Genomic DNA, 71,636 nt, shown 5'->3' with positions numbered 1-71,636 from the left:
TAGTCCTTTCGATAAGTAAGAGTGTTGAACCCAACGAGGAGCAGAAGGAAATGATAAGCGGTTTCCAGCAAGGTATTCTCTGCAAGTACTGAAATAAATTGTAACAAATAGTTTTGTGATAGGATAGTTTGTAAAGAGCAACAAGTAACAAAAGTAAATAAAGTGCAGCAAGATGGCCCAATCCTTTTTGTAGCAAAGGACAAGCCTGGACAAACTCTTATATAGAGAAAAGCGCTTCAGAGGACACTTGGGAATATCGTCAAGCTAGTTTTCATCACGCTCATATGATTCACGTTCGGTACTTTGATAATTTGGTATGTGGGTGGACCGGTGCTTGGGTACTGCCCTTACTTGGACAAGAATCCCACTTATGATTAACCTCTATTGCAAGCATCCGCAACTACAACAAAAGTATTAAGGTAAACCTAACCATAGCATGAAACATATGGATCCAAATCAGCCCCTTACGAAGCAACGCATAAACTAGGGTTTATGCTTCTGTCACTCTAGCAACCCATCATCTACTTATTACTTCCCAGTGCCTTCCTCTAGGCCCAAATAATGGTGAAGTGTCATGTAGTCGAGGTTCACATAACACCACTAGAGGAGAGACAACATACATCTCATCAAAATATCGAGCGAATTCCAAATTCACATGACTACTAATAGCAAGACTTCTCCCATGTCCTCAGGAACAAAAGTAACTACTCACAAAGCATAAACATGTTCATAATCAGAGGGGTATTAATATGCATATAGGATCTGAAAATATGATTTTCCACCAATTAAACCAACTAGCATCAACTACAAGGAGTAATTAACACTACTAGCAACCTACTAGTACCAATCCCCGGACTTGGAGACAAGAATTGGATACAAGAGATGAACTAGGGTTTTGAGAGGAGATGGTGCTGATGAAGATGTTGATGGAGATTGCCCTCTCCCGATGAGAGGAGCGTTGGTGATGACGATGGCGATGATTTCCCCCTCCGGGAGGGAAGTTTCCCCGGCAGAACAGCTAGGCCAGAGCCCTAGATTGGTTCCGCCAAGGTTCCGCCTCGTGGCGGCGGAGTTTCTTCTGAGAAGATGGCTTATTATTTTTTTCCATCGAAAGACTTCATATAGCAGAAGATGGCCATCGGAGGGCCACCAGGGGGCCCACGAGGTAGGGGGCGTTCCCAGGGGGTAGGGCGTGCCCCCCACCCACGTGGGCAGGGTGTGGCCCCCTGGTGAAGTTCTTGCTCTCAGTATTTTTTATATATTTGGAAAACGTCTTCCGTGAAGTTTCAGGACTTTTGGATCTATGCAGAATAGGTCTCTAATATTTGCTCCTTTTCCAGCCCAGAATCCCGGCTGTCGGCATTCTCCGTCTTTATGTAAACCTTGTAAAATAAGAGAGAATAGGCATAAGTATTGTGACATAATGTGTAATAACAGCCCATAATGCAATAAATATCGATATAAAAGCATGATGCAAAATGGACGTATCACGGGGTCCTAGCGAAAACTAAGGGATATTAAGGCCTCCTTTTAATAGAGTACCGGACCAAAGCATTAACACATAGAGAATACATGAACTCCTCAAACTACGGTCATCACCGGTAAGTATCCCGATTATTGTCACTTCGGGGTTAACGTATCATAACACATAATAGGTGACAGTAGACTTGCAAGATAGGATCAAGAACTCTCATATATTGATGATAACATAATAGGTTCAGATCTGAAATCATGGCACTCGGTCCCTAGTGACAAGCATTAAGCATAGCAAAGTCATAGCAACATCAATCTCAGAACATAGTGGATACTGGGGTTCAAACCCTAACAAAACTAACTCGATTACATGATAAATCTCATCCAACCCATCACCGTCCAGCAAGCCTACGATGGAATTACTCATGCACGGCGGTGAGCATCATGATATTGGTGATGGAGGAAGGTTGATGATGACAATGGCGATGGATTCCCCTCTCCGGAGCCCCAAACGGACTCCAAATCAGCCCTCCCGAGAGGTTTTAGGGCTTGGCGGCGGCTCCATATCATAAAACGTGATGAATCCTTCTCCTTTATGTTTTTCTCCCCGAAATAAAATATATAGAGTTGGAGTCGAGGTCGGAGGAGTTCCAGGGGGGCCACGAGGTAGGGGGCGCGCCCTAGGGGGCAGGCGCGCCCCCCACCCTCGTGGCTAGGGAGTTGGCCCCCTGATCTTCATCTTTTGCAAGGATTTTTTATTATTTCCGAAAAGATGCTCCGTGAAGTTTCAGGTCATTCCGAAAACTTTTGTTTCTGCACATAAATAACACCATGGCAATTCTGCTGAAACAAGCATCAGTCCGGGTTAGTTCCATTCAAATCATGCAAGTTAGAGTCCAAAACAAGGGCAAAAGTGTTTGGAAAAGTAGATACGACGGAGACGTATCAGTCGCCTCCGCTTCAGTCGCCCGCTCACCTCCTCCCCCCTCTCTCTCACTGACCATGAGGCCCGCCCTCATCTCTTTCCCCTCACCCACGCTATGCCGCGCCAGAGCGCGTTCGACGCCGCCGCCGCGTCCGAATTCCACGGGATCACGATCCCGAGACGCCCCCTGCTCCAAGTTGATGTCCTATAAATACCTACGCCCTTCCTCTTCCGAACCCCCCCCCCAAAAAAACCCTATCCCGACTCCACCCGTAGCTCGCGCCGTCGACGTTCCGATCTCGCTGCCGCCACTGCAGTTCGTCGCCGCCACCGCCGCCTGTGAGCAACCCCTCGACCTCCAAGCTCCACCACGCGAACCGCCTCATCCTCCCACACCCCCTGACATCCTTTTGATCTCCCTCGACGCCTACAGAAATCCGCCCGAGCACCGCCGCTCTTCGCTAGAGCTGCAGCTCACCAGGACCCCGCCGTCGATGCCTCGGCCATTTCCGTCGTCCCCGAGCGACCTCGACATCACCACCGCCTTCGCAACACTCCGCCGCCTCTCCCCAATGTCTTCGCCACCTTCGCAGACCACCGGAGACCCCGCCCCGCTCGACGCTGACCGCCGCCACCCTCTGTTGCCGTCGACCACCGCCGCAGTAAGCCGCCACCTCCCCTCACCGTCCGATCTGAAACCTAGGGTTTAGATTAGATCCGCGAAGGGTTAGGTTATTTTCAATAGATCGGTTTATTTTCCGGTTTAGTTCCTAGTTTAGTTAGACCAGCCCGATCGGTTTTTTTACTTAGCATGTATACGTTTTAGTTAAAGGTCGCTCGCGCGTTAGATAGTTTTAGAGTGCTCACTGTTTCGGCCCGTTAGCGCATTAGTTTATTTTAGTTTTATTTCAGTTTCTGTTTTTAGCAGAATAGTTCTGTTTTTGTAAAATCTATATCTTTTAGGTTATTTATTATTTTTAGTTGATTCTTCTTTTGTTAGTTTACAAATTTCCTATAGTTTCTGTAGAAAATAGATTCGGCCATGTTTAAGTTTATAAAAATAGTTCTATATTAGTTTTAGTCAGATTAGTATTTCTGCTATAATTTGAGGTAGGATTATTCTTTTTTAGTGATTCTTTTTGTCACTGCTTTGTTTTGACCTTGCCTAACATTAGGAATTAATTTGGGTATTTTTAGTCTTTATTAAAAATAGTTTTACTCGAAAATAGCCTATCTAGTTTTATTTAGCTTGCTGTTGTTTTCTGTTGTTCTAATTAATTTAGGATTTTATTTCACCTCTGTTATAGTATATTTTAGATTACTTTCTGTAGTTACAGAGGGTGAACTTTTATTTACAGTAAAATAAAATGTTTATTTTGTTTCTTGCTAGTTGTTGGTTTGGAGTTCTTCGAGTTTTCTTTGGTTTTGGTTTGAGTGCTTGTGTGATATCCTTTAGCTTGCTGTTATGATATTTAGTGGAATATTTATTTGTGCTATTGTTTGACTTGATAGAATTTCCGGAGTGTGAAGCTTGCTATCTCGAGTCACTAACATTTGAAGACCGTCAGCCAGGCAAGTCATTTGATCATGTTTTACAATACCTATGATTTTGTTGCATTAAAATTATTCCTCCCCACCATGCATGCAGTAGGAGAATTTTAAGTTATGTCTTGAGTAGTATCATGAGGTAGGATGAACCCAATTCCCCTTGTTACCATTGCCCGGGACGATGTAGTTTACTTTGCTATGCTCGTAGACGGGGTTGGTTGAGAGATTCATAGGGGAGATGTGAGAGTTAAGATGATGACAACCCCATGACTTCAAGCTCAATATGGACTTCAAATTCACTACTGGGTGGAGGACGGTTGACGGGCACCCTGGAGGAACCAGCGGATGGCCGGGATGCATGGAGATGCGCCATGACATCTTGCGGAAAGCTTCACCCAGCCATGAAGAGACGGATGGATACCCCTTGACCGGAAGCTTACATGTGCAGCCGCAAGCCATTATGGGCTCTGGCTGGGTTGACCTTAGGCGTTACTCTGGACGGACGGTGCCAGCAGATGTAGAAGAACGGTAGGACATGCATGGGCACTGGCAGTGCCTAGAGAAACTCTACGGAAGACCCTGTTTCATTTGTCCCGTCTTCAAACACCATGCAGTGCGAGGACATAAAGGAGGGAACAAATCTTGTGGGTAAAGTGCACAAGACTCTGCAGAGTAACAACCTAATCGATTAGCCGTGTCCCCGGTTACGGACATTTGAGCCTCTGGAAATTGGAGTATTTTGGAAATCTCAACACCGAACAAATAAATTAATTGAGGGGTTAATTAATAATTGGGAATGAGACATTGGTTGGAGGAACCATCTCAATAACTACAAACATTTTGTAGTAATTGCAAGAAAGACCTTCGTTGTAGGGAAAAACTGCCTTTTCACAAAAATATAAAACTTAGAGCCCCACAGCCAAATTGCATATAGTGTTAGTATTATTATTTGTTGTTTTCTCTATGACTTGCCGGCATATTAAAAATGCTGACCTACACGGCTGCAACGTCTCATGTTGCAGAGGAGTTTTCCGACCAGGAGTGAGGCTATGATCTACGCTTGGTGATTGCCCTATGGAGTCGGATGGACTCGCTATTCATCTACGCTTCCGCAGCTTTATTTAGTTTATTTCTCATGAGTTGGCCTTCGGTCGAATTTATTATGATGTAATAAAGACTCAATATGAGAATCATGTAATAAATTCAGGTGTGATTGAACTTTGAATCTTTTCATCAATGTACTGTGTGTGTCAGCATTCTTGGGATGGTACAGCTACACAAATACTTGACCGATTTTGGGTCGGGTTGTTACAGTCATAACTTTGCGCTTTTCTATCAATTGCTCGGAAATAATTTGTTCACCCACCATAATATTTTCTATCTTAAGAGAAGCCACTAGTGAAACCTCTGGCCCCGGGTCTATTTTACATCATATTAGTTTTCCGTCAACTTGCCAATTTCTCTCGCCGTTTCCTTACTTTGCAATCTTTTACTTTCTGTTCCATAAACCAAAAATACCAAAAATATTACTTTACCATTTATCCATCTCTATCAGATCTCACTTTGCGAATAACCGTGAAAGGATTGACAACCCCTTTGTCGTTAGCTGCAAGTTGGTGTTTGTTTGTGCAGGTATTCGGTGTCTTGTTGTGTAGTCTCCTACTGGATTGATACCCTGGTTCTCAAAACTTAGGGGAAATACTTATGCTCCTTTGCTTCATCACCCTTTCCTCTTCAAGGGAAAAACCAACGCAAGCTCAATAGATAGCAGAGCACAAGAATCCGTAAGGAACAACTTCTAGAATAAGTCGCATGAAATCCTCATGGAGAAAATGGTCAAATTGCTCAATCAAGATAATATAATAATAGATCTTCTAGCTAGGTGTGTCGGCCAAAACATCAACCTTGCTAGAACCTACATCATAGATCTTGGAATAGTTCCAACCATCATACCTGTCTGAGATTCAGATCTGGTTGGTAACAGAATAGTTCAGACAACTTTTCTGAAAAGGAAAGGTTGCAACACAAATTGACAAGATGACGTTGCAAGATTCTTGGGAAATGAACTACAGCAGCAAGCTCCAAAACATGAGTTGGTTCTGCTACACACACGTGAACATGTTCTCCTAGACAAGCAAGACCACATAGTAATCTTACAACGAAACACTACCGAGTTCAGGTGGGGAACCATCATCGAGGAACTTCCTTTCCTTGAACAAATAAATCAGTGGCTTGGTGTGCTAGGAATACATATGGAATGAAGGTAGCTAATCTATCAAACCACAGAATACTTCGCACATGCATGAATGACATGGGATGATTCCAGAGGAAGAAAAAACAATCTTTCTCGAATCCACGGCGGCAACTTGCATCAAATGCACATGAATTAGAGGAAGTCACTTCTTACACCAAACATATACTTCATGAACGGGACAAGAAGATAATGCTTACAAAGTTTACAATGCTAGCTTTAATTTTCAACATGAATCATGGAGAAGGTAAAATGTTGTTGATGGGGTCAACAACAATTCTTCAAAATTCCAATGAACATGGAATTCCACAACTATGTGAACAAGGTGGTAGTATTGGTCAGACCCAAAAGATATAATGGTGTATGCTCGAGGAAACAACCACGAGTAAGACAACATTACAAACATCGTTGGTTCTGATTTGATTTGACGATATCTGCACTCAAATCAAAGTATTTACAAGACAATAGATCCAACAACTCATCACGAAGACCAATTGATGAAGGTATCATCTTTCTTCAACACACACATAAAAGATATCCCTTTGAAACGAACTAAGTTAGGCAAAACTTTTATCTGCCAACTCTCCAAGTTGTTGTTTAGCTTAACCAACTAGCTTAGGGGTATCCAACACAGATTCTTGGAGAAAGGGTGGTTTACAAGAAACCAACTTGATCACGAGCTCAACATAATAGTCAGGGAACAACCTGGTGATACTTCCGACAAGATATATGAAGAATCATGAACCACCATATGTTATTAAGCTCGAGAACAACCTTTCTTTTCAGGGCAAGACGATATGATCAAAAGAGAGAGGTGTTGACACGATCCCACTCATTGATCGAAGGGTGCACCATGAAAAATGGACAAGATAGCACGATCAATCTTAGCATGATGATTCAATAACCATCACACTAGGAATGAAATTAACGTCCATTAACTACAAGCAACAGGGTTGCTAGAAGTGTTGATTTCACACATCATGGTTAACTTGTTGGCATTCCGGTTACAACAACATAGGAACCGAGAAATGAATAATGATGGCTACAAGTATCACTGTATCAAGAGTTCATAGGCTGGTGTGCAATTCCCATGATATTCTTGATATAAAGATGGTAATACTCCAAGGTAGAACAGAACAGAAGCTGGATTAGCATTATGATCTGCAGAATACAACTATTTTGACCCAATCCTAGATATGGATGAGGTACTGGAGTTTGTTTCTCCTAAGCCATTCTAAAATGGAATGAATTGACGTACCACAACAATAAAAGGCATCGATGAACATGAATGCACACAACATATTTCTCCCGGATAACCCATGCAGAAGAGAAAAGGACTGGCAGATTCACAATGTAGAATGGAGAACTCATCAAGAGCACTCTGGTTGTGATCTTTTGGTTCAAAAGAACTTCTGCCACATTGGTTCATGGTATCTGGAGGAATGATATACCATGGACCTCGAGGACTATCACAAAGGTTACTAATATCTTAAAGGAACAAGAAACATTATCAACATGAAGTAAGTAGAACGAATCTTGGGTTCAAGAACCTAGAAATAGAATACCTACTAACTAAATAACATCACAAGATGCTTTCAAGAATGATGGCCAGAATCATTGCACTAGGAATACAACACAAACACTGAATCTCTAGGTGGTTCTCTAAGATACCCTAGTGTCCTATTAATAGCTTCAACATATATGTCGAAGCAATAGAGTACCTCAACACACTGATTAGTGTGGCTAATCTGGTCCAAAGGAACACCGGGAATGGGAAGAAGGGGTTTACAAATGCATCGGACTATTTAGAAACCTGGGATGACTCAGACAGCATAACGGTTGTAAATGCTCAAAAAGGATTTTGAGACATCGTGCAAAATGGTGGCATAACCACTCAACATTGTAATATCAAGGTTCCGAGATCAACTGTCAACACACGGAAGTAGTAGGAACTGAACTGAGGCTTGAATCAAACAATCCTATAAGTCTACGAATTGGTAACACGTGATCCTGATAGAAAGATGAGAACCCTAGTCCTTAATCCCCGCGGGAAAGAAGAGGGTGATTCAGATCAGAAGGAAATAAGGTAAAGGAGTAAAAAAGAGCCTTACATTCCCTTCCACAATCAATTCCTTTATATAGCTAAACCATTTCTAGACTCGACTTCGACCAGTTTGGCTTCGTAATCCTACAAGCAGTCAGGCTCTGATACCAAAGCTGTCAGGACCCCGATCCTAAGTCACACCAATCTAGCATGTAACACATCATATCACTTTGCGGCCTCACGCACGGTATCCCCACGGGTGCCATCTTACCTGGCCTGGGACCATTTGTGCCTTTTGGCTCACGTATGTGATAGTGTCACTAGCATCCATATGACAGAGAAACCGGGCCGAGATGACTAGTCGCAAACCCAAGGTGGAACTAACTTTCAGGGACAGGCATACATAACCCAGCAATCCACGTGTCAGTCATCAACGTATGAACCCAAGTCGTAGTAAGCTACAAGGACTTAAAGGAACAACGCGCGACATTTCCCCGAAGGGATAGACACAGGAGCAAAGAAGGACACATGCCGATCATCCCATGTGTTCGGGAGCAGTAGCAAGCTACCATGGCTCAGTGGAAGCACTAGGAGACATTTCCCCATAAGAGAGGCTACCAAGAATAAACAACTAGATTGCCGGATCCCACACATACCAAGCATTCCAAAATCATACAAACAACATGCTCAATATGTGCAAATACAACATGGCATCACAATAAAACTCTACGGCTCAAAGTATTTATTCAATTATTCATAAGGCTCCGAAGAGTCATACATGGTAAGAATTACATTCATGGGTCACATGACCGAAAATACAGGGCACACAGGCAACAGAAGCATAAACATGTCTGGGTACAGACATCTGAAAAGGAAGAAGGCTTTAGAGCCTGACTATCTACAGGACCCTCCCAAGGGTACAAGATCGTAGCTAAGGTAACAAGTTAAACGTTGAAGTACACGCGGATCTACTAGTGAGACTTAGGTCTCTCTACAAAACATAAATTAAGCAAACGTGAGTACAAATGTACTTAGCAAGACTTACATCAGAACTATCTACATATGCATCAGTATCAAAAGGGGGGTTGTGGAGTTTAACTGTAGCAAGCCAGCTTTGACTGTGGCTACCATGAACTACGACCGCAGGTAACTATTTTGAGGTGGCGCACACGAGTCCACATATTCACCATATCAATACACCACTATGTATTCTCTCCCGTCTCCCTACGAGAAGGCCATCCATAGCACTCACACTTGTCTTGAGACTTTTATGAGTAACCATTAACTTGTCTATGAACTGCATAAGCAACCAAGTAGTCCATTACCACGGACGCGGCTATTCAAATAATTTGATAACCCTGCAGGGGTGTACTTCTTCACACACACTCTCACCACTTACTACCATTTACATGACATCTTCTCGGCAACCTTCAAGCAGAAGCCCAGCGAGGGTGTCGGCCACGACCTTACTAACCACATAAGTCTCTAGTCTAGGTTTATCGCCTATTCGGGTTCCATCCACAAGGAGATCCGGCCGGGGTTTCCACTACGGCCCCAAACGATGTGTGCAGGGTTCCCGGGTCACCAAACAGGCGACTCGGTACACCGGGCCACATGCCTACCGCATCACAGCCCACCCCTAGGGCCAGCACTGTGCACGGCCTCCAGCATACTACTCATGCTAGTGGGTTTCAACTATTTACTATGGCAATGACAGGTCATGCAGAGGAAAGGGGTTCAACTACTGTGGCATGTAACATTGAAACAGTGTTGTCCTAATGCAGTAAAAGAGAGCAAGAGCAAGAGAGTGGGATTGTATCGGAATGTTCAATGGGGGTTGCCTGCCTGGCACTTCTGAAGATAGTAAAACTCTTCATCGGTGTCATCGAACTCATCGTCAGAGCTACGTCCACTAAGAGGAAATAACACCGACAAACAAGAGGGAACACAATCAATGCAATGCAACAATATGATGCATGATCATGACATGGAAACATGCTGTGATTTGAGCTAATGTAGCTAGAACCAGTTTAAATGAAGTTGGTTTGAACCCAAGGTTCAAATTCAAACTCCACATGAGACATTTAAAATGCCATTTGTTCAAATTGTCATATACAGTAACTTTAGATTGTTCAAACATGCATGATAATTCCATAAACATATTCTTTGGATTTTTCTGATGATTTTTCATATATAAATTATTTCATTCTGAGCTACGGTTGAATTTCTATGATTTTTAGAAGTTTTGGATATTTTATGAAATAAATAAATCATTTCTGATTTATTCAAAATCCCAAAAACATTTACTGCATCAGCATGAAGTCGATGTCATGTCAACAAGTCAACAGGGACTATTCTAGGTCAAACCTGATAGTGGGTCCCACTGGTCAGTGTCACGCTACTGGTTAGGGTCGCTGACATGTGGGTCCGGTCAACGGCAACGTCAGCACGGTCAAAACTGATGCATGGGGTCACTGTGGTTAGTTAAAACTAAATAGGAACTAAATCGTGGTTAATTAGGCAGTGGGGCCTAGCTGTCAGTGTCACTAGGGGTTAACTAACGGGGCTGTTAGCGGCTAATGATGTTGCCACGTCAGCACGCCGGAGTTGAACGCCGGCGAGCACACAAACGCGACGGCGACTCTCAGGAACGCGCTACGGGCAGTGGTTTGGCATGCTGAGGGCACCATGGAATAGCCCTTGCTCACCCGCATCTAGCGGCAGTGAGGTTGGACGCAGGGATTGCCAGTACCGACATCGACGACGAGGTTTGTGGCGGCCGTGGTTCTGGCGTGCTCCGTAGGACGAATGCGTGGTGGTTTTCGGGTCCTGGGAGGGTGCGGAGAACGGTGCCACACTTGGTTTTGAGCCCTAGTGGCTGCAGCAACGGCGGTGACATCGTCGGCGGCGTGGAGCTTGCGGGCACGGTGGGGGTCGGAGCTAGAGCACGCGCGTGAGTGTGGGGATAGGGGGAGCAAGAGGGGCTCACGGCGGTTCGAATGAAGGGGACGGCGAGCTCGGGGGTGGCCTGACGGCGACGTATGGGCAACTGCGATCTCAGTCAACTGAGGTAGAAGACGATGATGGTGACGACCCTAGGGGTGTTCGGCATCGCTTGCATCGACAAAGAGGGCGATGGTGATGAGGCAAAGGCCATGGACACGTTGGCAGGTCGAGCAGGTGGCTGTTGCTACGGCAACAACGAGCGGCGGCGACAGGCGCGCTCCATGGTGCTACGAGGAAGAGTAGAGGAGGGGGAGGGGTCCTGTGAGAGAGGGTAAAGGTGCAAGGGGTCGAGGGCGTCGCATTGGCGTCCTTTGCCGCTCCGGGGCAGCGGCGGGAAGAAGGAGGTGGCCGTGCGTGTGCTAACGCGCAGCAAACACGCGCTCGACGTCCTCCTGGCAGGAGCTTGAGGACGGTGGCGCTGGTGGGCTGGGCCAACAGTGCCAGGCTAGGTAAGCTACATGTAAGTTTGTGTTCTGTATTATTTTCCTTCTATTTTTCTTTTACTTAATCTCTTTTGCCACTCTTTTCAAATAGAACAAATCCAAAACCAGTGACAAAATTCCCCTGAATATTTCTATGTTGCATAGTGGAGTTATCCAAAAGGACATAAGCTAAGTCCAGGGGGTTTTGAATTTATATCCTATTTAATATGAATATAAACCCAAATTCAAGTACCATATTGATTTAAATTCAGTGCCCAAAATAGTTCTTAAAAATGTTCATAATTTTTGGTTTGATATATAGTTTCTGCCGAAATTCTCAGGACTATTTTTAAGGTACTTTGGATTTAATGAATGCGATTTAAAGGGTTCTTGCCCCTCTTTTAAAATAATTTCTGAGGCTTAGAATATTCCTCAATTCAATTTCTTGAATTAAACATGATGCATGCTCAGTGATGCAACTAATACACTCAGATATTCTAGGGCTGTGACACAATGGTCGGATTTTGGAGCAATGGTAACATTACTTAAGGAACAAGTAATGCTAACTCCTCGGTCTGAGACAAATATCTCGCAGCGAAGAATATCACAGTCTCTTGCTGGCAAGTATTTGCTCGTAACACAAAGGGATTTCTCTCGCAACTTTCATAGGATTTGGGTTTAGCATCACATAATCAAAGTTTCGAACACTACACCCCTCTTAATAGTATGGTGGTCCTATGACTCAATAAAGAGAAGAAGAAGAAGAAGAATAAGAAGAAGAAGAAAAAGACTGCAACGCTGGGAGATTACCTTCGTCATTTACATCAAACTCCTCGTGATCTCAGGGACCTCTTACTATGTGTGCACAAGCAAACACATAAGTCCCAAACTGTTTATGTCAACAAACTACAAAACATAAGGGGCCTATCATTGCACCAACATTCCTCACATCTTCTTCTTCCCCAACAGGCCACCACACGGGCCGTCGGCGGAACTACCGCACCCCGGCCCCCCGTGGCAGGTGGCGCTACCGCCACTGCCTCGTCGCCCTCCCTCGTCTGAACCACCCGCCACCGCTGCCCCCGGCCATCCCTCTAGCCCCCCAACCCCCCCCCCATCCCGTGTTGAGTATTTCCTCTAGCAAGGCCTGACCACCGCCCCCGACCACCGCCGTCCACCACCACCACCACCCGAAACTCTAAGATAGATAATGGGGTAGCCCTCGATGAGCCCCTTCCTTCCCTTTGGCAAACTCTTAAAAATTGACTGACACCAATTTGAAATTCAATCGACTGTCATTTAGGTAATGTGAAAAAATATAGAAGCCTCATAAACATACTGTATGAACGAAAATTAGGTGTCAGCAGTTGGATGGCTGAGTTTGGTTTGATCACATGTGGTACCATGTGCCGGTGAAAAAGGCAAGCCGACGCGCATTCACTTGGGTTTGCGGTGTGGTGGACCGACTGTGTGAGGGTGCAGTGCGACCGTGATAGGCGTGCGTAAGTTTACATCCTTTTCATTTTGAACTTGTAAATCATAACATTTGGGTTATGAAGGTGAGCGACTTCGATTTCAGTACGTACTGTACTGTGTTAAAAAGAAGGGCGGGTTTTCCTTCCCGGGATCGATCGATGCAAATCCTAATTATAAATGCGACGATGGGCTGGGATAGTTTGGCCCATGCTCGGATTGCTGACATGCGTCCCCGCATGCCAATGAAATGTGAAGCCGATTTGTGTTGAGTGGCGGAGCAGATCAAACATGCGCTGGTCTGATCCGAACGCGACAGGTGTTCTGTGAGTGTTCCTTTTCCTCGTTTTAACCTTGTGAAGATAACCCCCTGAACAATAAAATTGTGAAGATAACATTTGGTGGTACTTTGACATCGCGCAACACATCGATGGACTTCCCGATTATAATGACGCTAAATTTTCTACTAAATCCCGTAAAAAGGTGTCCTTTTCGCCCCTCTGGCCGCAATCATCGTGTTAATCATATATCCCCAAATTCTTGTATACAAGGCGACAAACTTATATTACAGATACCAGGGTAAGCATTAAAGTTGGTTTAACCCAATGTTAAAAGCTAGCTTTCCTCCTTGTTTGACATGTCAACTAATGTGTCTTTTTTCTTCAACGCCCAACAAGCCAACCCTCTCAGTGCCCATTGGTTGATTAATGCAGCGCATGCAAACCAACCTTCTCACTTCCACATGCATGCTAGGGATATTAATGTCGTTGGTTGCTAGTAGTACGAGGCAAACCCCATCAATTTTGACTCGATTAGTGTTACTGGCCTTATATAGCTGCAAATTGTAATTTTGATAGTGGCCTTGTATACAAAAAATGGAGGGAGTAACTATTTGACTTCCTTCCCCATTACAATGACGTCGATGATATCTCGATCGCTATGGCTTTGGCGAAGTGCGTTCTATGGAGCACACCATTGAGGCAGACGATGGTATGTCGTTCACAAGTGTTGCCTGCTGATAACCCACAAGTATAGGGGATCGCAACAGTTTTCAATAAGTAAGAGTGTCGAACCCAACGAGGAGCTAAAGGTAGAACAAATGTTCCCTCAAGTTCTATCGACCACCGATACAACTCTACGCACGCTTGACGTTCGCTTTACCTAGAACAAGTATGGAACTAGAAGTACTTTGTAGGTGTTGTTGGATAGGTTTGCAAGATAATAAAGAGCAAGTAAATAAAAGGTAGGGGTTGTTTAGATAAAGAAATAATAAAGTAAATATAACGAGTGTGGAAAAGTGGTGGTAGGAGTTGTGAAATTGCCCCTAACCAATTGACTACTTTACTAGACCGATAGCAAGTATTATGTGGGAGAGGCCACTGCTAGCATGTCATCCCTGACTTGGAATTCTATGCACTTATGATTGGAACTATTAGCAAGCATCCGCAACTACTAATGTTCATTAAGGTAAAACCCAACCATAGCATTAAGGTATATTGGTCCCCCTTCAATCCCGTATGCATCAATTTCTATGCTAGGTTGAAGCTTCTGTCACTCTTGCCCTCCAATACATAGTCCTATCAACATACAACTAACCCTAGGGTGTGATCCACGCGTGCAATCATATGATGGGCCCCAAAGGACAGCAACATAACCACAAGCAAATTAAATCAATCCTAGTAATTCATCAACCACCGATAGGACAACGAAAATCTACTCAGACATCATAGGATGGCAACACATCATTGGATAATAATATGAAGCATAAAGAACCATGTTCAAGTAGAGGGTACAACAGGTTGCGGGAGAGTGGACCGCTATAGATAGAGGGGGGAAGGTGATGGAGATGTTGGTGAAGATGGCGGAGGTGTTGATGTAGATCGCAGTGATGATGATGATGGCCACGGTAGCGTTCCGGCGCCACCGGAAGAGAAGGGGAGAGGGGGCCCCTTCGTCTTCTTCTTCCTTAACCTCCTCCCTAGATGGGAGACGGGTTTCCCCTCTGGTCCTTGGCCTACATGGCATGGGAGGGGCGTGAGCCCCTCCGAGATTGGATCTATCTCTCTATCTCTCTCTGTTTCTGCGTTCCCCGATTCTTCCCTTTCACCGTTTCTTATATTCCCGGAGATCCGTAACTCCGATTGGGATGAAATTTTGACACGATCTCTATCTGGAAATTAGCTTTCTTGTGGCGAAAGAAGGGCATAAACCGCCTTACGGGGTGGCCACGAGGGTCAGGGGCGCGCCTGCCTTCCCAAAAATCATATATATTCCAAAAAAATCTCCGTCAAGTTTTATTCCGTTTGGACTCCGTTTGATATGGATATTCTGTGAAACAAAAAACATGCAACAAACAGGAACTGGCACTGGGCACTGGATCAATATGTTAGTCCCAAAAATAGTATAAAAAGTTGCCAAAAGTATATGAAAGTTGAATAATATTGGCATGGAACAATCAAAAATTATAGATACGACGGAGACGTATCAGCATCCCCAAGCTTAATTCCTACTTGTCCTTGAGTAGGTAATGTTAAAAAAGATAATTTTTGATGTGGAATGCTACCTAGCATAATCTTGATCACATATCTAATCATGGCATGAATATTAAGATACGAGTGATGCAAAGCAATAGTCTATCATTTGACATAAAAACAATAATACTTCAAGCCCACTAATAAAGCAATCATGTCTTTTCAAAATAACAAGGCCAAAGAAAGTTATCCCTACAAAATCATATAGTCTGGCTATGCTCCATCTTCACCACACAAAATACTCACATCATGCACAACCCCGATGACAAGCCAAGCAATTGTTTCATACTTTTGACATTCTCAAACCTTTTCAACTTTCACGCAATACATGAGCGTGAGCCATGGACATAGCACTATAGGTGGAATAGAATGGTGGTTGTGGAGAAGACAAAAAGGAGAAGATAGTCTCACATCAACTAGGCGTATCAACGGGCTATGGAGATGCCCATCAATAGATATCAATGTGAGTGAGTAGGGATTGCCATGCAACGGATGCACTAGAGCTATAAGTGTATGAAAGCTCTAACTGAAACTAAGTGGGTGTGCATCCAACTTGCTTGCTCATGAAGACCTCGGGCATTTGAGGAAGCCCATCATCGGAATATACAAGCCAAGTTCTATAATGAAAATTCCCACTAGTATAAGAAAGTGATAACTCAAGAGACTCTCTATATGAAGAACATGATGCTACTTTGAAGCACAAGTGTGGAAAAAGTATAGTAGCACTGCCCCTTCTCTCTTTTTCTCTCATTTTTTATTTTTAAATTTTTTTTATTTTTTTGGTGGGCTTATATGGCCTCTTTTTTTTATTTGGGCTTCTTTGGCCTCTTTTATTTTTTTGTAAAGTCCGGAGTCTCATCCCGACTTATGGGGGAATCATATTCTCCATCATCCTTTCCTCACTGGGGAAATGCTCTAATAATGATGATCATCACACTTTTATTTACTTACAACTCAATATTACAACTCGATACTAGAACAAAGATATGACTCTATATGAATCCCTCCGGCGGTGTACCGGGATGTGCAATGATCTAGTGTAGCAATGACATCAAAAAACGGACAAGCCATGAAAACATCATGCTAGCTATCTTACGATCATGCAAAGCAATATGACAATGAATGCTCAAGTCATGTATATGATGATGATGGAAGTTGCATGGCAATATATCTCGGAATGGCTATGGAAATGCCATGATAGGTAGGTATGGCGGCTGTTTTGAGGAAGATATATGGTGGGTTTATGGTACCGGCGAAAGTTGCACGATACTAGAGAGGCTAGCAATGGTGGAAGGGTGAGAGTGCGTATAATCCATGGACTCAACATTAGTCATAAAGAACTCACATACTTATTGCAAAAATCTATTAGTCATCGAAACAAAGTACTACGCGCATGCTCCTAGGGGGATAGATTGGTAGGAAAAGACCATCGCTCGTCCCCGACCGCCACTCATAAGGAAGACAATCAATAAATAAATCATGCTCCGACTTCGTTACATAACGGTTCACCATACGTGCATGCTACGGGAATCACAAACCTCAACACAAGTATTTATACAATCCACAACTACCCACTAGCATGGCTCTAATATCACCATCTTTATATCGCAAAACTATTGCAAGGAATCAAACATATCATATTCAGTGATCTACAAGTTTTATGTAGGATTTTATGACTAACCATGTGAATGACCAATTTTTGTCATCTCTCTAAATAGATATACGTGAAGCAAGAGAGTTTAATTCTTTCTACAAAATATGTGCCCACGCTCTAACAAATATAAGTGAAGCAAAAGAGCATTCTACAAATGGCGGTTGTCTATGGAAAGAGAAACAGGCAATCCAAACTTCAAATGATATAAGTGAAGTACATGAAGCATTCTATAAAGCCATACTCAAAAGATATAAGTGAAGTGCAATGAGAATTCTATAAATCAACCAAGGACTATCTCATACCAGCATAGTGCATAAAAGAAAAATGAAAACTAAATGCAAAAGACGCTCCAAGATTGCACATATCGCATGAACGAAACGAATCCGAAAACATACCGATACTTGTTGAAGAAAGAGGGGATGCCTTCCCAGCATCCCCAAGCTTAGACGCTTGAGTCTCCTTGAATATTTACTTGGGGTGCCTCGGGCATCCCCAAGCTTGAGCTCTTGCCTCTCTTCCTTCTTCTCACATCGAGACCTTCTCGATCATCGAACACTTCATCCACACAAAATTTCAACAGAAAACTCGGTAAGATCCGTTAGTATAATAAAGCAAATTACTACTCTAAGTATTGTTGCAAACCAATTCATATTTTGTTTTTTCATTTTGTATACTGTAATATAACTTTTTCATGGCTTAATCCACTAATATAAATCGATAGTTTCATCAAAACAAGCAAACTATGCATCAAAAACAGAATCTGTCTAAAACAGAACAGTCTGTAATAATCTGAACATTCACCATACTTATGATGCTTGAACAATTCTACAAAAATTAGAAAAAATAAAAAAATTGTATAGGAAGATAGTGCAAGAAGAATCAGAACCATTTGACATTCCAGATAAAGATGTAAAATCGTGCACTACAGCCAAAGTTTCTGTCCTGCACCGTACAAACCATCAAGCAAATGTAAACATCCTAAAGGCAAACCTTGGCACATTATTTTTATTTCTAAACTTTATAAAAGAACACAACAGAAATAAATGACTCTCTAACACTTCCGGGTTGTCTCCCTGGCAGCGCTTTCTTTAAAGCCATTAAGCTAGGCATATAGTGCTCAAGTAATGAATCCACCCGGATCCCAAGGTATATCAAAGCCAATTTTAATTAACAATGATTTGTAATTTAGTAGTGAGCACAAGGTAACATATATCATGTAATGACAAAGTCTAACTCTCTTCCTATGCATCGGCATATCATAAAAGAATAATTCATGCACACATAGTAAAGGCCAATGCATAGTATAAACAGTTTCTTGCAATTTTATCGTATTGGAAACATAGAGAGGTGGAGATATTGTTCCTCTCTCATAATAATTGCAAGTAGGAGCAGCAAGCACATGCATATTATATTCATCAAAATCATCATGTGTAATAGTAAAACGCAACCCATCAATGTAATCCTTAATAAGGGCAAACTTCTCCGATATAGTGTAGTTTGGAGAATTCAAAAAGATAATAGGACTATCATGTGTGGGTGCAGTAGCAACAATTTCATGTTTAACATAAGGAACTATAGCAAGTTCATCTCCATAAGCATAATTCATATTGGCATCTTGGCCACAAGCATAGCAAGCATCATCAAAAAGGGATATTTCAAAAGAATTGATGGGATCATAGCAATTATCATAGCATTCATCCTTCGGTAAGCACGAAGGGAAATTAAACAATGTATGAGTTGAAGAGTTACTCTCATTAGAAGGTGGGCACGGGTGATCGATCCGCTCTTCCTCCTTTTGTTCTTCGCTCTTCTCCTCATCTTTCTCATCCAATGAGCTCACAGTTTCATCAATTTCTTCTTCCATAGACTCCTGCAAAATATTAGTCTCTTCTTGGACAGCGGAGACTTTCTCAATAAGTGCATTAATATCGTAATTGTATTCATAATTCTCATAGCAATATTTAAGGATAGCTAAATTTTCAGGTCTAAAACCGAATCATCAAAATCTTCAAACTCTTTAAACATAGATTCAATTTCATAAGCATCCATAAAAGCAACAAATTCTTATATTTGTTCCACATCATAGTAATCATATATGCCTCTAGCATAAGAAGCTAAGGTTTTATTATCATTAAATTCACATAAAAAGGGAACGTGTGGAGCCTTCATCTTAGAGCAACAAGTATAATCATATCTCAAGCATAGTTGCCTAGCATACCAATTCAATATAAGAATTTGATCCCATAATAGTTTCCCTTTTGTGTCAAGCGGTAATCCCTAAAGTATTCACGTTGATCCAAAGTTACTCCCATTACATAATTGAATGGGGTTTTCTCGGGATTATTAAAGTAGTACATAATATTTTTCACATAACCAGCATCGAGGGTTTTAGGAGGTTCCCCATCTCCATGAGTAGCAAGTACACATAATTTTTTTGGTATTTCGTGTTCCATATCCATAACTAAAGATAAAGAACAACTAAGAATAGAAAATAAAAATTACTTAGTGATAAAGCAAACAAGCACACACGAGAATACTCACCCCACGCCAGAAAAAGGTCTTGATAACCCACAAGTATAGGGGATCGCAACAATTTTCGATAAGTAAGAGTGTCGAACCCAACGAGGATCTAAAGGTAGAACAAATGTTCCCTCAAGTTCTATCGACCACCGATACAACTCTACGCACGCTTGACGTTCGCTTTACCTAGAACAAGTATGGAACTAGAAGTACTTTGTAGGTGTTGTTGGATAGGTTTGCAAGATAATAAAGAGCAAGTAAATAAAAGGTAGGGGCTGTTTAGATAAAGAAACAATAACGTAAATATAGCAAGTGTGGAAAAGTGGTGGTAGGAGTTGCGAAATTTCCCCTAAGCAATTGACTACTTTACTAGACCGATAGCAAGTATTATGTGGGAGAGGCCACTGCTAGCATGTCATCCCTGACTTGGAATTCTATGCACTTATGATTGGAACTATTAGCAAGCATCCGCAACTACTAATGTTCATTAAGGTAAAACCCAACCATAGCATTAAGGTATATTGGTCCCCCTTCAATCCCGTATGCATCAATTTCTATGCTAGGTTGAAGCTTCTGTAACTCTTGCCCTCCAATACATAGTCCTATCAACATACAACTAACCCTAGGGTATGATCCACACGCGCAATCATATGATGGGCACCAAAGGACAGCAACATAACCGCAAGCAAATTAAATCAATCGTAGCAATTCATCAACCACCGATAGGACAACGAAAATCTACTCAGACATCATAGGATGGCAACACATCATTGGATAATAATATGAAGCATAAAGCACCATGTTCAAGTAGAGGGTACAACAGGTTGCGGGAGAGTGGACCGCTGTAGATAGAGGGGGAAGGTGATGGAGATGTTGGTGAAGATGGCGGAGGTGTTGGTGTAGATCGTGGTGATGATGATGATGGCCACGGCAACGTTCCGGCGCCACCGGAAGAGAAGGGGAGAGGGGGCCCCTTCGTCTTCTTCTTCCTTAACCTCCTCCCTAGATGCGAGAAGGGTTTCCCCTCTGGTCCTTAGCCTCCATGGCATGGGAGGGGCGAGAGCCCCTCCGAGATTGGATCTGTCTCTCTGTTTCTGCGTTCCCCGATTCTTCCCTTTCACCGTTTCTTATATTCCCGGAGATCCGTAACTCCGATTGGGCTGAAATTTTGACACGATCTCTATCCGGAAATTAGCTTTCTTGTGGCGAAAGAAGGGCATCAACCGCCTTACGGGGTGGCCACGAGGGTCAGGGGCGCGCCTGCCTCCCCAGGGCGCGTCCCCCTACCTCGTGGGCCCCTCGAGCATCGCCTCGCGTGGATTCTTCTTCCCAAAAATCATATATATTCCAAAAAAAATCTCCGTTAGTTTTTATTCCGTTTGGACTCCGTTTGATATGGATATTCTGCGAAACAAAAGACATGCAACAAACAGGAATTGGCACTAGGTACTGGATCAATATGTTAGTCCCAAAAATAGTATAAAAAGTTGCCAAAAGTATATGAAAGTTGAATAATATTGGCATGGAACAATCAAAAATTATAGATACGACGGATATGTATCACCTGCAAGCTGAGTCAACTGCCTTCTTTGCATCCAGTCAGTCCATTGAACCAAAGGAGGCCTAAATGTAGCACAATAGCGTCGTCTATCCAGCTTACTACGTAAAGGTGGTTTCTTAAAGAAGATGATGGAGAAGCGGAGTCAGCGAAGAGTGAAATGGTGGTTGCTTCGTCTGTGCTTTGTGATTTGATGCCTCACTACTTTGTGATTTGTGATAGAAGTAACAAGGGAGTAGTGTAACACCCCGGATATGATTTTCCTAATATGTACTCCAACTCTTGCCGTTTCCGGCGTTAAGTTATTTTATTTTCTCGGGTTCGGGTTTTTGTCTCCGTGTGTTGTTATCGTTGTCATGCATCTCATATCATGTCATCATGTGCATTGCATTTGCATACGTGTTCATCTCATGCATTCGAGCATTTTCCCCGTTGTCCGTTTTGCATTCCAGCGCTCCGTTCTCCTCCGGTGGTCATTTCTACCTTTATTTCGTGTGTGGGGATTAAACATTTCCGGATTGGACCGAGACTTGCCAAGCGGCCTTGGTTTACTACCGGTAGACCGCCTGTCAAGTTTTGAACCATTTGGACTTCGTTTGATGCTCCAACAGTTAACCGAGGGACCGAAAAGGCCTCATGTGTGTTGCAGCCCAACACCCCTCCAAGTTGGCCCAAAACCCTCTCCATCATCTAGAGCGTTCGATCACGATCGCGTGGCCGAAAACCGCACCTCATTTGGACTCTCCTAGCTCCCTCTATGCCTATAAATAGAACCCCCCGAAATCCGGATCCCCTTCTCCCCCGAAACCCTAAAATCGCCCGCCGCCGACGGACATGTCCGCCGCCTAATTCGGACACATCGCCGCCGCCGCCCGCAGCCAACCGGGGCACGCCACGTGGCGCGGGCGCCCCACATCGCCGCCTCCCAGCCGCCGGCCCTCTCCTCCGCCCGACCGGGCCCCGAAGCCCCCGCGCCGCGCCGCTTTCCTCCTCGGCTCCGGCTACCGCATCCGCCATTCGCCAGCGCCGCACCACCTCGCCGGCGCGAGGTCCGGCCGAAGGTCCCCGCCGGCGTTCCGCCGCGGCCGAACCCCGCCAACGCCGGCCACCGCCATCGCCACCACCGCCCGGTCTTCTTCCTCCCTCCTCCTCGACGTCCACTCCATCCCGGCGTCCTCGAGCTACTCCGGCGAACTCACCTCCGATTCCGGTGAACCTCGGGAGACGTGCCAGATCTGAGATCTAAAACTCACGGTTGACTTTCTTTGCCCGAAACCCAAATAATTTGCTCGTGTCGTAACTCCTCATCCGTAACTCCGTTTTGGACATTTAGCATATCAAAATGTTCGTCTCAGAGAGTACATCATTTCATCTCATTGCATCATTTTCATTTGAGTTCATCTTGATGCCCGAAATGCTGTTAGAAGAGTGCTATTTGAGATAATTGTCAGATCTGCTGCTCCATTCAGTTATTTGTCATTTTTGCCATGATTATTTTGTGCATGATATGCCCATGAGCTCTACATATGTTTTGTTAAGGGTTTTGCCATCTTTACAGAGGTGCAACCCATGTATTTTTGTGATGTGTGTGGTGACTAGCACGAGCTTGCAAAGTGAGGCATTTGTTAATGCTGATTTCAGGGACTTAGCATTTCCACTAAGTCCTTGAGCTGGTTAACTCATATGGCCATATGTTCATGTTGTTTCCTAGTGATCCGTGCCTCTTTTGAGGATGATCAGTAAGGATATTTTGTTGATCTTGTAGTGCTATATCCATCCATGTCTTTGTTTGCAATTATGAAGCACCCTAGCTTGAGTCAATCGAGCTCTACTTTTGTCATTTCGTGAATCTGGGCAAATTGTCTACTTGTTAGCGATTTTGCCGATGATGTTGTAGTTGATCCGTGCATGCTATGATATTGTTCTTGCCATGTCTAGCTTGTATTTTGTGTGTTCTTGATGGGTGTATGCTTAGATTGTCATGACTTGCTCTGTAGTGAGTGCATCGAGCTCGTAAACATGCCTACTTGATATCTGTTTCAGCATGCTCCAGTTTTCACTAAGTCTGTGATCTGATTATGTTTTTGCCATGTTCACATGCTTGCAAATGTATTTTCTGATCCCTTTTGGCTCAAGGTCACTAAGGGAATTTTGTTAAGCTCTTTGAGTAGCTCCATACCATGCTTTACTTTGCCATGTTCAGGTCCTGTAGCATATTGTTTTCATGCTCCAAAGTGTGGTATCTAATCTGAGATTCCAGACAAGTGTTAATTTCACTAAGTCTGAGATCTGTTTACCATATGCATTTTTGCCATGCTTGTTTGAACCTGTTAATGGATGAATTGGCCGTAGCTCAGTGCTAGACTTTTGTTAAGCATCATGCATGGATTCCTGCCATGTATTGTTGTCATGTTTGGGTGCTGTAGCATGTTCATCTTGTTGCATTTAGATGGCTACTTGCTGTAAATCGCAAAACGTGGTCATATTAGAATTGCTTGCCATTTCCAAACCGTAACTCCGATTCCGGCGTTCTTTATATCGTTTTCAAGCGATTTCATCTCATCTTTCCAGTGGCACACTTGGATTTCCATGTTGAGGCCAGGTTCATGCATTCCTTGTCAAATCTTGCATATGCATCCCGCATAGCATATCATCCTTGCATCATATTGTTTGAGCCTTGCACGTGGTTGATTATGTCCTTGTTGCTTGTTTGGGTAGATACGGGAGACGGGTTCACTAACGAGGAGCCCGTTGAGTTTGCTTTCGAGGATCCAGTCAACTCTGACAAGTTTGCAGGCAAGATGATCATACCCTCGAAATCACTACTATCTTTGCTTTGCTAGATGCTCGCTCTTTTGCTATGCCTATGCTACGATGCCTACCACTTGCTTATCATGCCTCCCAAATTGCCATGTCGAACCTCTAACCCACCATGTCCTAGCAAACCGTTGATTGGCTATGTTACCGCTTTGCTCAGCCCCTCTTATAGTGTTGCTAGTTGCAGGTGAAGATTGGAGGTCGTTCCTTGTTGGAACATTATTTACTTGTTGGGATATAATTATATTGCCATGTTATCTTAATGCATCTATATACTTGGTAAAGGGTGGAAGGCTCGGCCTCTCGCCTAGTGTTTTGTTCCACTCTTGCCGCCCTAGTTTTCCGTCATATCGGTGTTATGTTCCCGGATTTTGCGTTCCTTACGCGGTTGGGTTATAATGGGAACCCCTTGATAGTTCGCCTTGATTAAAGCTTTTCCAGCAATGCCCAACCTTGATTTTACCATTTCCCACCTAGCCACTTTTCCCTTGGGTTTCCAGAGCCTGAGGGTCATCTTATTTAAACCCCCCGGGCCAGTGCTCCTCTGAGTGTTGGTCCAACCGAGCGATGTCCGGGGCTACCAGGGGCAACTCTGGGTTGGCCTACCCGACGTCTTGCTCATCCGGTGTGCCCTGAGAACGAGATATGTGCAGCTCCTATCGGGATTTTTCGGCACATCTGGGTGGTGTTGCTGGATTTGTTTTAACCTGTCGAAGTGTCTTGAAGAACCGGGATACCGAGTCTGATCGGAATGTCTCCGGAGGAGGTCTATTCCTTCGTTGACCGTGAGAGCTTGTCATGGGCTAAGTTGGGACTCCCCTGCAGGGATTTGAACTTTCGAAAGCCGTGCCCGCGGTTATGGGCAGATGGGAATTTGTTAATGTCTGGTTGTAGATAACTTGAACCTTAATTTAATTAAAATGAATCAACAGTGTGAGTTACCGTGATGGTCTCTTCTCGGTGGAGTCCGGGAAGTGAACACGGTGTTGGAGTAATGCTTGCCGCAGGTTGTCCTCTAGTTACTCGTTCGCGCTTTGGCTCCTCTTCTCGCTCTCTTTTGCGAACAGGATAGCCACTATATATGCTAGTCGCTTGCTGCAGCTCCACATATATTACCTTGCCTTACCTATAAGCTTAAATAGTCTTGATCGCGAGGGTGCGAGATTGCTGAGTCCCTGTGGCTCACAGATTACTATTAAACCAGATGCAGGGCCTGATGATTCGGCTCCAGGTGACGCGCTCGAGCTCAAGTGGGAGTTCGACGAGGACTCTCAACGATACTACGTGTCTTTCCCTGATGATCAGTAGTGGTGCCCAGTTGGGGTGATCGGGACCATGTCGCATGTTGGGTTATCTTTTATTTTGGCGCCGTAGTCGGGCCATGAGTGTTTGAATGTTGTAATGCTATTTATGTACTTTGATTGTCGTGGCGAGTGTAAGCCAACTATGTATCTCCCCTTTTATTATCTATATTACATGGGATGTTGTGATGATTGCCTAACTTGCGACATTGCTTTCAATGCGGTTATGTCTCTAAGTCGTGCCTCGACACGTGGGAGCTATAGCCGCATCGAGGGTGTTACAAGTTGGTAATCAGAGCCTTCCCCGACCTTAGGAGCCCCATTGCTTGATTGTTTCTAGCAGCCGAGTTGTGTCTAGAAAAATGTTTTGAGTCATTTAGGAATTATATATCGGAGAGTTTAGGAATTCTTTTTACTTCCCAGTCTCCTCATCGCTCTGGTAAGGCATCCTGACGTAGAGTTTTGACTCTTCTCTTCTCAAATTTCACTAAAAAAAATTTAGGATCACGCGGGTATCTTGGAATCGTTCCGATGGTTTTGTGACGAGAACATTGTCTTGGTGCCTCCTGTCAGGGGTTTTGTGGAAGTGTCCCGGGGAGTTGAGCTCTGAGGTGTTGTCATCATAATTTTATCGTTGCAGTTCTGAAATACCTGAGTTTAGTACGCCGACATCGAAAATCTCTTTTATGCAGTTCGTTGGTGAGATAACCTCGACGCCACCCAGTACTGGGGCGGGAGTTCGGGAGTATCGCCATAACTTGTATAACGGATGCTTTTCGAAGGTTGAGGTAGATGGTTTCCGAAGTTTTTCTCGGTTATGTGTTGAAGGATGGATACAGCTGAATGTAGGATTTGCTAGATTTGGGTGAGATATTATGCTTCCCCTGTATCCCCAACACCTGATTGCATAACCGGAAAGGTTCGGGAGTTTCATAGGTGGGAATTCTTGTAGCTCTAGTCCTTCTTCCACGGATATTTGGTTTGAGATTGGAATTTCTTACCGATTATTCGTTCTTGATCCGTACCTTGTTGATTTATTTCTCTACCTAAATTCTAAGTGGCTTCTCAATTTATGGATATGTGACCATTTCAAGAGGAATACATTCGTTCATTTTGTTCGGATGGGAAGACTTTATGTTGCAATTTTCATTCCGTTGGATTCAGCTTCATTTTATCTGTCAATGTGCTAACAGTGGTCAACCTCTTCAGGATGGCTCCCGCTAAGAGCACCAATCAGAATCAGAATCAAGATCCGCCACCACCTCCACCTCCTCCGGAGGCATGGCAAGCTGTGATGGCCGCAACCAATGCAAACACACAGTTGATCATGCAAATTCTTCAAGAGCGCGATCAAGGCAACCAAGGGAACCAAGGCAACAATCAGAATCACTTTGCTACACTCAACCAGTTCCTTGCTAACGGGCTAAAAACTTTCAGCAATTGTGTTGAGGCAACTGATGCTGACAATTGGCTCGTGGATCTGTGCAAGAATTTCGAGTGCAGTAACGTCAGGCCTGAGGACTTCGTCAAGTTCGCTTCCTTCCAACTCAAAGATCAAGCTGCAGAATGATTCCAGCAGTACAAGGATTCCAGAGGTGGACGTGCGATTACCTGGGATGAATTCCGTCAAGATTTCAGAGCTCACCATATCCCTCAGAGTGTGGTTGAAAGCAAGCGTGAGGAATTCCGCAACCTGAAGCAAGGCTCTTTGTCTGTCTATGACTACAACAAGTTGTTTCAGAAGCTCGCCCGCTTTGCCAAGCAGGACGTCCCTGATGAGAAGAGCATGATATACTAGTTCAGGGGTGGTCTCAGAGAAGAAATTCAGCTAGCTCTTGTTCTCTTTGAGCCCTTGAGGTACGATGAGTTCTACAACATGGCATTGAAGCAAGAGGCTACTCAACTGAGATGTGATGCTTCCAAAAAGCAAGTCAGAGACGCTACTCCTTCTTCCTCTACTCAAGTGGCCAAGCAGCAGAAGTATTGGCTTCCTCCTCCTCCGTTCCATCAGCCGTATCAGCAGAAGAGCAAAGGTGGCAGTGGATCTTCCCACCCACCCAACCCTGGCTTTCAGAACAAGACTTCGTCTCAAGCTCCAAGATCGAGTGCTCCGTATCACCGTCCGCTTTCAGAGGTCACGTGCAACAAGTGCCAACAGAAGGGCCACTATGCCAACAAATGCTTCAATCAGAGGCGTCTCCCTCCTCCTCCTCCGGTGAGATCGCCAAGTACAGCTATGGTCAAGCATAACACCAAGTCCGCCAAGGTCAACTTGCTGAATACAGCTCAGGCAGAGGACTCGCCAGATGTGATTATGGGTAACCTTCCTGTTAATGACATTCCCGCAAGAGTTTTTTTTGACACTGGTGCATCTTTATCATTTTTATTGAAGCCTTTTGCATCCATGCATGATGTGCATACTATTGATTTGTCTAAGCCGATAGCGGTTTCTTCTCTGGGTTTGTTCATGAACACCAAAATGATGGCTCCGGATGTTACTATCACCTTGGGTGATTACAAGTTTCTTTCTTCTCCTATGGTTCTCGGTAACTCGGATATTGATCTTATTCTCGGGATGGATTGGCTTTCTAAGCACAAGGCACATCTTGATTGTGCAACCAGGCAGATTCAATTGACTCATTCGTCTGAGGATCTAATTGTCTTTGCCGCTCGGGATGATACAATCCGTCTGTTTTCTCTCAATGAGAAGGGTGAACTGGATGCCATCTCGCAGATTCCAGTCGTTTGCGAATATCAAGACGTCTTTCTAGAAGAGCTTCCAGGAATGCCTCTGCACCGGCCAGTTGAATTCGTTATTGATCTTGAGCCTGGCACGGAACCTGTGTGCAAGCGTCCTTACAAGCTCGGACCTGAAGAGCTGAAGGAGCTGAAGAAGCAACTCGATATTCAAGAGAGAATGGGTCTCATCCGGCCTAGTTCTTCTCCGTGGGGTTGTGGTGTTCTTTTTGTGAAGAAGGATGGAACGGACCGACTTTGTGTTGATTACCGTCCATTGAACAAGAAGACTATCAAGAACAAATACCCACTTCCCAACATCAATGAGCTGTTCGAACAACTCAAAGGCGCCCAAGTATTCTCCAAGTTTGATCTTCGTATGGGTTATCATCAGATTCGAATCCGTGAACAAGATATTCCCAAGACGGCTTTCAGGACAAGCTATGGTTCATATGAATACACTGTCATGTCTTTTGGCCTCGTCAACGCTCCTCCAACTTTCTCTCGCATGATGAACTTCATCTTCAACGCCTACACCAATGACTTCGTTTTGGTCTATCTCGACGACATCCTGGTTTTCTCGAAGAACAAGGAAGATCATGCCAAGCACTTGCGTTTGGTACTCGATAAGCTGAGGGAACACCAGTTCTACGCCAAGTTCTCCGAGTGCGAATTTTGGCTCGATGAGGTTCTTTATCTTGGTCATATCATCTCTGCCAAGGGCATTGCGGTGAATCCTGAGAAGGTGTCTGCAATTGTGAATTGGGAACCTCCTCAGAACGTGAAGCAACTCCGTAGCTTCCTCGGTCTCGCAAGCTACTGCCGAAGATTCGTTGAAAACTTTTCTAAGATCGCGAAGCCTCTCTCAAATCTTCTCCAGAAGCACGTCAAGTACGTTTGGTCTCCGGAGTGTGACATTGCTTTCAACACTTTGAAAGAGAAATTGATCACTGCTCCAGTTCTGACTCCGCCTGATGAATCCAAGCCGTACGAGGTCTTTTGTGATGCCTCTCTCCAAGGTCTTGGCGCAGTGTTGATGCAAGAGAAGAAAGTTGTTGCTTGTAACTCTCGCCAGTTGAAGCCCAACGAGAAGAACTACCCCACTCATGATCTCGAGTTGGCGGCAGTTGTGCATGCTCTTTTGACTTGGAGACATCTCTTATTGGGAAGAAAAGTGGACATCTTCACTGACCACAAGAGTCTCAAGTACATCTTCACTCAGCCTAATCTCAACCTCGGGCAAACTCGATGGGTCGAAATGATTCAAGAGTATAATCCGAGTATCGAGTATACTCCAGGCAAGGCCAATGTGATTGTTGATGCATTGAGCAGAAAGGCTTATTGCAACACTCTGATTCTCAAGCCTTATCAACCCGAGCTTTGTGAAGCTTTCCGCAAACTTAATCTGCAAGTTGTTCCTCAAGGTTTCCTCGCCAACCTTCAAGTCTCTCCTACCTTGGAAGACCAGATTCGCCAAGCTCAGCTTCTTGATGCTATGGTGAAAAAGGTGAAGATTGGGATTGCCAAGAGTCAACCCAAGTACAAGTGCTACCGCCTTGATGACAAGGATACTCTCTTCTTTGAGGATCGTATTGTTGTGCCCAAAGGTGAACTTCGTAAAGTGATCATGAACGATGCTCACAATTCTCTCCTCTCCATCCACCCTGGGAGCACAAAGATGTATCAGGACCTCAAGCAGGCTTATTGGTGGACTCGAATGAAGCGAGAGATTGCTCAATTCGTGAATGAGTGTGATGTCTGCAGAAGAGTGAAGGCAGAACACCAAAGACCAGCAGGTCTCCTTCAACCTCTTGCCATTCCAGAATGGAAGTTTGACCACATTGAAATGGACTTCGTGACTGGGTTTCCAAAGTCCAAGCGTGGCAATGATGCTATAATCGTTGTCATCGACAAACTCACTAAAGTGGCTCACTTTCTGCCTATTAAAGAGTCAATCACTGCAGCTCAATTGGCGGAACTCTATACCTCTCAAATTGTCTCTCTGCATGGTATTCCACAAGTGATCTCTTCAGACCGTGACAGCATCTTTACCTCCAAGTTTTGGGATTCGTTTTAGAAGGCCATGGGCACCAACATCCGCTTCAGCACAGCTTTCCATCCTCAAACTAGCGGTCAAGTCGAGCGTGTTAACCAGATTGTTGAAGATATGCTTAGGGCTTGTGTGATCTCCTTCAGCATGAAGTGGGAGGATTGTCTTCCTTATGCTGAATTCTCCTACAACAACAGTTTTCAAGCAAGTTCGGGCAAGGCCCCATTTGAAATTCTGTATGGCAGGAAGTGTCGTACCCCTCTCAACTGGTCTGAAACTGGTGAACGTCAGCTTTTGGGTAATGATTTAATCACAGAGGCAAAGAAAATGTGCAAAGTCATTCGAGATAACCTCAAAGATCCCCAATCCCGCCAAAAGAGCTACTATGATAGTAAGCACCGTGATTTGGCTTTTGAGATCGGAGATCATGTTTACCTCCGCGTCTCTCCTATGAAAGGTACTCGTCTCTTCGGTATCAAAGGGAAGCTTGCCCCTAGATACGTGGGACCTTTCAAGATTGTCAGCAAGAGAGGCGATCTCACCTATCAACTCGAGCTTCCTTCAAACTTTGCAAATGTTCATGACGTGTTCCATGTCTCTCAGCTCCGAAAGTGCTTCAAGACTCCTGACCGTACCGTCAACTTCGAGGACATTGAGCTCCAAGAAGATCTCTCTTATCGTGAGCACCTAGTTGCTATTCTTGAAGAGACTGAACGCAAGACTCGCAACAAGTCAATCAAATTCCTCAAAGTCAAGTGGTCACACCATTCCGACCATGAAGCTACCTGGGAACGCGAGGATCACCTCCGTTCTGAGTACCCGGCGTTCTTTCAGTCCTAGATCTCGGGACGAGATTCTTTCGTAGTGGTGGAGTGTTGTAACACCCCGGATATGATTTTCCTAATATGTACTCCAACTCTTGCCGTTTCCGGCGTTAAGTTATTTTATTTTCTCGGGTTCGGGTTTTTGTCTCCGTGTGTTGTTATCGTTGTCATGCATCTCATATCATGTCATCATGTGCATTGCATTTGCATACGTGTTCATCTCATGCATTCGAGCATTTTCCCCGTTGTCCGTTTTGCATTCCGGCACTCCGTTCTTCTCCGGTGGTCATTTCTACCTTTCTTTCGAGTGTGGGGATTAAAAATTTCCGGATTGGACCGAGACTTGCCAAGCGGCCTTGGTTTACTACAGGTAGACCGCCTGTCAAGTTTCGTACCATTTGGACTTCGTTTGATGCTCCAACGGTTAACCAAGGGACCAAAAAGGCCTCATGTGTGTTGCAAACCAACACCCCTCCAAGTTGGCCCAAAACCCACCAAAACCCTCTCCATCATCTAGAGCGTTCGATCACGATCGCGTGGCCGAAAACCGCACCTCATTTGGACTCTCCTAGCTCCCTCTATGCCTATAAATAGAACCCCCCGAAATCCGGATCCCCTTCTCCCCCAAAACCCTAAAATCGCCCCGCCGCCGACGGACATGTCCGCCACCTAATTCGGACACATCGCCGCCGCCGCCCGCAGCCAACCGGGGCGCGCCACCTGGCGCGGGCGCCCCACATCGCCGCCTCCCAGCCGCCGGCCCGCGAGGCCCGGGGCCGGCCCTCTCCTCCGCCCGACCGGGCCCCGAAGCCCCCGCGCCGCGCCGCTTTCCTCCTCGGCTCCGGCCGCCGCATCCGCCATTCGCCGGCGCCGCACCACCTCGCCGGCGCGAGGTCCGGCCGGAGGTCCCCGCCGGCTTTCCGCCGCGGCCGAACCCCGCCAACGCCGGCCATCGCCACCACCGCCCGGTCTTCTTCCTCCCTCCTCCTCGACGTCCACTCCGTCCCGGCATCCTCGAGCTACTCCGTCGAACTCACCTCCGATTCCGGCGAACCTCGGGAGACGTGCCAGATCTGAGATCTAAAACTCGCAGTTGACTTTCTTTGCCCGAAACCCTAATAATTTGCACCTGTTCATCGTGTCGTAACTCCTCTTCCGTAACTCCGTTTTGGACATTTAGCATATCAAAATGTTCGTCTCAGAGAGTACATCATTTCATCTCATTGCATCATTTTCATTTGAGTTCATATTGATGCCCGAAATGCTGTTAGAAGAGTGCTATTTGAGATAATTGTCAGATCTGCTGCTCCATTTAGTTATTTGTCATTTTTTCCATGATTATTGTGTGCATGATATGCCCATGAGCTCTACATTTGTTTTGTTAAGGGTTTTGCCATCTTTCTAGAGGTGCAACCCATGTATTTTTGTGATGTGTGTGGTGACTAGCACGAGCATGCAAAGTGAGGCATTTGTTAATGCTGATTTCAGGGACTTGCATTTCCACTAAGTCCTTGAGCTGGTTATCTCATATGGCCATATATTCATGTTGTTTCCTAGTGATCCGTGCCTCTTTTGAGGATGATTAGTAAGGATGTTTTGTTGATCTTGTAGTGCTCTATCCATCCATGTCTTTGTTTGCAATTATGGAGCACCCTAGCTTGAGTCAATCGAGCTCTACTTTTGTCATTTCGTGAATCTGGGCAGATTGTCTACTTGTTAGCGATTTTGCCGATGATGTTGTAGTTGATCCGTGCATGCTATGATATTGTTCTTGCCATCTCTAGCTTGTATTTTGTGTATTCTTGATGGGTGTATGCTTAGATTGTCATGACTTGCTCTGTAGTGAGTGCATCGAGCTCGTAAACATGCCTACTTGATATCTGTTTCAGCATGCTCCAGTTTTCACTAAGTCTGTGATCTGATTATGTTTTTGCCATGTTCACATGCTTGCAAATATATTTTCTGATCCCTTTTGGCTCAAGGTCACTAAGGGAATTTTGTTAAGCTCTTTGAGTAGCTCCATACCATGCTTTACTTTGCCATGTTCAGGTCCTGTAGCATATTGTTTTCATGCTCCAAAGTGTGCTATCTGATCTGAGATTCCAGACAAGTGTTAATTTCACTAAGTCTGAGATCTGTTTACCATATGCATTTTTGCCATGCTTGTTTGAACCTGTTAATGGATGAATTGGCCGTAGCTCAGTGCTAGACTTTTGTTAAGCATCATGCATGGATTCCTGCCATGTATTGTTGTCATGTTTGGGTGCTGTAGCATGTTCATCTTGTTGCATTTAGATGGCTACTTGCTGTAAATCGCAAAACGTGGTCATATTAGGATTGCTTGCCATTTCCAAACCGTAACTCCGATTCCGGCGTTCTTTATATCGTTTTCAAGCGATTTCATCTCATCTTTCCAGTGGCACACTTGGATTTCCAAGTTGAGGCCAGGTTCATGCATTCCTTGTCAAATCTTGCATATGCATCCCGTATTGCATCCCGCATAGCATATCATCCTTGCATCATATTGTTTGAGCCTTGCATGTGGTTGATTGTGTCCTTGTTGCTTGTTTGTCTTGTTTGGGTAGATACGGGAGACGAGTTCGCTAACGAGGAGCCCGTTGAGTTTGCTTTCGAGGATCCAGTCAACTCTGACAAGTTTGCAGGCAAGATGATCATACCCTCGAAATCACTACTATCTTTGCTTTGCTAGATGCTCGCTCTTTTGCTATGCCTATGCTACGATGCCTACCACTTGCTTATCATGCCTCCCAAATTGCCATGTCGAACCTCTAACCCACCATGTCCTAGCAAACCGTTGGCTATGTTAGCGCTTTGCTCAGCCCCTCTTATAGCGTTGCTAGTTGCAGGTGAAGATTGGAGGCCGTTCCTTGTTGGAACATTATTTACTTGTTGGGATATCATTATATTGCCATGTTATCTTAATGCATCTATATACTTGGTAAAGGGTGGAAGGCTCGGCCTCTCGCCTAGTGTTTTGTTCCACTCTTGCCGCCCTAGTTTTCCGTCATATCGGTGTTATGTTCCCGGATTTTGCGTTCCTTACGCGGTTGGGTTATAATGGGAACCCCTTGATAGTTCGCCTTGATTAAAGCTTTTCCAGCAATGCCCAACCTTGGTTTTACCATTTTCCACCTAGCCTCTTTTCCCTTGGGTTTCCGGAGCCCGAGGGTCATCTTATTTAAACCCCCCCAGGCCAGTGCTCCTCTGAGTGTTGGTCCAACCGAGCGATGTCCGGGGCTACCAGGGGCAACTCTGGGCTGGCCTACCCGACGTCTTGCTCATCCGGTGTGCCCTGAGAACGAGATATGTGCAGCTCCTATCGGGATTTTTCGGCACATCTGGGTGGTGTTGCTGGATTTGTTTTAACCTGTCGAAGTGTCTTGAAGAACCGGGATACCGAGTCTGATCGGAATGTCTCCGGAGGAGGTCTATTCCTTCGTTGACCGTGAGAGCTTGTCATGGGCTAAGTTGGGACTCCCCTGCAGGGATTTGAACTTTCGAAAGCCGTGCCCGCGGTTATGGGCAGATGGGAATTTGTTAATGTCTGGTTGTAGATAACTTGAACCTTAATTTAATTAAAATGAATCAACAGTGTGAGTTACCGTGATGGTCTCTTCTCGGCGGAGTCCGGGAAGTGAACACGGTGTTGGAGTAATGCTTGCCGCAGGTTGTCCTCTAGTTACTCGTTCGCGCTTTGGCTCCTCTTCTCGCTCTCTTTTGCGAACAGGATAGCCACTATATATGCTAGTCGCTTGCTGCAGCTCCACATATATTACCTTGCCTTACCTATAAGCTTAAATAGTCTTGATCGCGAGGGTGCGAGATTGCTGAGTCCCTGTGGCTCACAGATTACTATTAAACCAGATGCAGGGCCTGATGATTCCGCTCCAGGTGACGCGCTCGAGCTCAAGTGGGAGTTCGACGAGGACTATCAACGATACTACGTGCCTTTCCCTGATGATCAGTAGTGGTGCCCAGTTGGGGTGATCGGGACCGTGTCGCATGTTGGGTTATCTTTTATTTTGGCGCCGTAGTCGGGCCATGAGTGTTTGAATGTTGTAATGCCATTTATGTACTTTGATTGACGTGGCGAGTGTAAGCCAACTATGTATCTCCCCTTTTATTATCTATATTACATGGGATGTTGTGATGATTGCCTAACTTGCGACATTGCTTTCAATGCGGTTATGTCTCTAAGTCGTGCCTCGACACGTGGGAGCTATAGCCGCATCGAGGGCGTTACAAGTAGACTATGTGCTCTATGCATGCGTCCAAGCACGGGAGAAAGAGGAGAGAGGTTGCATTTTTCTATTCCTTCAATCAATTTGGCATCGGCGCACCAGGGAGCTTCGGTTCCCTCTTTTTTAGCTTTGACAGCACCCTCCACAATGGTTCCCATCGATGCCAAAAGCTATTTTACCATTTGTCTACACATTGTGGATGCCCTTAAGCGTACCACTTGGTTTTGCTCCTTGGTGCTATCTATACAAATCTCGATTATATTGATCTAAAAAATATATCAAGATTAGTAAAAAGAAGGTGATTTTGTCGCGCGGAAGGCATGAGAGGTTTTTTTAGGGGAGGTTGGCCTGGTGGTTTGCTGACATGTGGTCCCACGTGTCAGTGATGTACCAAGCCAATCAGTGTCCCACATGAGGCAAAACAACGGCAGAAGCAACACATGGTTAACTTGAAGAAGATGAGGGAGAAGTAGATGCAACAAAGAGTGAAATGATGGTAGCTTCGTCCCTCCAACTTTTTTTTGAGCATCACTTCATCCCTCCAACTTAACTACGGGAAAGGTGCAGCTTTGTGATTTGACACCTCATTTCTCATTACAACTACAGGACCAAGACCGGGGTGCGTCCCCCTACTGCTTTGCACTATTATTTGGTGCACGACACGTGGACCTGGTTGCTTGATGTCCCACATGTCGGCGAAAGGGACTAGAACATTTATGAAAGCGAGCGCTCCACTCTTACGATGGAGGAGTACATGACACGGCGGCCCAGTGAACTATTACTTGTACTGTAGTACTACTGTAGTTTTGCTGTTTCACACGATCCATCGATACAAAGCCGATTAAACAGGCGAGGGCGGGATTTTTCTCTCGTGGTAGGCAGGGTAGTTTGTCATAGTCGGTTTGACACAGAGAGCGAGAGAAAGATGTGAAGTGCTTGAATGTGTAATGGGCCCTTTTTTGTGTGTGCATGTACGTGTGTGTAGTCGACCTTTCATATCACTAGATTATACTAGCCATACATTTCAATGCAATTTTAATGTACGCAAATTGAATAATTGAAATAACAATATGAGATCTAGTAAAACTAAAAACACATCTGATTTATTGTGTTAGAGTGTAGTAGCGTTGTATTGCATAGTTGTTAGATGTAACATGCGAGGACGTGTAGAGATGTATTTTTGGAGGACCTGCAGAGAGAAATTGGGCATAAAGTGGATTCAAATATTTGTATTCGTCTTCATAGCATTTGTAACTCATATCTAGAGTTTGCACCGTAGATGTGAATGCTTGTTCGCTCTTATGAAACTAGTACAACAATAATGGGGTGGCGTGCGCCAATTTAGGCAGTGGGAGGTTGGCCTACTCGGCTCCAGGGAGAGAGCAAGAGAAGAGATAAATACACTGGCGGTCAGTGTATTTGAAGCGAGAAGCCTAATACGGTCACCGAACTTTAGAATACGCTCATTACATGGTCACTATATACGTTTTGCGGTGACTATACGGTCACTTGCTCACCGTTCAGCATCGGATTGCACTCTGTTGATCGATCAAATAGTCAGCATGACACTATGTTGACTAGTTAAATTGGCCACGTTCCTTGTGGGTCCCACCTGTTAGTTCACAAAGGAAAAATGTAAGATGAACACAAATTTATGCAGGCGCGACAAGACTCGAACCCGTGCGCGGGAACCGCCTGGTTTTGTATATGTGTGCCAGGGCCTGATGTGTGCACGTGTAGGTTGGGCACTTGAGTGTGAGCGTGTGTTGGTCATGTGGTGTGTGCATGCATGAGTGCGTGTGTGCGTGTGAGTGTTGCGTGCATGTGTGTGTGCATGCATGCAGTTCATGTGCATGCGTGTGTGTGTATAATCATCACACTAGCTCATGTGTATTGAAAGAGACGGTTCATCATACCAATACAAGGCCACCTTGTTCGATGTGCCCGTGATCACGACTTCGAATACCCACCGTCCAATATTTTTTATCATTTGTTTTCGTTATTATACCCATTGACAGGTGGGTCCTATGGTAGTGAGATAATGTGTGCTGATGATGCAACGCTAGATGCGCCACGTGGAGCATTTAACTAGTCAACTAGTCATGACTTCAACAAATACAGAGTTGTACAGTGAGCCCATGACTATATAATAACCACAAGACATAAATGGTGACCGTAATGAGTGGATTCTGAAGTCCAATGAATGTATCGTGCTTTTGCTTTAAATACAGTGATCGTCGGTGCATATCTCGCGAGAGAAATATGAAACATGTGTGAATGTGCTAGGGGCGTACTTTTAGAGGGCCTATAGATAGTTTGTGTGCGTATGTGAAAGGGGCGTAGAGGGGGTGCGATGGAGAGAGAGATGCTCTTTGTTTCTCTTTATTATGACTAACTTTATATATAGTATAAAAATATAAAAATTCACAATGCGGATAAATATCATTGGGTGCACCATGCAAATTAACTTTCATACTCCATATAACTTTATAATGTTGTATATATGATTTTCTAAAATAAATTTTTGGCCACACTTTGTGTAGTTTTTATTTAAAAGGAATGTTGTATGTGAAGTAAAAGTGAAGAGAGGGCTTTTTAGATCAATGGGGCACATGATAAGATGTAACATGTATGAATGTGTAGTTGACGTATTTGGTAGGGCCTAGAGAGGGTATGTGTATGTATTTAAGAGAGGCATGGATAGAGGGGCCGGCGAGGGGAGCGATGAGAGAGATATAGCATGATAAATGAGAGTGATCTAGAGAGAGAGATGAATAGGATGTCTCGGTGAGAGATGCCCTTGAGTGTGTCCGTGCAAGGGAGAAGGGGATAGAGGCATGGGGAGAAATAGTTTGTGCAGTGTGGGTGTGTGTGTGTTGGTATGTGCGGGTGTGAGAAGATACCGAGACCTAGGGGTAGAGGGTGTGTCACCGTGCGAGGTTTTGTGAGCCGAGGTGAGGCCCCTGGATTGGTTCTGTCATGCGCCACATTGGTCGTCATGTGACACATTTCAAGGAGACCCACCTGGAGGACTAGTCGTACAAGACAAAGATACCAGAGTCGTGAAGGACTATATGTCCACTGACAAAGCCGGCTAGGATTTGTAACCCTAGGTCCTAGCTATGTACAAGACCGGGGCCTAGTTCTTAGATAGTATACACAAAATCCATTGGTATCCACGTAGTGTACTTTCTACACACCATACTCACAAATATACATGATCGGGAGTACGGTATTTTGTGGATCGCAACAAAGGCCCGAACTAAGGTAAACCATTGTCTCCGATATTACAATTCATCCAACCTAACTGTAAGGGGCATCCTTCTGAATGCTCTATTAGAATCATATTCGTTAACTAGGAAGAGAGGTGGAGACAATGCATGCGAGACAGGCCTAAAGATAATGTGTGTGCAGGAGACACATAAGCAGGTCTATGTATAGAAAAAGGATTGATGGGTATCGTGCGTGCGTATGCGTGTGAGAGGAAGAGTGCTCGTGAGAAAGGTTTGTGGAAACAGTCGTAAATGATTGTGAGAGAGAGTGAGGGTGATATAGAGAGCATGTGTGCGATAAAGACACCCCGGGAGAGAATGTGTGAGCATGTATGAGAGACCGTCGATGGATATACACCGTGTGCGCGTAGTGTGAGAGAGAAAGTTAGCGCGTGTGTGAGGAGGGGCCTATGGAGAGTGAATCTACACGTAAAAGATTGATGTACACATTGATTAAAAATATAAATTGTATCCAAATATTTGGATGGGATCATGATATTTGCAGTTCACGTAAGGAATGGTCATTGGTCCATCAAACACCCATATTCTATCAAATTTGAGCATGTCTATGTTATTATTCGACATAATTGATCCATAGAGTTAGTATTTTGAAGTCCGGACTATACATCGGTTAAGAAATTCAAATATAAACATGAGTATAGTTTATGTTGTGTATAAAGCACATTATACATAATGAACATTCTAAATAGCTGGCTAGGAACTAGCATACATTTGAATTCAACTTAAGGTGGTTTAAAATATTTGAATTCAACATGAAGTCCACTCAATGATTAAAAATATAAATTGTATCCAAATATTAAGATGGGATCATGATATTTGCAATTCACGTAAGAAACGGTCATTGGTCCATCAAACATCCATATTCTATCAAATTTGAGCTTGTCTATGTTATTATTCGACATAATTGGTCCATAGAGTTAGTATTTTAAAGTCCAGACTATACATCCCACTCTCGTTGCTAGCATCTCCATAGAATAGATCTTGGGTGTTTCATAGAAAAAATAATTGTTTTCCATGCAACGTTCTCCATCACTGTTGACCCTGACTCGCTTGGTAAAAACCTTTCATTGCCTGTGAAGAAGTTTGACCAATTCAGGAGAGGAGGCTGCTACAACTAGAATTTAAAGGATGACTTGAATTCATCAAGTAACCACAAGAAGCGAAACTGCTTCGAGTGCAAATAAGTCAGACACTACATTGCAAATTGTCCTGTTTGGAAAGAAGAAGGCAACAAAGTGAGCAAGAGCAAGAGCAAAGAAGCAGAAATCTAAGAAGAAAGAGATCTCAAGTTCCAAATCCAGTTCCTCATCGTACAAGAATAATTCACATCAATCCCGAGCCTATCTTGGTAAGGAAATGGATTCATAAGCTAGGGAATCTGGTTTCGAAGAAGCCCCTGAAGCCGCCTCAACTATCAAGGAACCTGATTCCGACATGGCTGGTATTTCACATGTTTCATCGCCCACTCGTCAATCCATATCTTCAACACTCAAGACAATGATGGTGGTGTCGCCACAACGTGCTTCATGGCTAAAGACTCTAAGGTATCCTCAAGGAGCCCCTCTTATGACTCTAGTGTTGATGATCTGCTTACTGATGAATTAGAAGGTCTTAAGAAGCCTAGTTATTCAAAGCTTTCCTCTCTAGCTAAGATACAACAAAGGACTCTTGGTTAGCAAGAAGATTTACTAATAGAGGAAACGAAGAAGATCCAGGCTTTGACTAATGAACATAAGATTATTCAGTCATAGTTTGAGGAATTTCCATGAGGCTCTTTCATCTGATCATGATAAGCTTCATTTTAAATTCCTCAAAATAAAGCAAGATCTAGAGAAATTGAAAGTGGTTCATCATGATTTAAGGATAAAAAATGATTCCCTACTTGTGCGGCAAATCAGTGATTCTCAAGAAGAATTTGTTCCACCTTCCTTGAAATGTATTGAACGTGAAATGCATTGAAACATGCAGATCACACTTCTGGCCTGGTCTGATGGCGGTAAATAAATATATTTTCCACTTTGGATCTTTCGCGATAAAGGATGGATCGGAGATACGTTTCTGGGAGGACAAGTGACAGGCAATGCCAGTCTTTGGGAATAATATCCAGCCTTGTATTGCATTGTACATGATAAAAAAATGATATGCTTGAGATGTGCTCAGTTCATCACCTTCAAATGTATCATATGGGCGGGATTTGCTTGGTCCATGTGTCTTGTCATGGCAAAATCTAATCTCCCGATTTGATCCGATTAACCTGACACAATGGCGGGAGAATTTTCGCTGGAATCACACTACATCTGGGTCCTTCACAATTGACTATGTATCGTGCACTTACGAGTAAGGAGATCCCAGTGGGGAATAATATCCAAATTTGGAACTCGGAAATTTCACTACAAATCAAGATTTTTATATGTATCTATAGAGTGGAGTTGTGCTAACAAAAGACAACTTTGCCCGTAATTGGCAAGGAAGTAACAAGTGTAGTTTTTGTACTCATCATGAGACAATCAAACACCTCTTTTCCGGTGCAAGTTTTGCACACTTTATGTAGTCAACCATCCAAATAGCGTCCAATTTGTATCCGCCCACAAGTATTGCCAATATTTGTAGTCACTGGTTGGATAGAATCCCAAATAGGTTTACATCACTAATAAGGATGGGAGTGTATGCCTTATTATGGTCGTTTAGCTATGTACAAATGGTTTTTTGTTTAATGGCAAAAATTCCACCCTTTTGCAGGTTATTTTCCGTTGTAAACAAAATTATGTGGTCTATGCTACAGTAAACATAGTATGAACCATTGTTCAAGGCAGTGTGTACGTGGTTGGAGTGGGTGACCAGAGAGGTTTTTGTTAGAGTTATAATATAAGTCATGTACCCCTTTGTATTTATCCCGTTGTATGAGGGGTTTCCTGCATATGTTCCACACCTGTACATGTATATATATATCGGCCTATGGCCTCATGGAAATACAAGTTGCATATTTCCTAACATGGTATTAGAGCTAGGTCAATTTTTTGCACGCTGCAACTCGTGCTATTGATCTCCGTGTCCGTCGTCGCTGCCTTTTTCTGTCCCGTAGCAGCCGGTCAACCCAAGGCCGCTCCTCTCCTTCCCTGCAGCCGCCGTTCAACTCCTTCCCGTCCAGATCACACTAGCTCCAGATCCTATCATGCTAGCTCCAGGTCCTGCCCCGTGATCACTCTAAATCAAGTCAGCACAGGAGCCTCCGCCCGCAATCGATCTTCCACAGCCAGCCTGGTTTTTCGCCGCCCCTCATCGGATCCGGACGCCTCTCGCCAGAACAGGCCGCCAGTCGCCGGACCAGCGCCAGCTTCGATCTGGGCTACACACGGCAGGCAACAGCTGTCTCCACGCGCGGGACTCCAGCCCAGGAACAAGTTGGCTTCATCGATCTAGCAACCAACCATCGAGTCAACGCCGTGATCTCCCTGGTTCTGATCCAGTCGCCAGCGCCCTCCTGCCCAAGCTACTCCCGATCCCGATCTCGCGCCTGATTCTGCTGGTGCTCTAGTCGGTTCTAAAAAAAATGTCTGCTGCATCGGGCTATGTTGCTGTCCCTCGCTGTCCGGTGATCTTTGATGGTACTAACTACACCGAGTTTACTGGCTTCATGCGCATTCACATGCGTGGCATCCGTCTTTGGGGTGTTCTTTCTGGCGAGGTCTGCTGTCCGCCACGTCTAGTTCCTCCGGTGGCCCCTACTCCGCCAACTCCATCGGTTCTTCCTACGGATGCTAATCAGGTCGCCAAGGATGCGGCTAAGCTTGCTGATGAGGCTGCTGATCGTGCTTATGATGAGAGGGTTTTGGCTTATGAGGAGGCTCTTCAGACGTATCATGGTGCTCTGTCTGTTTACACCCAGTGGCTTGATGATGATGCTCGTGCTGCAGCTGTTCTCACTGCTAGTGTTCTGCATTAGTTTGCTTCTGAATTTCTGGGTCTTCCTACTGTCTTTGAGATGTGGACCCGTCTTCGTGAGCGCTATCAGCCCTCTGGTGATGCCTTATACCTCTCTGTGATCCGTCAGGAGCATGCTCTTCAGCAGGGTGACTCTATTGTTGATGACTTCTATGCACAGAGTTCTGCTATCTGGCGCCAGCTTGATTCTCTCCGTAGTGCTGGGTGTCGTACCTACCCCTGTTGCCAGGCTGTCCAGGCCAATTTGGAGTTTCATCGCGTCTATGAGTTCCTGTCTCGGCTCCGTAAGGAGTTTGAGCCCCAGCGTGCTCAGTTGTTTGCTCGTGGCCGTATTTCTCTCATGGAGGCGCTTTCTGAGATTCGTGCTGAGGAGACTCGCTTACGTGGTGCTGGTTTGCTGGAGGTTCCCTCTGTGCTTGCTACTCGTGCTCCTACGCCACCTGCTCCATCGACCACTTCTCGCTCGAGTGCTCCGCCGCTCTTGCCCACTCCTTCTGGAGGCTCAGGTCGCCCCCGTCCACATTGCGCCTATTGCAACAATGATGGTCATCTTGAGTCTCAGTGCTACACGAAGAAGAAACACCTACGCAAAGCTCGATCATCATCTTCAGGGACTTCGTCATCTACCTCGACAGCTTCAGCCATTGCTTTGACTGAGCAGGATATTCTGAGACTTAAGCGTCTGCTCGCGGCTTCAGGTTCTTCCTCGACGGGTACTGCCGGTTCTGTGACTGATGCTTCCCGCACTGAGCAATCACCCTCTACACAGTCAGGTACATCCCCATGGGTTCTGGACTCTGGAGCTTCTTTTCATATGTCTTCTCATTCTTCCACTTTGTCCTCTCTTCGATCACTGGATTCTCCTATTCATGTCTTCACTGCTGATGGTACTCCACTTTCTGTTGCTAGTAGAGGCAATCTTACTACTCCTTCTTATTCTGTTCCTGATGTTGCTCATGTTCCTCGACTTACCATGAATTTGTTTTCTGCTGGTCAACTTACGGATTCTGGTTGTCGCGTCATCCTCGACGTTGACTCTTGTTCTGTCCAGGACCGTCACACGCACACTCTGGTTGGGGCTGGCCCTCGCCGCCGTGATTCTCAGGGTCTTTGGGAGTTGGACTGGCTTCATGTTCCTTCTGCCGCCACCACCATCGCCAGTTCTTCCGCTTCTGTCGCCTCCATCACTGGTTCCTTCCAGCAGTGGCATCATCGACTTGGTCATCTGTGTGGTTCTCGGTTGTCTTCTTTAGTTCGTCGAGGCCTTCTGGGGTCTGTCTCAGGAGATGTCTCTTTAGAGTGTCAGGGTTGTCGTCTTGGCAAGCAGATTCAGTTACCATATTCACATAGTGAGTCAGTGTCTAAGCGTCCTTTCGATTTAGTCCATTCTGATGTATGGGGTCCGGCCCCTTTCGCTTCGAAAGGTGGTCATAAATACTATATTATTTTCATAGATGATTTCTCTCGTTACACATGGCTTTATTTCATGACTTCTCGTTCTGAGGTGTTGTCTATTTATAAGCGTTTTGCTGCCATGGTTCATACTCAGTTCTCTTCACCCATTCGTGTTTTTCGTGCTGACTCCGCTGGCGAGTATATCTCTAAGATGTTGCATGGTGTTCTTGCTGAGCACGGGACTCTCTCTCAATTCTCTTGTCCTGGTGCTCATGCTCAGAATGGTGCGGCTGAGCGAAAGCATCGACATCTTCTTGAGACGGCTCGTGCATTGATGATTGCTGCCTCTCTCCCACCTCATTTTTGGGCTGAGGCCGTCTCCACATCCACCTATCTTATCAATATACAGCCTTCCGCTGCTCTACAGGGTGGTGTTCCTTTCGAGCGACTTTTTGATCGTTCTCCCGATTATTCGATGCTTCGCTCGTTTGGTTGTGTTTGCTATGTTCTTCTTGCCCCTCGCGAACGCACCAAACTAACCGCTCAGTCTGTTGAGTGTGTCTTCTTAGGCTACAGTGATGAGCATAAGGGCTATCGTTGTTGGGATCCTATTGGTCGTCGGATACGTATCTCTCGAGATGTGACTTTTGAAGAGTCTCGTCCCTTCTACCCACGCCCATCTTCCTCGACTTTTTCAGTGCAGGATATCTCTTTCCTCACTTTTCCTGACTCACCTATCACCCCCGCCGAGACTGTATCTCTCCGTTCCACTTCCTCTCCTTCTCCACATCTAGTTGATTTGCAGCCACCATCCTCCCCGGTCTCCTCTCCCAGTCTGTCACCGGATTCTACACCTTCATCTCCGGTGACTTCTTCGTCGCCACCCCCTGATTCTACCTTGCCGATTCCTCCTTCTATTATTCCATCTCTTCCTTAGCATTACACTCGTCGTCTACGACCAGTCGATGCCTCTGTGGATGGGTCATCATCTTCCTCTCAGCCTACTTATGGCTTGCGTTCTCGTCCTCGTCCGCCTGTTGATCGCTTTGGATTTCCCACCGCTGGTGCTGCTGTTCTTGAGCCGACTTCTTACCATCAGGCTGTTGTTCATCCTGAATGGCAGTTTGCGATGGCAGAGGAGATTGCTGCTCTTGAACGCACTGGTACCTGGGATCTTGTTTCTCTTCCTCCCGGCGTCCGTCCGATCACTTGTAAGTGGGTCTACAAGGTTAAGACTCGCTCCGATGGTTCTCTTGAGCGTCACAAAGCTCGTCTTGTGGCTCGTGGTTTTCAGCAGGAGCATGGTCGTGATTATGACGAGACTTTTGCTCCTGTGGCTCATATGACCACTGTTCGTACACTTCTTGCCGTTGCCTCTGCACGCCACTGGTCTATATCTCAGCTTGATGTTAAGAATGCCTTTCTTAATGGTGAGCTGCGTGAGGAGGTGTACATGCAGCCACCACCTGGGTATTATGTTCCTGATGGCATGGTATGTCGTCTTCGTCGCTCTCTCTATGGCCTTAAACAAGCCCCCCGCGCCTGGTTTGAGCGCTTTGCCTCTGTGATCACTACTGCTGGTTTTTTAGCAAGTGCTCATGATCCAGCATTGTTTATTCACCTTTCTCCTCGTGGTCGGACTCTTCTTCTTCTTTATGTTGATGACATGATCATCACGGGGGATGACCCCGAGTATATTGCCTTTGTAAAGGCCCGTCTTAGTGAGCAGTTTCTTATGTCTGATCTTGGACCTCTTCGCTACTTTCTTGGGATTGAAGTCTCTTCTACCTCTGATGGCTTTTTTATATCCCAGGAAAAGTATATCCAGGATCTTCTTGCTCGTGCTGCTCTTACTGACGAGCGCGTTGTTGAGACTCCTATGGAGCTCAATGTTCACCTCCGTGCTACTGATGGTGATCCTCTCCCTGACCCGACGCGTTATCGTCATCTTATTGGCAGTCTTGTCTATCTAGCTGTCACTCGTCCGGACATCTCTTATCCGGTTCATATTCTGAGTCAGTTTGTCTCTGCCCCCACCTCGGTTCACTATAGTCATCTCCTTCGTGTTCTTCGATATCTTCGAGGCACGATCTCTCACCGTCTATTCTTTCCTCGCTCCAGTTCTTTACAGCTCCAGGCCTATTCGGATGCTACGTGGGCTAGTGATCCTTCCGATCGCCGTTCACTTTCTGCTTATTGTGTTTTTCTTGGTGGTTCTCTCATTGCCTGGAAGACGAAGAAACAGCTTGCAGTTTCCCGTTCGAGTGCTGAGGCTGAGTTGCGAGCAATGGCTCTTTTGACGGCAGAGGTGACTTGGTTACGGTGGTTACTTCAGGATTTTGGTGTTTCTGTCACTACACCGACTCTGCTTTTATCTGACAGTACAGGTGCTATCAGCATTGCACGCGATCCTGTGAAGCATGAGCTCACCAAGCATATTGGTGTTGATGCTTTCTATGTGCGCGTTGCTGTGCAGGATCAGGTTATTGCTCTTCAGTATGTGCCTTCCGAGTTACAGTTGGCGGATTTCCTGACGAAGGCTCAGACTCGAGCACAACATGGCTTTTATCTCTCCAAACTCAGTGTTGTTCATCCACCATGAGTTTGAGGGGGGGTGTTAGAGTTATAATATAAGTCATGTACCCCTTTGTATTTATCCCGTTGTATGAGGGGTTTCCTGCATATGTTCCACACCTGTACATGTATATATATATCGGCCTATGGCCTCATGGGAATACAAGTTGCATATTTCCTAACAGTTTTTACCCAACATGAATGACAACAGAATCTCCGGATCGGTCCAACACCTGCTTCGACACTTTATTGTTGTTGAAACATCGGCCTTTATCTTTTATTTTGTCCGATTGTTGGTGTTTGGTTGTGTATCTCCTAACTATGCAGAGGCCGAATGTTGATCATCATGCTTTGTATTCACTTGATGCTATATTTGGATTAATAAAACCGCCCTTTATAAATTAAAAAATAATGCTTGCTCCCATTGGAATAAAGGACATCATCAAAGCATTGGATCTGGGATTCATGTCATGTACTAAAACTGATGTCCAGTATAAATTAGGTTTCTGAACCGGTAAACCTGATGCAGTGGTGTGGTTAAGATTGCAGCTTCTCTCAAAGTCAAGCGAGTTTGGCATTGGATCTTGGAGCCAGAACAACGACTTGAGAAATTTATCCGCTTCGACTCACTGTAGTAACGAGGGCGCTGTTGGGTTGCATAATTTGAATGGCAGAATATTGGCAGGGACTAGGAAGTCTTGGTCCTCAGAACTACTGGAGTGCATAAATAAACAATCAAACAAACTGACCAGAGCAGAGCAGCTCCGGAAGCTTTGTTTCTGAGGATGTTTGTGAGGTGATGTATATGCAGATATGACATGTCCCTCTTCTCCTCTCCTAGTTTCCTCACTCTTCCCCTGCTTTAGCTGCACGATCCATGGTCTGTAGTGGAGCTGATGCAGCCGTGGCACCACTAGCCGCCCTTCAGTATGGCATCTGATCTGGGCTAGATGGCATTTTTCTTCCTTTTCTCCACGTTAGTTAGTTAGTTAACCTTTTCAATAATTGTTCAGATATACAACTTGTGTGTGGGAGGCTGGTCCTACCACATGGTTGCTGGTATTATTGCCTTTTCCACGCACCTAGATTGGCGGATTGGATCTGGAGGTCCTGTGGAAAACAAGTCAAATGAGTACTCTTTCTTGCCATCAAAGCCCTTGAATAAATGTTCTTTTTAGGGTACATAGGTTCCTGCCCCTAGAACAAATGCCCGGTGCTTCGGCAAAAGGAAAAAAAAAACTTGAAGAAGATTTTGTAATGTACCGGTGGGTACCGAAATATTAATCACTTCAAAATTTCGATTAGATTCAAATCTAATCTAAATTTGCCGACATTTCATGAGTTCTGGTCGAGATTAATCAAAAAGAAACTGAATAGTTGGCGAATATTCACTGGGATGGGTGGCTATTTCGAACGTTTTTCTAGCCGGTTCTTCAGAGAATTTCTTCAGAGACGCATGGCATTAAAAGAAGAAAATTTTGCAGCAAAAATGGGCAGAAATTTCCATCTCCTACCACCTAAAAATGCCATTAGAAAACATTCGCTTGCCACCCCCCTCGTAGAGAACGTTCGCTAGTTAGTATTTCCGATCGAAAATAGTTTATGGGTACTACTGTTACAGGCTCGAATAACATGGTGACCCTACTGTTACAGGCTCGTGTAACATCCAAATGCTCTACTTTGTGGGTACGTCATTATCCCTTTCGAGTGCCTACCGAGGAACGACTTGAGTGCCAAATTCGGGGCCCCTAAGCTATATGTCTGTACTTACCGATGGTAACCCTTTTTATTACAGAATGCAATAATTTGTTACTACCTTAAATATATTTGTGTATAGAATTTTATCTTCATTCGTTTTGTAGTGTTGTGAACATATGTCCTTTCGTCCTAATTAAGTATTCTCTTTCGGTTCCAGAATGAATAAAATCAGCATACCCTATGTTTCTTGATCAGATCTCCAAACCAGCGGTCGGTGACCACAAAGTGTTATATGATCAGATCTTCTCCCAGATACAGTGCCCACAAAACAGACCTTGATCCATGCCTTTACAGCCGTGCAATTGTAAAGGGAGCTTTCCCTTTTCTCCTGCGTCCTTTCATCCCATTGTTTATTTGTCAAGTTGCACCCACCGGATTGTTTGTACTACCACCCTGCGTTCAACAAGAGAAGACGTTACCGTCGACCTTAATAAAATGGAGACATGGGAAGGGAAAGAGTGACGGCTCTGGGTTGTGCAAAATAGCACTGATTTTTCTTTGTTTCTTGCAGAATATGATATATATACCTGACATCAGTTTTCACACCTTGCCACCAATTCTCAAAGGGCTGGTTGCAAATGGGCCATCCTGTTCCTATATAAACAGTGGACTCGGAGAGAGACTGTGTGTCCTAAGTTCGTTCTCACACATGTGGGGTTCACGACTAATTGCTGGCTCCCCACTGGAATTTGGTTCCCACATGTGGCGAGCACGACTCTGATCTGCCTACATGAGGCCACCCCTCCCTCTCTGCCATCAGCTCCACAAGAAGCTGCTAAGAGACTGAGGCGCTCTTGGATCACTGCACACTCCCCTACAAGGTACGTACTTGGAATTCACTTCCCTTTTCTTCTCCATCTACATCTCTCTCTGCTCGCCCCCTTTGTTCCTTCCTCCGTATATTGGTTGCATTTCTCTCCCAGTGCTCCGGATGCTCTGCTCGATTCAGAATTCAGATGCAATGCGAGCAGGTCCCCATCATTGTATTGTTCGCGTGTGGTGCGACCTCGCTTCTGATTTGTTGCATCGAAATCCTGTTTCCGAAAATGATTCACAGTTCTCCACGGTTTGATTTGGTTTCTTATCTTGGAAAAGACAAGACATGAGAAAGCCCAAATCCCATGCTCTACATTTCTTCTCGTGCTCTTTCTTGATTTGCGCATGGACAGTGACTTGCGTTTCCAGCAAAGAGCCATCCTGCTAGGCCTTTTCCCAACATCTCCGTAGATCGTACGACTGAGACATATGATCCACCGCCAATCCTCGTGGCTTCTATACATTTCGGCTGAACGGTGGTTTGTTTCCCCTTGTTCCAGACATCCCAGAGCAGATAGACAGAAGAATGGAGAGGAAGAAGAAGGGGTGGTTCGAGCGCATCAAGAGGCTCTTCATCTCCGAGCCCAAGCAGAAACCCAAGCCAGACAAGGTATCGTCCCAATCTTGTTTCTTGTAATCTCCGGAAAATTCATGTAAAATTACGGGTGATTCCATGGTGCAAGATTTTCTCCTTTTTTGCAGAAGGTGAAGAGCAAGAGATGGCTGGTAGGGAAGCTCAAGACCCAGCACTCGTTTGCCCTGCCAGCTCCGGAGCCGGAGCCGGCGACGGGTCAGATTCAGATCAGGCACGCGGAGGAGGAGCAGAGCAAGCACGCGGTGGCGGTCGCGCTCGCCTCCGCAGCGGCCGCAGAGGCGGCCGTCGCGGCCGCCCACGCGGCCGCGGAGGTGGTCCGCCTCACAGGACCCCCCTCGCCGGCGCCGGCGCGTGAGGACCCCGCGTCTTCCGGCCACGAGCTGTTCGCCGCCGTCGCGATTCAGTCAGCCTACCGCGGATACCTCGTAAGCATTCTGGTTGGGCAAGAAAATTAAAGCTGTCCGTGTCCTGTAGTAACGCTGTCGCTGTGGGCGCAGGCGCGGAGGGCACTGCGCGCGCTCAAGGGCCTGGTGAGGTTGCAGGCGGTGATCCGCGGGCAGGCGGTGCGGCGGCAGACGGCGACGACGCTGCGGGGCCTCGAGTCGCTGGTGAAGATCCAGGCCCGGCAGCGCGCCAGGGCCGACGTCGAGCACGAGCAGGAGCATTCCCACGACGGCATGGACGCCCTGCTGAGGAGAGGCCGGGAGCTGTACGCCGCCGCGCTGCAAGTAAGTTCCACAGCTCTTTTTTCTCTCGAGAAAATAAATAAATGTTTCACTCACTGGTCACTCTGCGGCGCCTGGTCGATCGATCGCCTGCCGGCCGGTGTGAATGAACGTGCGAATGATTTGCGACGCACATGCATGCGGCTGCGGCTGGATCTGCATGTGATGCGGGTTAAAGTTGGCAGCGGTCACGTCGTCGATGTGTCTCCTTGCTTGCTGGCTGCTGCAGCTTTGCTTTGACATCCTCCTCCTCCTCCTCCTGATGTGGATGTGGACCACTAGTGACTAGTTCTAGTACGTACACGCATGCATGCATACGCATGTGAAGGATGTTGGTGTTCATGTGCCTGTCGAGTCGAATGTGCGCTGCCTCTGCCTGCCCACATTATTCACTTGCGTTTCGGCACGTGGTGTGTCCGCGGTTTGTTGGTAGCCTGTAGCGTAGAGCCCAAATGTGCCGACTTGCTTGCAGTACGCCATTGCATCGCGTATCATTCTACGGATCTAACGCTCTGCATTATCATCACGCAAATATAATATAGTACAAAGCACTATTCCCTCTGTAAATAAGCATAAGACGTTTTAGATCATTAAAACATTTGTTTACAGAGGTAATACTACTGTAGTACGTAGCCGGTAAAAATCGGCCCACCAGGACAGGAGGCTCAAGCAGTCGTACAGATCCGAGAATAGTACTAGTGCAAGTAGTACTACAGTGAAAGGAAAAGCGAGATCGCATATTTCGACCGCCGTGAAAAATACTGCTGCGTCCTCATGCCGTGTCGTGTGCCGTCCGGGGGAAATGATTGATCTCGTCCCGTCCCGTCGCTGAAGCAAAGCCGTGTCCTGGAACGAATATGTGCAGTACTGCTACAGTCGGAGTATATTTCGTTATTCCTCCTCTCCTCATGCCGTGTGGTGTGCCGTGCAGGAGCAGCAGCAGAGCAGCCGGGGGTGGGACGGCAGCACCCTCTCCAAGGAAGAGATGGGCGCCGTGATGAGGAGCAGGGAGGAAGCCGCCATCAAGCGCGTGCGCGCGCTGCAGTACGCCTCCATCCAAAACGTAATACTCCTACTCCAGTAATCTCTCAAGTGTCAACATTCCGTTCCGGGATGGACGCACGAACTGTGGCTGACAAACAAAACAAACTCTGGCGTGCATGCATGGCAGGAGAAGATCGGCATCAGGAGGCAGCCCATGTCCAGGGACGAGATGGAGACGCTCAACCAGCGCTGGAGCTGGCTGGAGGAGTGGGTCGGCTCGCAGCCCTTCGACAAGGACGTGGCCGTCGACGTGGTCACCCACCCCCACCCGCCGCCGCCTCGCTCCAGGGACTCCCTTGCCTGCCTCGAGGACGACGACGACCGCGATGACGACGGCTATGGCAGGCGGCTCGGCTACTCGTCCAGGCGGTCCTTCGGCCGCGCCAGGCGCACGCCAGGGAGGGGGAGCATCGACGATGGGCTGCAGGCCTGCTCGCCGGCAGTGGCTTTCCCGGGGTACATGGCGTCCACGGCGTCCGCCAAGGCCAAGTTCCGGTCCATGAGCACGCCCAAGGAGCGCTTCGCCGTGCCATCCGACGCATACTCGGAGCAGTGCTTCGCCGACCGCCTCATGTCACCCATCCCGTCCATGTCGCCGATGCCGTCCGTCGCCAGCGACATGGGCTTTGCTCGCTCCAGCAGGCCGCCGGTTGCGCAGCGTTCGCCGCGCATCAAGGGGGGACCGATGACGCCGTCGAGGATCCGCTCCAGGAGGTCCCCGAGCCGCCACAGCTTCGGCTCTGAAGCCGCGCTGCACCAGATGCAGATGGAGCACTACACCCCTATTCGCTAGACACAAACGAACTTCTTTGTAATGTGACCAGTGCTGCCTTGTTTGGTGGCCTTGCTCTCTCTCTGGGTCTGACCATGGAAACCTTCTCAAACTGACCGTGCTGTGCTAATGCAATATGGATCTGCAAACTTTCAAAATGATGGGCGTGTGCACATACAACATGGAAGAACAAGAGAATTCAGTGATGACCTTGCAATAGCAGCTAGTATTCTGATCAACGTTTGTGAATAAGTAACAATATCTCTCGAGGTCTATTCGGTATATGAGTAGCCGCTGATCCAGCAGCAAACTCCTGGTGGACACTTCGAGTGCAAGCAAACATCAACGCTTCAAGAGAGCTTCTTTTCTCCATATGGGGACCGTGCATCTAGACTACAAGTTCCTCATCTAATAATGTAGACATAAATAGACAATGAGTGAACATTGGTGACAGCAAAAGGTGTAAAGATCCCTTTTAATAACCATAGATTTTCTTCAGTGAGGGAAGGAGTGAAACTCACACGAAAGCTCATCACTACTTGATCATGTAGAATTCTAGCATCTCTTGTTCCACAGGGTGAGTCTCTCCCACTATAATGAGACAGTGAAGGGGTGGTCCAAAATCAACATCTAGTAGTTTCTTCATGGGGCCAGCCACAATCTTCTGATCATCGCTTCCAAGGCGAGCTACACCCATACATAGCGAATCTGGACCATATGCTGGAAATAGATAGATCATCTTTTAATGTTCATTTTGCAGTAAGACTCAGTTTAATATATATAGTAAACAGAACATCTAAAGCATTCTTAAGAATATCATTGTTGCAGAATTTAGAGCAACTCTAGCAGATCCCGCAAAAGCTCGCCGGCCCTTAAAATTCCATCCGTTTTGCAGGATCTCCGTTTTTTTGGGCCTGAACAGATCCACTAAACGAAGCCCGGCCCCATAAAAAATTTACAGGCGGCCCACAAATCCACCCCTCTGGAGCTATATGTACGGGGTTGGCCGGGTTTTAGGGTTAGCAAACCCTATCCCCTCCGCCGCAATCCGCCCGTGCCACCGCTAGACCTCCCCAACCCCGGCGACAAATTCCGCCGCTTCTCTCCTTTTTTTCCTTCTCCTCGATGGCCGGTGGCACTGGAGGGTGTGGCAGCAATGGCGGGTCGCCTCCGCAAGCTCCCACGGCACGACGCGGAGGCCAGCAGCTCCAGCCGGCCCGCCGTTGAGCCATGGCGCTCGAAGCAAGCGCACAACCACGGCCGGCTCTCCCGGAGCGGCGGGCATAGCCCTTGGGCCGGCTTCCACGAGCTCCACTGTTATGAACGGTGTCTCATATAGCCGGCGGAGACCCAATGGCGCGTCTAGTTAGGGGCTTAGCCCAACTTATCTTTATTTTTATTAGCACTTCGAGGATTATATGAACACTTGTAAGGCCACCTTTTGGAATTAAGCAATAAGTCATAACTATTGCCCGGCTCACTTTAGGAGCCGGAACCCTAAAACCCTAGCCGCCCCCTGCCTCCTCCTCCTCTCGCCGCCGCCCGCGCCCAGCCCCTCGCCATCCTCCCTTCCATCCCCACAACCTAAGGGCTAGACCTGGTAGGATCCCAGCTCCTATCAATCTGGTATCAGCTGTCTCGGGATCGATCATGTCTGCACCTCTTCCCACCACCACGCTTCCACCGCAGCCGACCACCACCTCGCCGCCGGCCACCTCCGCGGCTAGGGCGCCGTCCTTGTCGGGGCCGATGTCTTCCGCCGCTCGCCCCCCTCCCCCTGTCGTCTACACCCCGGAGGAGATGACGGCTGTCCTCCGAGACCTCACCCAGGCGGTCGCGGGCATCCGCACTTTCCTCGCCAGCCACTACGGGCCGCAGCCGCCGAGGCCCTTCGCCACCGCGCCACCGCCGCACCCCTCGGCGACGCCCTTCGCTCCCGCCGCGCAACAGCCGCCACCCGCGGCGCACATCGGCGCCTCCACCATACAGTCGCAGCAACAGCCCCATGTCACGCCCACCGTGGCGCTGCCGCACCAGCAGTTGCAGCCGCCGCCGGCCGCGACCCAGGGTGCCCCAACGACGGCTCCGGGGGTGCCCGTCCACCAGGTCCAGTTTCCCCCATCGCCATCACCGCTACCGGCCTGGCTCGCCGGGTCCCTCGAGCCGGTCTACACGACAGCCTCCGGACAGCCACACGTGTCGTCCCCGCCGGTGCCGTCCTCGGCCATCCAGTTCGGCAGGGCCTCGGGCTCCGCCGACCCCTACGGCGGCGGCGACGGGCCCCTGTTCCAAGGTGGGCCGCTGTCGTCCTCGCTGCTTCGCACCGATGAGGTGTACCCCTCCACCGTCCATGGCCAGACACCGCCGCGCTTCTCCAAGCTCGAGTTCGCCACCTACGACGGCAAAGTGGACCCCCTGAACTGGCTCAATCAGTGCGACCAGTTTTTCAAGGGGCAACGCACGCTCGCGTCCGACCGCACCTTGATCGCCTCCTACCACCTTCAAGGCGCCGCACAGACATGGTATTACGCCCTCAAGCAGGATGAGGGCGGCATGCCTCCGTGGGAGCGTTTCCACGAGCTTTGCCTCTTACACTTCGGGCCACCGGTACGCGGGAGCCGGCTGGCGGAGCTTGGGCGCCTACCCTTCACCTCTTCGGTGCAGGACTTCGCCGACCGCTTCCAGGCCCTGGCGTGCCACGCGCCCAGCATCACGGCTCGCCAGCAGGCCGAGCTCTTTGTTGGCGGTCTACCGGATCATATCCGCGTGGACGTGGAGATGCAGGGCCTACAGGACCTCCAGACGGCCATGTACTATGCCCGCACCTTCGAGCGGCGCGCGGTGGCCATGCAGCAGGCGTCACCGTCCCGGGGCGCCCGACAGACCGCCCGGCCGCCACCGACACCACCAGCGGCGGGACGTCCGGCCCAGGCCCCCGCGACGCGTCATTTCCGCCGGCTCACCCCGACCGAGCAGCTCAAGCGCCGCCGTCAGGGGTTGTGCTACAATTGCGACGCCTTCTCGTGGGATACTAAGGCAACCGAGGCGTTCACGTCCCTCAAGCAGGCGCTCACGACGGGGCCGGTCCTCCAGATGCCGGACTTCGACAAGCTCTTCGTGGTGGACTGTGACGCCTAGGGCGTGGGGTTTGGCGCCGTCCTACATCAGGGTGACAGGCCACTCGCGTTCTTCAGCAGGTCCTTCGCAGCGCGCCACCACAAGCTCGCGGCCTACGAGCGGGAGCTCATTGGCTTGGTGCAGGTGGTGCGCCACTGGAGGCCATATTTGTGGGGGCGGCCATTCCGTGTTCGCACGATCACTACAGCCTCAAGTTCTTGTTGGACCAGCGCCTCTCCACCGTGCCGCAACATCAGTGGATCAGCAAGTTGTTTGGCTTCGACTTCACCGTCGAGTACCGTCCGGGCCGCCTCAACACCGTGGCCGACGCACTGTCTCGCCGCGACGCCGACCACGACACCGACACGGACGGGCCCGCGGGCGCAGCCCTCTGCATCCGCTCTGGGCCCTCCTTCGCCCTCATCGACAACATCCGCCAGGGCATTGCGAGCGCTCTGAATGCGCGGCTCCTTCGGCAGCGCCTCGACGCCGGCGACCTGGAGGAGCCGTGGCGCTTGGCGGATGGCCTGGTCCTGCACGGGCGTCGGCTCTTCGTACCGGATCACGGCGACCTCCGTCACCAGGCCCTGGTGCTAGCCCACTCGGTCGGTCACGAGGGCGTGCAGAAGACCCTCCACCGTCTCCGGGCAGATTTCTACATCCCCGACAACCAGGCGCTGGTGCGAGACTAGGTGCGGTCTTGCATGACATGCCAGCGCAACAAGACGGAGACACTGCAGCTGGTGGGCCTACTATAGACCTTGAGGTGCCATCTCAGGTCTGGGCCGACATCTCCATGGACTTCATCGAGGGCCTTCCCAAGGTGGGAAGCAAGTCCGTCATCCTCACGGTGGTCGACCACTTCTCCAAGTATGCACACTTCATCGCGCTCGGCCACCCCTACACCGCCGCCTCCGTGACGCGTGCCTTCTTTGACGGCATCGTCCGCCTCCACGGGTTCCCCTCTTCGATCGTCAGCGACCGTGACCCGGTGTTCACTCGTCATGTCTGCCGGGATCTCTTCCGGATGGCGGCGTGAAACTACGCCTCAGTACGGCATTCCACCCCCAGACGGATGGCCAATCCAAGGTGGTCAACAAGGTGATTGCTATGTATTTGCGCTGTGTTACAGGTGATCGTCCCCGAGCTTGGGTGGACTGGCTCTCGTGGGCGGAGTACTGCTACAACACCTCCTACCACTCCGCCCTGCGCGCCACACCTTTTGAGGTCGTCTATGGTCGCCCTCCACCACTCATCCTACCGGTTGACCCCAGGACGGCCCGCACGGAGGCGGCTGGCGACCTCCGCATCAGGGACAAGATCCTTACCGAGGTGCGCCAGCGTCTACTCCAGGCCTAGCAGCTGTCCAAGAAGTACTATGACGGCCACCACCGCGAGGCGGAGTTTGCGGTGGGCGACTGGGTGTGGTTGCGGCTCCTTCACCGCTCTACACAGTCGTTGGATCCGCGCGCTAAGCGCAAGCTGGGCCCTTGCTACGCGGGCCCATTTTCAGTGGTGGAACGCATCAGCAAGGTCGCCTACCGCCTTCAACTTTCGGCCGGCGCGTGCATCCATGATGTCTTCCATGTGGGCTTGCTCAAGCCTTTCCGCAGTGAGCCACCCTGGCTGCGCCAGCGCTTCCTCCAACCTCCGATGGGCGTCTTCTTCCGGGCCCAGCGAAGGTGTTGAAGGCCCAGTAGCGCCGCGGCGTGTGGCATTTGTTGATCCAATGGCAAGGCCTTCCGGAGGAGGACGCCACTTGGGAGCGGCTCCAGGAGTTCCGCCAGCATTTTCCAGACTTCCAACTCGAGGATGAGCTGTTTGTGCAGGCGGGAAGAGATGTTATGACCGGCGTCTCATATAGCCGGCGGAGGCCCAATGGCGGGTCTAGTTAGGGGCTTAGCCCAACTTATCTTTATTTTTATTAGCACTTCGAGGATTATATAAACACTTGTAAGGCCACCTTTTGGAATTAAGTCATAACTATTGCCCGGCTCCCTTCAGGAGCCGGAACCCTAAAACCCTAGCCGCCACCCTGTCTCCTCCTCCTCTCGTCGCGCGGCCACGGCGCCGACTGGCCACCGCCCGCGCCCAGTCCCTCGCCATCCTCCCTTCCATCCCTACAACCTAAGGGCTAGAACTGGTAGGATCCCAGCTCCTATCATCCACGACCAACTCTTTCCGCATTTTCAAAGTTGCCAAGAGGACGATGCGTAGCTCGTCGCAGCGGAGAAGGCTTTGGCGGCCAGAGAAGAAGGTGTCGCCGACCGTCTCACCGTTGCCAAGGAGGAGGCCGACCTCGCCAACGCGCTCCACAAGTCTGTCGTGAAGCTCTACCTCGGCGTCGACGAGTGACCGTCGACTTTATGTTTAATTTGTAGCGCGAAGATGTTTAATTTGCTATGTATGCACTATGGTTGTGTTGAACTATTTTCTAGCCGAAGATGTTTTAAAATTTGCAGTACGAGATTTACAGGATCTGTTCCGCCGGGGCCTTCAGGGCCTTCACGTTCCTGCAAAATCGTTTTCGACTTTTCGTGGGAACCCTAAAATGATTTTTGCAGTACCGGATTTTTGTGGATCTGCTAGAGATGCTCTTATCAGGTTGTGACATTGATCAGAATGTTCCAAATAAAGCTAACTCGTAGGAAAATAAGTTAACAAACACTAGAAAATACCAGATCCCCCATGCAGTTCCTCCACCTCCAAAAGCTGACTTATTGCAGTGTTCACGGTCATGAATCTTGCTGGTTCGTACACTTTCTTTCCTCTGAAAGCAAACATCTCAATTATACAAAATGGCAAAAGACTACTTACATCACACAACATTGAGCAAGTCTTTGGGAGGAGAATGCATAGACAAGAGATCTCTAGTGCATATCTAATTCTCGTTAGAAATATTTTGTTATTCACGAGAACATACTACAAAGATAGATAATACGTAAATTACCTGCATAAGGACTCAAGTGTTGGCTCCTTAACACGGATGTCTGCATTGGATAAGAGAACTACTAAGTTATCTGATAACAAGAACCCCTAACCAAGCCCCATTAGCAGTAGCCGATAAAGTGGTAGTAGTAGTATGAGGACTAGTACTGAAAACAAATTTGCCGTACATTCAAATCATCAGAACTAGTATATCTTAACTTGCAAACAAAGTGATTGGAGGAGCGCCAGTTGCTGTTAAATTACAAGAAACCATGACTAGGAAATGTGTAAATGACTAGTAATGGCGTATATTCATCAGAATTATATCATAACTTGCAGACAAAGTGATAATAATTTCACTATTACAAGAAACAGTGACTAGGAAATACGCAACTGTCTAATAATGTCACACAGTCATCAGAATTATATCCTAATCTTGTCACGGTATATAAATATGTTGAGCATTTGTGCATTTTTCATAAAAAGAACGAAGACCCAATATCATGAAGAGAAATATTAACAGTCAGACATGCCATGTGTCTCAGCCTGTCATGGTTAATCTCAGGAATACCAAGTGCTAAATGTTGTTTGCATGGTTCAAGAAAGCAATACCAACCTAGTAGGCAAAGAGTATGCAAGCCAAGTCGACGACTGTTCTGAATTTTCTCATAGAAACTGTCCGGTCTCCATGTCTCTGTGAAGAAAGGTATAGAGATGGTCTCTCCATAGCGGTAAAGTTGCAACCCACAAACGCCAATAGCATTGATGACAGATGCATTGTGGATAACCTTAACCTCTACCCCCATGTTCTTGGCACGAACAACCAAATCAGTGTGTGTGGTCGCCCTGCAAATTTCATCACAATCATGTGCAGGTTAAACGTTTGACTTATTAAACTAATATAAAAATCTGTGAATGCAACAAGAAAATGACACATGGGAGAAAGTCCACACACTTAGCTTACACAATGGCATGTACAAAAAACAGGATCATGCATCCAGGGCAAACATGTGAATGGACAAAGAAAATAAATAGCATGGATACACATATATAAATGTACAGTCTGTTTGATTAAAGGCGCATGCAAATAAGTGCATATATACACAAATGCACAAAAACATGCTTGCGTGTGGGATGAGGGAGTTGCTTGTTTCCCTAAAAGAAGTCTAGAATTGATACCAAATACTTATGCAAAACACAACCAGATCATTATTAGTATAAATAATTGACCACACGAGCATCCACATACGAGCAAATGAGCGCACTGCCAATAGCACACTGAACAGAATCGCACAATATCGAAGTCTCTGAAAAAATAGAAATGAGCACACATATCCTACACGCGCACGACCCAACAGAGCGAGCCAATCCAAATACCGGAAGAAAGCGTAGCAACCATTACCCAAACGGGTCGCCGACGACGAGGAAGGCGACGTCGGCTTCCGCGGCCTCGCTCAGCATCTGGTCCGCGCGCTCCTCTACCATCTCGCGGTCGGCGACCGTGATCTCCTTGCCGTACATCTTCTCCTGCAAAGAAACGAGCAGCAAAGGGAGATGAGGGACGACCACTTACCCTGGTTCGGCCGCGCAGACATTTGCGCGAACAGGTGGTGGCCATCCAAGAGAAGAGAGAAACGCACGAGGTTGGCGAGCGAGGCGGGGTCGAGGCCGAGAGAGAGGAGGGAGGTGTAGGCCTCCATGTAGACCTTGGCGCAGCGGCGGACGGCGTCGAGCCCCCGCACCGTGATGTCGCGCTCGTCGCCGAGGCCGAGGCCGACTATGTAGAGCATCGCCGCGGTCGTTCGCTTTCTCCGTGCTCTGTCGTCTCTGGTGGAGGGAGGGTGGGGGAAAACTGGCGACTCGCCGTCTACTACTCTCAAAGCCAAACAATTATACCATCTCGAGCTGCACCCTAAGAGCATCTCCAGCCGTAGGCGCCTAAAATCGTCGAGTGGGTGAGCCGGCGTAAAAAATGGATCTGGACGAGTTGTTCCCCAGCCGACGGCCTCAGAGTCGCCCCAGACGCGTTTAAAAATTAAAAAAGTATAGCAAATTTCGACACAGTTCGGCGAAGTTCGGCTAAACACCACAAATTTCAGCCAACTTGAACATATATTTGGACAAAATTCGCCGATTTTCATTACATAACAAATATATAATAAACTAATTTAAAAGAAACTGGTTGAACACCGAGGAGTCGCCGTCGTCGCCGCCATCCTTGTCGTCGGCCTTCTCCTCCTTGACGTGGGCGCCCCTGCTGGACCCGGCGTCGCCATGGCGGACTGGTGGCGGCGGCGGTGCGTCGTCGATGACGATGACTCCTCCTTCGTCGCGGCCCCGGCGGCGCTCCGCGAAGCGCTGCAGGGCGGCGCACTGGCGCTCCATCGCCATCTTGAGGGAGTCCTGGCGTGCCCATTCAAGGGTCGCGTCGTCGTCGCGCTCGACCTCGCCGTGCTTCGTCTTCACGGCGGCGAGCCCCGGCTCTGCCTTCACCGGTGCGAGCCCCGGCTCCGTCTTTGGCTTGACGAAGCGCGGAGGAGGAGCCGACGAGGAGGCACGCCGGCCGGCCTCGTTGATGACGACGCCGGCGCTGCGAGTGTGCCGGCCGAGCGGCGACTCCGCCGCGGGCTCGGCCTTGACGCCGAGCAACGCCGGAGTGCCGGAGGAGTGCGGGGAAGAGCGCGAGGAGGAGGAAGAAGAGGAGGAGCCGAACCTCCTTGGCGCCCATGGCCCGTCGTGTCGGTGGTGCGCCTGGGCGGCCGCCCTCGCCGGGGGGTACGTCAACGGCGGGTCGTTGCCGCCCTCGAGGTGCGTCAGCACGCCCTTGAGTGTGCGGCCGGGGACGCCCCACCACAGGTGGCGCCCCTCGCTGTTCTTCAGGCCGCCGACCACCGTCGCGCCGTTGGTGGACGCCATCCGCTGCTGCTGACGGCGCTCGAAGTACGCCGCCCAAGCCGCATGGTTGTCGGCGCCGTACTGGGGGGAGAGTTGGGCGGCGGTGAGGGAGGCGCGCACGACGTCGACCTCCTCGGCGAAGTAGGCGGGTTTGGCCACGGCGTCAGGCAATGGGGGAATGGGCACTCCCCCATTGCTGAGCCTCCAGCCCGTCGGCCCGGCGCGCATGTCCGGCGCCGCCGGGATGTTCGCCTGGAATAGGAGCCAGGACTCCTGTTCGCGGAGCGTGCGGCGGCCGAAGCCGTTGGTCGCCGCCTCGTCTCCGGGGAAACGCTCGGCCATCGGGGAGGGGAGGAGAGAGGGAAGGGGCTAGGAAGCGGCGCTCGGAAGAGGGGAAGGCTTGGCGGCGGCACTCGGGAGAGGTATAGCTCGGTGGCGAGGGCTGGGCTGGTGTGGCCACAGGCGAGCGAGGCAACCAGTTTATATAGCCGCGTCGCGCCCGTGTGTACGCGTGCGAGGGAGGGGAGGCGGCGGCGCGCCGTCTCATGACGCGCCGCCCGTGAGGAATCAATGGCAGGGCTGACCGGCGGCGGCAGCCTTGCCATTGATTCCCCACGGGAACCGAAGCGTTGGGGGAAGACGAGGCGCGGTGTCGTTGACGCGGCTGGCCCGCGGCTTTTTCGCGCCAAAACCACTCGCCCTGGCGCCCCCGGGCGCCCCCCAGCGCGCCGGGTTCGGTCTGGGTCCGCCGGCGCTGATTTTGGCCCGGGCCGGCGAAAATCGGGCTCTTGGGGGCGTGACTGGGCCGTTTTTTCGGCGCTGGCGCGAAAAAATCGCATGGGGAGGCCTTCCTGGGGGCACGGCTGGAGATGCTCTAATAAGCCCTTCCCAGACGATTTTCAGCGTCGGACCCATAAATCGGCCCAATCGCGTTTTAGGAGGTTGTTTTTCGCCAGTTTAGGTCAAAACTAGTGCCGGCGGACCCAGACCGAACCCGGCGCGCTGGAGGCGTCCGGGGGCGCCGGGGCGAGCGTTTTGACGTGAAAGAGCCGTGGGCCAGCCAAGTCAGCGACACGCGCCTCGTCGTCCTCAGAACGCCTCGGTTTCCCGCGGGGAACCAATGGCAAGGCTGCCGCCGGTCAGCCTTGCCATTGATTCCTCACGGGCGATGCCTTCCCTCCCGCGACGCGTACACATGGCGTGGGGCTATAAAACCAGCGCCTCCCCCTCGCCTCTGGCCACACCAGCCCATAGCCGCCGCCAAGCTCTGCTTCTCTCCCGTGCGCAGCCGCCCGCCGACGTTCCTCCCCTCCCCTCTCTCCCCAACCCCATCCGATGGCCGAGCACTTCCCTGGCGACGCGACGGCGACCAATGGCTTCGACTGCCGCTCGCTTCATGAGTGGGAGGCCTACCTCTTCTTCGAGGCGAACATCCCGGCGCCACAGGACATGCGCGCTGGGCCGACGAGGTGGAGGCTCAGCAACGGGGGCGTCTCCATTCCCCTGGTGCCCGACGTCGACGCGCTCCCCACCATCTTCGCTGCCGAGGTCGACCACGTGCGGGCGTCCCTCACGGAGGAGCAGCGCGCCCTCCCCCAGTATGCCACCGACAACCACGTGTCATGGGCGGCGTACTTCCAGTGCCGGCAGGCGCAGCGGCTAGTGTCCAAAACAGGACGCCGGTGGTGGGGGCATCAAGAACAGCGACGGCCGCCACGTATGGTGGGGCACCCCCGGCCGCATGCTCCATGAGGTGCTCCAGCACCTCGAGGACGGCACTGACCCGCCGCTGGCATACCCTGCCGCGGCGGCCGCCCCGGTCCCCCGCTGGAGCGTCGGGCAATGGATGCCCAGGAGGTTCGGCTCCTCCTCTCACTCCTCCTCACACTCCTCTTCCCATTCCTCCAACTCGACAGCGGTGTTCGACGTCAAGGCCGAGCCCGCAGCGGAGAAGCCGCTCGGGCGGCGCACCCGCAACACCGGCATCATCATCAATGAGGACGGCAGGTGTCGATTCAATATCCGGTGTATCTCGTAGTAGGGGTCCTAAGCTAGGCGTCTTGGAGCGATGGTAACATGGACACAGATTTTACCCAGGTTCGGACCCTCTTGATGAAGGTAAAACCCTATGTCCTCCTTTGATTGTATTCATATAGGTGTAGTATAGAGTGCATGTATCTACCACGAGATTGTTCTAATGAATATGAGATTGTCTATTGACTAGCCTGCCCTCGGTTTATATATGCACTGTAGGCCTAGGGTTTAGAGGAGTCCTTGTCTTGTGCGCCAAGTCTTTGTAGAATCCTCCTTGCATTCGGCATGGGCTGCCCGAAGTGGCCCATTAGTGAATCATTGTGGGGTCCTCGGCCCGATCCAGCTGGTCGGGAGACGATGTGGTGAGTACCCCCTAGTCCAGGACACCGTCAGTAGCCCCCTGAATCGGTCTTCAAGTTGGGGACGCTCCTCGATTCTTCCGAACTTTTCTGCATCTTCGGTCGTCAGTCTTGAAAACTGGTTCAACAAATCTTCTCATCTTCGATCTTGAGGATCGCCGAAGTAAATCCGAAGAGTTTACACGTCGGGTATCCGAGGAGCCCCTTTAAATTCTCGGCCTTTATCAATGCCTTGTTATTTTTTACGCCATATCTCGGGTTTGAAGTTGTTCCCGTGTTGTTCCCGTGCGGCGGTGTCCTCTTGCATCCGAGCTCCAATGTCGGACTGCATTCAAGGTATCTTTGTCGAGCACCAGCGTCAAACTATATCCGAGCTCCAACGTCGGACTGTATCCGAGCTCCAACGTCGGACTGTATCCGAGCTCCAACGCCGGACTATATCCGAGATGTCATAGATCACCTTGGCTTGAAAAGATTTGAATGAGTTCATCTGAGCTTAATGCTGGAAATGTCCTCTACGGAGCCAGCCACTTGTATCTGAGCTTTATGCCGGACTGCTTCCGAGGTGATGCACCACCTCAGGCTTGGGCTAATTTTTTGCAGATATATTTTTCTTGATTGGTGCAATTTACTCTTTGCCGAGATATATAACCAGTAGCCCTCAAGGTGTGTGTCGGTCTAAAACCCGAAATGCACCTGAAGAAAAACATGAAACCGTTGATGCCAGTAGCCCGTGAGATCCATGTCGATTCGAGAAATCGGCCTAAGGATCAAATCCTAACTCAACAACATATGTTGGAATAGAAACGCGGTGTAATATTTTAGAGAAGATAATGATCGGCGGACAGGCCCTTGAGAGAGGATCTCGAGAAGTCACCATAATGTATTAGCTTGATGTCGGATAGGTTCCAAATGGCACCTATTGTTGTCCAAAGACACGTTTGCCCATAGTTCGGTCAAGCCAAACACTGAGCACTTTGAATTTTCTGCATTGAATAGGAAATGCAATAGCCCCCGAGACACTGGTCGGGTGGCAATACTAGATCAGGGGATCGATGTGCCCCTTAATATTAGTAAATGATAATCCCGAAGCCTAGTAGCCCCCGAGCCTTAATGCGGGCACGGGTGGCCGAATTTAGAATCGGTATTCGGAGTAAAATCACAAATTACGTGTGTGATTATATGTATCCAAGTACTCTACATCATTCATGCTCGGATCCGCACTGTACAAAACTTTGTTGACCGACCATCGACTTCAACCTCCTCGGCCAGTAGCCAGGGAGTGTTTGTCCCACTTTATAAAGCCTTTATGAGGGAAAAGATTTACGACAAACAAGGCAATCCGGCCATACGGTTTTATAAACAAAGGTATGCGGAGAGAATGTTATATTACTATGTAATGTAAAAAAAAACATCTTCCAAAGAAAATAGTCCCGCTATCAGTTCCTTTCTTTGGGTTGTCATGCCGACCATGATCATGAAACTTCACCTCCGATCAATGCGGGAGAAAAATATTGAGGATTTAGTTCGGGGAAAGTTCCCGAACTATGTGGTCTTTAACGAACCTAAATTTTCACTTCCGTCGTTGCCGACCAATTATATCCTTTAAGATCGCTAGCTTTCGGCTTCATCCAGTCTGAGGTACTAACTCGGATGACCCAGTAGTAACAATCACAGAGGTGCTCCCTTTACTGCCTAGCCAAACAATCGGGAACGTAGGGGTAAGCACAGGAGCCAAAATCTTAAGTCAAATTGATGTATATTTATGGCTTTATAATGATGATTACGGAAGGCAGCCCTCGTACATTAAATACAAACGCTGATGATATGTTTATTTTGACTTCGTTGCGACTGTTTATCAGTTGAAAGTGGCCCATCGTCGGCTTCCACCCCCTTGTAGATGCTACGCAGGGTGTTTCCGCAATAACAAAACATCCCTTAGCCGGCGTCTCGGTGTCCGAAGGCGGTTGTGTTAGTGGAAAACAAGGGAATCAGATACGCGGGCTTTATAACTTTCACTTAGTCATAGGAGCTTTAAACTAGGGAAGCTAGCTACGAGCCCCCAGTTAGTGTTCGGCACCAACCGAAGTCTAGCCATTAACATTTCAGCCAATGTTATGAAAGGCCCATCGTTTATCACGGGGTAATCGGTATCGATCTATAGTTTGACACCGTCATCGGATCGCTGACCAGTTTACGCCCATTGTGACAGTCAGTTTTCGGCTTTCTCCACTGAGGTGCTTAATCATTCGAGCTGGAAGAACAATTGCAGTGGTTCTCCCTTTGCACACCTAGCGAACAAAGCGGGACATATGAGGCATGCACAGGAGCTGGGCAACCCAACTATTGACCGAAGACACAATTCAAAACCGATGCATATATAGCAATATCCGAGAATGTTTTTGCCGCATCTCTAAGGGTGTCCGGCGTTCCACTGCGAGACTTATGCTGAAAACACACAAATAGTTTAAAAGTGCCATAGGCTTGGAAAACCAAAAAACTTCAGTAAAAAATTTACGCCCGAACTAAATCAAGTCATTTGGTGCCAATCCGAAAATTGGTCTTACTTTTGTGCTTCTGTCGTGCATTAATATGACACATCCGATCTCAAGACTTCAAGAGGGTCAGCCTAAGGATGCAACCTCCTATCCCGAAGGCGGAGTACTGCTCGTTAAGCCAGTTTAGTGAACTAAACTCGAATGGCATTAGAGAGAAAAACAGGCTATCCAGCTATTGACCACACACTCGAGTCGAGAAAGGAGTGGTAGAAAAAGACTTTGCAATGACTTAGAAGAAGAACATTTATTATAAAATGGCTCATATAAATTTAAGAGCCCCGGTTAACATGGGCAAAGAAAAGTGGTTTTTAACTAACCTTGTTTTTGACAAACATATTTTAGCATAAATATAATGTTTGGTCGAACCGAACAAGAATTAATAAAATGAACATGGAAGCGACTTAGCTGGTTAATGTGCTCGGTGTCGATACGCGGCCCGAGCTTACGGCGGGACGAGGTGCCAGCCCCCATGCCGGTCCTGAGGTGGCGGAGCGAAGAGCTCGGCACTCCGAAGTGGCGACATAGCACGACTAATGTGGCGGGGTGGAACTTCCAGTCCGACTAAGGCGACAGAGCAGGCCGGCAGTATGACGATAAAGTCCATGGTGTAGGTTAATGACGTGATGACGAAGCCCCAGTCCAGCCGAGGTGACGTGGTACGTCGGTACGCCGAGGTGACAGCGCTGCCCAACCCAGATCATTTACCTGTGCACAGAAAATAGTGCAAGCCAAAGATAATAGTAATAATAATAATAATAATAATAATAATAATCGTTGCATAATTAATAATTTATGCAGAGCGAGTAATAAAAGAAATATGGTCCGTGTGCCGAACACTCGATGAGGTAGAGCTCTGTCAGCGATGCCGAAGTGACCGAGGCAACCGAACATGTCGGTATGGCAATTCGACCAACAAGGTGATCACGTGAGCCGATTTACGCCAATTATTGGGACGACGGCGTCGGCTTGCCGAAGTGACCGCGTGGCATAGTTGAAGTCGATTACCTACACATGTAAAACAGTGCAGTCCAAAAAATAATAATATAAATGTATAAGAAAAACCTCGCATAATTAATTTACGAAAAATATTTTTTTAAAGAGATGTGGCCCGGCTTCGAAGCCAATGTCAGTGCAGGGCGCTGGCGTGACAAAGCTTGTATTCATAGGGCGGTCCGAGTCCCCGATGAGACGTTCGCCGAACTGCGGACGGGAAGCTAACCAAACCATCACACAAGCATCGTTAATGCGGCCATAACAGGCATGTGTAGAGATGGTGGAACAAATCAGAGTAATAATTCCTCGGAAAAAGTAAAGCTAAGCAAGATAAAATTACTAGGATTAATAGCACCTGGTTTATCTATTGTAGCAATGTGAAGAAAGGTTACTCCCAAAATTGGGACTCGATCCGCACATCCATGAAGCGACGGCATGGCGATGCTGGCAAAGGTTGGCTTGCCGAGGCAAAGCCCGTGGTCCAGCTAACGTGATGAAGCTGGTCGGCTGGTGACACCGAAGTCTCTGGAGTAGGTTGATGAAGAGATGGTGAAGCCCCCGGTGTAGCCGAGGTGATGGAACGGGTCGGTAAGGAGACATTGCAGCTGCCATGTCAGCTGAGGTATTGAAGCAGTTCAGCGTGATGGACATCATCTTGAAGAAGCAACTGTCGGCGTTCTGGGAACGGGGGTCCCTAGACTTGTGTGCCTGCAGCCCATGGCGTGGCTTTGCTAGCAGGCCTGTACGGCCCATCTTCATCAACAAGGCATTCAAGACCTTCGCGAGGGGCCAAGCCTCGCGAGGCAGACGACACAAGACCTCCTCAGGAGCGGCCTCACCAGGCTGGCTCACGAGGGGCAGAGAATTCAAGGCCAGGAAATCCTCGCAAGGTTCTCGTGACGTGAGCCATGACGATCAAGACCAGGCGGGTGCCAGGCGGGCACCAACGCGCGCAGCGTCCTTATTTCATCTTTGGTGCTAAGGGGGCAAGCGCAGGCGCGGAGTACTGAGGCATCAAGCAAAGGTTTCCATATCGGTGCAACGAGGCCAAGACCAGCAGGACGGCAAGATGGAGGTCATCGTGGAGCCCAAGACGGCGTCACCACCAGAGTCTTTTGTAGGCGAAGACCACTTTTGTCAGGATAATCTGTACTAGCTGTCCCCTTTCAAATTGGCAGTTGTTGGCTCCCTTCCTGCTCAATATTTGAGGGAAGGACCATGGCCTCTATAAATAGGACTAGCCACCACCATAGCTAGGGGGGTGGATCGATCGGGTCAGATCAAGAGAGACCAGAACACACACAAGTTCGCCAAGCACAAGAACACCCCAACCTCAGGAGGTTGTTCTTCCCTTTGTACCGTTCATCCTCACCCGAGAGGCAATCCACCACCACCACACTGGAGTAGGGTATTACACCACAACGGTGGCCCGAAACAGTATAAATCTTATATCTTTTGTGTTGCGAGTTCGTCAAGTTAGTTCGTAAGATCTTAGCCGAGCTAGGACGTGGATCAGCAGGGGGGAGATCTTCGTGCGCACCCCAGTGTTCGAACCTTAAGGGTTTTGCCGGAACCCGTGATCTGACATTTGGCGCGCCAGATAGGGGTGCGCCGAAGCTTCCCTTCCGTCGCTTCGGGTCACGTCGCTTCATCGTCTCCATGGCGGACACACGACGCGCCCGCGCCGAGCGCCGGGCTGCGCTCGCCACCCGCGTCGCTCAGACGGCCCCTATCGGCGGGCCACCTCGTCGCTCTCCGTCGCCTGCCGCCACCGGCCCGGCGGGGAATGAGCAGCAAGCATCCTCGCTGCACCCCTCGGTGCGACCGGACGGCCGCACCGCCACTCCATCACTGACTCCCGCTGGTTCGTTGTCTCACGCTCGTCGCGTTCCCACGGACGCACGGGCCGCGCTCCTCATGGCGCACGAGCTCCTGTGCTACCGCCCAGTCGACAACCTCTACGAGGACTGGCTTGACCGCATCGCCGAGCTTGTCCGCGCCGCAGGGGGCTCCCCTACGCCGTCCCACTCTCTGCCTCGCCCTCCACCAGCCACGGGCGACGCAACTCACGAAGCACCTCCACCACCTCTGCACCAAGACAGCGCCATAGCGCCAAGGTGCGCGGATCCACGGCGTGACCCACCGCGTCCGGCGCCCACGCGTGAAGAAAGAAGCTGTCAAGAAGTCCCTCGACCGCAAGCGGACGCTCCGCCACTCCTCGCACCACCATGCCAGGATCGTTTGCTACGGCAAGGCCGGCCTTGCCGCTTGCCATAGCGGCGTGTGGGCGCCAAGACCAAGTTCCACCTCCAAGGCGGGCCCCGGTGACCCCGGCCGGCTATCGCGCCTTCACCCCCGAGCTGCGTAGCGTCGCCTGGCCGGGCAAGTTCAAGCCAGATCTGCCTCCTCGCTACGACGGCACCCCCGACCCCGCGGAGTTCCTGCAGCTCTATGAGCTGAGCATCGAGGTGGCCTACGGCGACGAGAAAGTCATGGCGAACTGGTTTCCCATGGCTCTCAAGGATGGCGCCCGCACCTGGCTCCTGAACCTGCCTCTAGGCTCGACTTCCTCCTGGGACGAGATGCGCAACCGCTTGATCGCCAGCTTCCAGGGCACTCGCGACTGCCCCCGGTCGCGGGTGACCTGCGCCGCATCAAGCAACAACCAGGAGAGACCCTGCAGAAGTACATCCAGCGCTTCAATAGCGCGCGAATCAAGATCCCCGAGGTGACCGACGAGGCCATCATCTCAGCGTTCTCTGACGGCGCCCGCGACGTCAAGATGAAGGAGGAGCTCGCCATCCATGAGGAGATGTGCACGACCTTGGAGCTGTTCAACATCGCAACCAAGTATGCAAGAGCTGAGGAGGGGCGCCTCTCCCTCCTCAAGCTCCCTGCTGCGGACCCAGAGGAGAAGAAGACCAAGGCCAAGGACGTGAAGCGCAAAGGACTGGTCGTGCTCGCGGCGGACCCAGACACCAAGCGCGGTAGAGACCAGCCCGAGTCATCCAAGAGAAGCCGACCATTCTGCGCCTTCCATAACCTGCATATCCACAACACCAGCAACTGTCAAGAGCTCAGAGCCATTCGAGAAGGATGCTTCGGTCGACGCCCCGAGCGCATCGACCGGGGCTACGGCCGAGGAGGAGGATGTGGTGGCAGATGTTGGGACGACCGCGACCCGCGTCAGGAATGGCACGACCGGCCTCGTGAGGATTGCTGGTAGGATCAGCCTCGCGAGGGCGCTTGGAGGGACCAGCCTCGTGAGGATCGTCCTCAAGGCAACGCTGGCCTTCCTCCACTACCATCACCGCCCAGAAGGAATGATGACCACCATCAAGACGAGGGGGCAGGGGGCTTCCAGGAGCCGCGCGCTATCGCTTGCATCTTGGGCGGAGCTCAAACCCCAGCCTCATAGCGTATCTTCAAACAGTTTGCTCATGAAGTGAATGCAGTCCTCCCCAAGCTCGAGGACACACGCCCGCTCAGATGGTCCAGATGCCCCATCACGTTTAATTCGACAGATCAGCTCAAGTGCGCAGCAACTGTAGGCGTCCTCCCAATGCTTTGTTCACCAATCATCAGTAACGTGCAAGTTACTAAGACCCTCATCGACGGCGGTGCAGGGCTTAATGTCATGTCCGTCGACACGTTTGACAACCTCCAAGTGCCATATGACCAGCTCCAGCCTACCAAGCCTTTTTCAGGAGTGACCGATGGCTCTACTACCCCGATTGGGCAGGTCCGCCTCCCCGTTACCTTCGGAGAACGCAACAACTACCGCACCGAACTCATCGACTTTGATGTCGCCTACATCCGCCTGCCATACAACGCCATCCTCGGGTATCCAGCCCTGGCCAAGTTCATGGCGGTGACCCATCACGGCTACAATGTCCTCAAGATGCCGGGAAGCGGCGGAATCATCACAGTCCCGTGCGAGGAAAGAGACGCGGTGTGCTCCCTCGAGCGTGCCTTCCAAGCTGCAGCAATCGTCGACCCCGACAGCTAGGGTGAGCGCCCTCCTGAGGCCACCCCCAAGAAGAAGTAGTTGTGCCATGCAGAGCCTCAGGCAAGCGGTGCCTCGTCAGGATCGGCGCCAGCGCCCGAGGCGCCTCCCTCCATTGCATAGGAAAGCGCGCCCAGCGCCCCTCTCGGGCAGGGCTCGGGGGCTCTCTTCTGGAGGGCCTCAGACTTTGCCAGCATCATGAGGGAGGCGCTTGGGCACCACTTGGAGGCGTGCTTCGCGGCACGTTTCCCTCAGGAGAACACAGGGCAAGGAGTGCCCACCATTCAGGAGTTCATCACCAAGACCACTCAGGAACTGCAAGACGCAAGGGCCATGCACGGCGGCCGGCTCACCAGGTGCAGCTCCCCATCCAGGCGAGGATGCCGGGCTGCGCGTCTGCATCGACGTCCCAGGGCTCAACTGGGCCGCCTCTCAGG

At 48.4% G+C, this 71,636-nt stretch overlaps 2 protein-coding genes across 5 annotated transcripts; one reads left to right on the top strand and one right to left on the bottom strand.

Annotated features, from left to right (window-relative positions):
• Positions 1-48,528: 48,528 nt before the first annotated feature.
• Positions 48,529-60,265, bottom strand: LOC125508957 (Tetrapyrrole (Corrin/Porphyrin) Methylase). 3 transcript variants are annotated; one of them, XM_048673781.2, is made up of 7 exons: positions 59,995-60,265; positions 59,757-59,881; positions 58,971-59,200; positions 58,377-58,416; positions 58,105-58,196; positions 52,831-53,029; positions 48,529-48,750 (listed from the first exon to the last, which is right to left on the bottom strand). In XM_048673781.2, exons 1-6 carry the CDS (start codon positions 60,142-60,144, stop codon positions 52,845-52,847), a joined length of 822 nt encoding a protein of 273 aa, XP_048529738.1. In that variant the 5' UTR covers positions 60,145-60,265; the 3' UTR covers positions 48,529-48,750; positions 52,831-52,844. The 3 variants fall into 3 exon arrangements, with proteins under 3 accessions (XP_048529738.1, XP_048529737.1, XP_048529736.1); XM_048673780.1 differs by lacking the exon at positions 48,529-48,750 and adding an exon at positions 52,492-52,717; XM_048673779.1 differs by lacking the exon at positions 48,529-48,750 and having other exon boundaries at positions 52,492-53,029.
• Positions 48,849-52,518, top strand: LOC125508956 (protein IQ-DOMAIN 3-like). 2 transcript variants are annotated; one of them, XM_048673778.2, is made up of 6 exons: positions 48,849-49,178; positions 49,674-49,783; positions 49,876-50,193; positions 50,266-50,496; positions 51,425-51,556; positions 51,665-52,518. In XM_048673778.2, the coding sequence occupies exons 2-6, from the start codon at positions 49,700-49,702 to the stop codon at positions 52,328-52,330; spliced, it is 1,431 nt and encodes a 476-aa protein (XP_048529735.2). In that variant the 5' UTR covers positions 48,849-49,178; positions 49,674-49,699; the 3' UTR covers positions 52,331-52,518. The 2 variants fall into 2 exon arrangements, with proteins under 2 accessions (XP_048529735.2, XP_048529734.2); XM_048673777.2 differs by lacking the exon at positions 48,849-49,178 and adding an exon at positions 49,236-49,356.
• Positions 60,266-71,636: the final 11,371 nt, after the last annotated feature.

This window comes from Triticum urartu, chromosome 5A, assembly GCF_056163025.1.
Source record: "Triticum urartu cultivar PI428250 chromosome 5A, HENAU_Tu73, whole genome shotgun sequence".
In the NCBI taxonomy this organism is placed as follows: Eukaryota; Viridiplantae; Streptophyta; class Magnoliopsida; order Poales; family Poaceae; genus Triticum; species Triticum urartu.
The sequence above is the reverse complement of the archived record's forward strand: the minus strand, read 5'-3'. Positions and strand labels throughout refer to the sequence as shown.

Bases quoted from the DNA above. Each gene is read 5' to 3' on its own strand.
- LOC125508956 (XM_048673777.2), top strand. From the start codon at position 49,314: ATGCAATGCGAGCAGGTCCCCATCATTGTATTGTTCGCGTGTG. The intron at 50,194-50,265 runs GTAAGCATTCTG...CTGTGGGCGCAG, and splicing joins CAGCCTACCGCGGATACCTC to GCGCGGAGGGCACTGCGCGC. The intron at 50,497-51,424 runs GTAAGTTCCACA...TGTGCCGTGCAG, and splicing joins TGTACGCCGCCGCGCTGCAA to GAGCAGCAGCAGAGCAGCCG.
- LOC125508957 (XM_048673781.2), bottom strand. From the start codon at position 60,144: ATGCTCTACATAGTCGGCCTCGGCCTCGGCGACGAGCGCGACATCACG. The intron at 59,201-59,756 runs GTAATGGTTGCT...TGAAATTTGCAG, and splicing joins GTCGTCGGCGACCCGTTTGG to GGCGACCACACACACTGATT. The intron at 58,417-58,970 runs GTTGGTATTGCT...TATCCAATGCAG, and splicing joins GCATACTCTTTGCCTACTAG to ACATCCGTGTTAAGGAGCCA.